The 72,089-nt window shown below is 49.3% G+C and overlaps 2 protein-coding genes and 1 long non-coding RNA gene across 3 annotated transcripts; all 3 read left to right on the top strand.

The window, feature by feature from the left end:
* Window positions 1-41,650: 41,650 nt before the first annotated feature.
* Window positions 41,651-43,659, top strand: LOC143777062 (uncharacterized). Its single transcript, XR_013215966.1, has 3 exons — window positions 41,651-41,773; window positions 42,337-42,455; window positions 43,534-43,659. It is a non-coding gene; the product is annotated as an uncharacterized LOC143777062 (long non-coding RNA).
* Window positions 43,660-47,350: 3,691 nt separating this feature from the next.
* On the top strand, window positions 47,351-67,319 carry LOC143777060 (sodium- and chloride-dependent GABA transporter 2-like). Its single transcript, XM_077267001.1, has 15 exons — window positions 47,351-47,734; window positions 51,276-51,494; window positions 55,157-55,291; window positions 55,437-55,577; window positions 55,660-55,741; window positions 55,998-56,130; window positions 56,530-56,664; window positions 58,388-58,491; window positions 61,902-62,026; window positions 62,535-62,647; window positions 63,056-63,193; window positions 63,516-63,618; window positions 65,753-65,853; window positions 65,944-66,114; window positions 66,699-67,319. The coding sequence occupies exons 2-15, from the start codon at window positions 51,281-51,283 to the stop codon at window positions 66,804-66,806; spliced, it is 1,803 nt and encodes a 600-aa protein (XP_077123116.1). The 5' UTR covers window positions 47,351-47,734; window positions 51,276-51,280; the 3' UTR covers window positions 66,807-67,319.
* Window positions 67,320-69,250: 1,931 nt separating this feature from the next.
* Window positions 69,251-71,308, top strand: LOC143777061 (E3 ubiquitin/ISG15 ligase TRIM25-like). Its single transcript, XM_077267002.1, has one exon. The coding sequence runs from the start codon at window positions 69,368-69,370 to the stop codon at window positions 70,976-70,978; it is 1,611 nt and encodes a 536-aa protein (XP_077123117.1). The 5' UTR covers window positions 69,251-69,367; the 3' UTR covers window positions 70,979-71,308.
* The last annotated feature ends 781 nt before the right edge of the window (window positions 71,309-72,089 follow it).

Raw genomic sequence — 72,089 nt, 5'->3', positions numbered from 1 at the left:
GGTCATAACAGTATGCCAGGCCAGTATTAAATGTTTAATGCATTGCAGAAGTGGGATTATAAGAAAGAAAATTTTGAGGTTTTTTTTTTTTTTCTTTTCCCCTTTACCTCAGAGTGGCTATGCTTGCTGCAGACATGAATGTCCAGACCTTGATTACAAGTGTGGACCAGCTTGCCGCTCGTGTGCAGGGTATACAAGATTATGTTACCAGAAATCCTAGGTCTGAACCCAAGATTCTGATTCCTGAACTGTTTTCAGGAGACCGATTTAAGTTTAGGAATTTCAGGAATAATTGTAAATTATTTTTGTCCCTGAAACCTTGTTCGTCTGGAGACTCTGCTCAACAAGTAAAAATTGTTATTTCATTCTTACGGGGTGACCCTCAGGATTGGGCTTTTTCGTTGGCGCCAGGAGATCCGGCATTGGCTGATATTGATGCGTTTTTTCTGGCACTCGGTTTACTTTATGAGGAACCCAATCTTGAGATTCAGGCAGAGAAAGCCTTGCTGGCTATGTCTCAGGGCCAGGACGAGGCTGAGGTGTATTGCCAAAAATTTCGGAAATGGTCCGTGCTGACACATTGGAACGAGTGTGCACTGGCCGCTAATTTTAGAAATGGCCTTTCTGAGGCCATTAAGAATGTTATGGTGGGTTTTCCCATTCCCACAGGTCTGAATGATACCATGTCTCTGGCTATTCAAATTGACCGGCGGTTGCGGGAGCGCAAAACCGCAAATTCCCTCATGTTGTTGTCTGAACAGACACCTGATGTGATGCAATGTGATAGAAAAACCACAAATTCCCTCATGGTGTTGTCTGAACGGACACCTGATTTGATGCAATGTGATAGAATCCTGACTAGAAATGAGAGGAAAATTCATAGACGCCGGAATGGCTTGTGCTACTACTGTGGTGATTCTACACATGTTATCTCAGCATGCTCTAAACGTATATCTAAGGTTGTTAGTCCTGTCACCGTTGGTAATTTGCATCCTAAGTTTATTCTGTCTGTAACTTTGATTTGCTCACTGTCATCTTATCCTGTCATGGCGTTTGTAGATTCAGGTGCTGCCCTGAGTCTTATGGATCTCTCATTTGCTAAGCGCTGTGGTTTTATTCTTGAACCATTAGAAAATCCTATCCCTCTTAGGGGTATTGATGCTACGCCATTGGCAGAAAATAAGCCGCAGTATTGGACACAGGTTACCATGTGCATGACTCCTGAACACCGCGAGGTGATACGTTTTCTCGTTCTACATAAAATGCATGATTTGGTTGTTTTGGGGCTGCCATGGTTACAGACCCATAATCCAGTCCTGGACTGGAAGGCCATGTCAGTGTCAAGTTGGGGCTGTCGTGGTATTCATGGGGATTCCCTGCCTGTGTCTATTGCTTCTTCTACGCCTTCGGAAGTTCCGGAGTACTTGTCTGATTATCAGGATGTCTTTAGCGAGTCCAGGTCCAGTGCATTGCCTCCTCATAGGGAATGTGACTGTGCAATAGATTTGATTCCAGGCAGTAAATTTCCTAAGGGAAGACTGTTTAATCTGTCGATACCTGAACATACCGCTATGCGTTCATATATCAAGGAGTCTCTGGAGAAAGGACACATCCGTCCATCTTCTTCCCCTCTTGGTGCGGGATTCTTTTTTGTGGCTAAAAAGGACGGATCTTTGAGGCCTTGTATTGACTATCGGCTTTTAAATAAGATCACTGTCAAATTTCAGTATCCTTTGCCGCTGTTGCCTGACTTGTTTGCCCGGATTAAAGGTGCCAAGTGGTTTACCAAGATAGACCTTCGTGGTGCGTACAACCTTGTGCGCATTAAGCAAGGGGATGAATGGAAAACCGCATTCAATACGCCCGAAGGTCATTTTGAGTACTTGGTGATGCCTTTTGGGCTCTCTAATGCCCCTTCAGTTTTTCAGTCCTTTATGCATGACATTTTCCGGAACTATCTGGATAAATTTCTGATCGTTTATCTGGATGATATTCTGTTTTTTTCTGATAATTGGGACTCGCATGTGGAGCAGGTCAGGATGGTCTTTAAAATTTTGCGTGAAAATTCTTTGTTTGTCAAGGGCTCAAAGTGTCTTTTTGGTGTACAGAAGGTTCCCTTTTTGGGGTTCATTTTTTCCCCTTCTGCTGTGGAGATGGACCCAGTCAAGGTCCGAGCTATTCTTGATTGGACTCAGCCCTCGTCAGTTAAGAGTCTTCAGAAGTTCTTGGGTTTCGCTAACTTCTACCGTCGTTTTATCGCTAACTTTTCTAGCATTGTGAAACCTTTGACGGATATGACCAAGAAGGGCTCCGATGTGGTTAATTGGGCTCCTGCTGCCGTGGAGGCTTTCCAGGAGTTGAAACGTCGGTTTACTTCGGCGCCTGTTTTGTGCCAGCCTGATGTCTCGCTTCCCTTTCAAGTTGAGGTGGATGCTTCAGAGATTGGAGCAGGGGCCGTTTTGTCGCAGAGAGGCCCTGGTTGCTCTGTTATGAGACCTTGCGCCTTTTTCTCTAGGAAGTTTTCGCCTGCGGAGCGAAATTATGATGTGGGCAATCGGGAGTTGTTGGCCATGAAATGGGCATTTGAGGAGTGGCGTCATTGGCTCGAGGGTGCTAAGCATCGTGTGGTGGTCTTGACTGATCACAAAAATCTGATGTATCTCGAGTCTGCTAAACGCCTGAATCCTAGACAGGCCCGCTGGTCATTGTTTTTCTCCCGTTTTGACTTTGTTGTCTCGTATTTACCAGGTTCAAAGAATGTGAAGGCCGATGCTCTTTCCAGGAGCTTCGTGCCTGATGCTCCTGGAGTCGCTGAACCTGTTGGTATTCTTAAGGATGGTATTATCTTGTCAGCTATTTCTCCAGATCTGCGACGTGTGTTGCAGAGATTTCAGGCTGATAGGCCTGATTCTTGTCCACCTGACAGACTGTTTGTGCCTGATAAGTGGACCAGCAGAGTCATTTCCGAGGTTCATTCCTCGGTGTTGGCGGGTCACCCGGGAATTTTTGGCACCAGAGATCTGGTGGCCAGATCCTTTTGGTGGCCTTCCTTGTCTAGGGATGTGCGGTCATTTGTACAGTCCTGTGGGACTTGTGCTCGAGCTAAGCCTTGCTGTTCTCGTGCCAGCGGGTTGCTCTTGCCCTTGCCTGTCCCTAAGAGACCTTGGACACATATCTCCATGGATTTCATTTCTGATCTTCCGGTGTCTCGGGGCATGTCTGTTATCTGGGTGATATGTGATCGCTTCTCCAAGATGGTCCATTTGGTTCCTTTGCCTGGACTGCCTTCCTCTTCCGATCTGGTTCCTGTGTTTTTCCAGAACGTGGTTCGTTTGCACGGCATCCCTGAGAATATTGTGTCAGACAGAGGATCCCAGTTCGTTTCCAGATTCTGGCGATCCTTTTGTAGTAGGATGGGCATTGACTTGTCGTTTTCGTCTGCTTTCCATCCTCAGACTAATGGACAGACGGAGCAAACTAATCAGACTTTGGAGGCTTATTTGAGGTGTTTTGTCTCTGCTGATCAGGACGATTGGGTGACCTTCTTGCCGTTAGCTGAGTTTGCCCTTAATAATCGGGCTAGTTCTGCCACCTTGGTTTCGCCGTTTTTCTGCAACTCTGGTTTCCACCCTCGTTTTTCTTCGGGTCATGTGGAACCTTCTGACTGCCCTGGGGTGGATTCTGTGGTGGATAGGTTGCAGCGGATCTGGAATCTTGTGGTGGACAACTTGAAGTTGTCACAGGAGAGGGCTCAGCGCTTTGCCAACCGCCGCCGCGGTGTGGGTCCCCGACTACGTGTTGGGGATTTGGTGTGGCTTTCTTCCCGCTTTGTTCCTATGAAGGTTTCCTCTCCCAAATTTAAACCTCGTTTTATTGGTCCTTACAAGATATTGGAAATTCTTAATCCTGTATCCTTTCGCCTGGATCTTCCTGTGTCGTTTGCTATCCACAACGTGTTTCATAGGTCCTTGTTGCGGCGGTACGTTGTGCCTGTGGTTCCTTCTGCTGAGCCTCCTGCTCCGGTGTTGGTTGAGGGCGAGTTGGAGTACGTGGTGGAGAAGATCTTGGATTCTCGTCTCTCCAGGCGGAGGCTTCAGTACCTGGTCAAGTGGAAGGGCTATGGTCAGGAAGATAATTCCTGGGTGGTCGCCTCTGATGTTCATGCGGCCGATTTAGTTCGTGCCTTTCACGCCGCTCATCCTGATCGCCCTGGTGGTCGTGGTGAGGGTTCGGTGACCCCTCACTAAGGGGGGGGTACTGTTGTGATTTTGCTTTTTGCTCCCTCTAGTGGTCATTAGTGATTTGACTCTGGAGCGTCTGTCTTTTCCTATATCCTCACCTGGGCCGTTAGTTCAGGGGCGTTGCTATATAAGCTCCCTGGACCTTCAGTTCAATGCCTGGCATCGTTGAAATCAGAGCTAATCTGTTGTGCTCTTGTCCTCTGATCCTGGTTCCTGTTTTTCAAGCTAAGTCCGCTTCCTTGCTTTTTGCTTTTGTTTTGTTTGGTATTTTTGTCCAGCTTGTTCCTATCTGTATCCTGACCTTTGCTGGAAGCTCTAGGGGGCTGGTGTTCTCCCCCCGGACCGTTAGACGGTTCGGGGGTTCTTGAATCTCCAGCGTGGATTTTTATAGGGTTTTTGTTGACCAGATAAGTTATCTTGCTATATTCTGCTATTAGTAAGCTGGCCTCTCTTTGCTGAACCTGGTTCATTTCTGTGTTTGTCATTTCCTCTTACCTCACCGTTATTATTTGTGGGGGGCTTGTATCTTGCTTTGGGGTCCCTTTCTCTGGAGGCAAGAGAGGTCTTTGTTTTCTTCTCCTAGGGGTAGTTAGATTCTCCGGCTGGCGCGAGTCATCTAGCGATCACCGTAGGCATGATCCCCGGCTACTTCTAGTGTTGGCGTTAGGAGTAGCTATTTGGTCAACCCAGTTACCACAGCCCTATGAGCTGGATTTTTGTATCTTGCAGACTTACACGTTCCTCTGAGACCCTGTCCACTGGGGTCATAACAGGCGACCAGACCAACCATTCACGAGCGGGAAAGTCTCTGCCCCCGCGTACAAGATCTTTAGCCAATTTACAAACCCCCCAGGCAGACCGTACCAGAGGTAATCGTGGTTAACCCGATCAAAAGCCTTCGCCTGGTCTAAGGACAGCAAGTACCCATTCCAGTGACCTGCCCTGCCCTGCTCCACTGCCTCTTGGACACCGAGCACAGCACTAAACGTACTGCGGCCTGGAACAGAGCAGTGCTGGGCCCCCGAAAGGAGCCGGGGTGCAAACTTCACCAGCCGTTTGAACAGCACCTTTGCCAGAACCTTCCGGTCCGTATTGAGAAGCGCTATGGGACACCAATTCTCAATACGGGATGAATCCTTACCCTTTGACAGGATAATCAGGGCCGACTGCCTCATTGACCGGGAAAGAGCGCCCGAGGAGAGACACTCGTTAAATACCTCAGTCAAGAGGGGGACCAAGGAGTCCCTAAAGGTCTTATAAAACTCGGATGTTAAGCCATCCGGACCTGGCGATTTCTTAGGCCGAAGCCCATCAATGGCCAGTCGCACTTCCTCTTCCCTGATTGGTCCTGTCAAAACGTGAAGCGAGGGGTCATCTCCTGGCTCAGGGATGGCCTCGGCCAGGAAAGCCGACATCACGTTCCGATCCAGATCCCTCTTCCCCAAGAGGTGTGAGTAGAAAGATCTGATCACCTCCAGGATCCCTGATTTGGATCTGTTCAGGGAACCCGTATCGTCGACCAAACCTGTCACCACCTTACAACTCACTGACATCTTATGGAGCGCCCCCACACTGCCGCAGGGCCGAGGGGTACCCGGAGCCAGGCCTCTGAGTCTCAGTTCTGGGGTTGTCACGGTGGCTAGACCCGGTCCGTGGCCCTGTCTGTCAGTGGGGGACGTCCGGTGCAATAAGTGGTGTTGTAACGGTGCAGTTGTGGGGTGCAGGTCGCGGTAAATAATGAGGACACCAGGTTGCAGTCTCTTTACCTCTTTACTGAAGGTTTTGGAGACCTCAGTCCAGAGCGCTGTTAACTGGGTTGTCAGAGACCGGCCGGTCCAAAGGCACATCAGGAGTTCTCTTTACAGGTGGGAATCAGTGTCTACCTTCTAGCGCTATGTGTTGTAGTTCTTCCCTGCTGAGCTCCCGGGATAGTCCTCACAACTGTTTCTGTCTGTCTCTGATGTTCGCTTTCTCCATCCCCCAGATGATATGATAGGACGCACCCGTATGACGGGGTAGGCCTGGAGTTCTTCCGGGACCCTAGAGTCGCCCCTCTCCCACAGCTGCCTCCGTTGTCTGCTTAGGTGTTAAGTGAGACAGCCAACCTGTAATTAGCTGTCCGGCCGTGGTTTGCAGTAGTACTTAAAGTCTCTTACTTGCTCGGCGTTCCGGCCACCGACTGTTTGCGCCTCAGAAGGATGTTGCCTCGGTCTAACAGCACGACTCCTTCTGGTTCTAATTCCTCTTTACTGTATTCCCGTTGTTCACTGGTTTGTTCTGCTCTGAGGAGTCTGCCAGGATCCCATCCCTGACAGGTCCTCTCACTAGCTCTTCCCAGCTACTTCTCTCCGTCTTCCTGTCCAACCCCCAGTTTTACCAGAGTTGTGAGGAGTGGCCTACTAGATAGGACCACCCCCCCTGGTGGCCGGAGTGTGAAGTGTGGTGTGAGTGTACCTGGTCAGAGAAACTCCTTTAGTGCAATCAGACGTACCATAGCTCCCCATAGTGGCGGAGCCACAGTACTGCAACAACCAGGACTCTGGGGTGCTGCACTCCCCCCCGGTTAAATCCAGTACTCCGGGACTGGGAAAACAAGAACAATAATACATGTTAACAGAAAACACACAAATTTTTGAAATAGCATAACAATTGAACATAACAATGCTTCCCTTTACGGGAGGTGAGGATTCTTGAACGTTGCAAAAGTTAGGTCATGCACAGTTTATGACTCTCAGTTCAGTGGTTGAAACAGCGGGGACCCCGGGTAAACAAAGGGGTCCCCCCTTATGAAAGTTTTTGAGCAATTCACCGTCCATTACCCTATTGTCCATTTAAAACCTGTAACAAAAATACACACAAAAACATTCTTAACTAAAGAGCAGCCCTTATTAATACCTCCAAGGTTTGTAGCGGAGGGGAGTTTGGTTTTGAGTGCTGCGTGTGGACCTTCGCAGCACAGGGGTTGCTATTGGCCTAACAGGGCCCGCTATGCTTGCTACCGCTGATGTAGTGCACTGTCTTCTAGCTACACTTCTAGTGAGTCGGGGTAGCACTGGCAGGTTAGGGCTCTCAAAGCTGCTGCTATCAACAGTGGGTACAGCAGATTCACCGACAGCAGAGGGAGGATTTGTCGGTTCAACGGTTGGCATGGCATCTTCAGGTAAGGCTTGGTGAGGTAGCGGGACCGGATGATCTGGTACCACAATTGCTTCTGGTGGGTCTGGCTGCTGAAACATTAGAACAGGCACCACGAGGGCTTGATTTATCTGAGTCCAGGACTGGGGAAAGTCACCAAGGACGGTATGGAACATCTTCTCCTTTTCTACCGGCGGGAAGATCTCTGGGGCCGTGTCTCTCTCTTTCAACTTATCGGGGCAGACCTTAAGGTGATCCCTGGATACCGCTGTTGAGGTCTCCCCTCGGTCCTTGCTGATGAGACAGACCTTCGTGTTGTCGAAGTCGGACGGCAGGATGGTATACGGTTCCGCTTCCCATTGGTCATCGAGTTTGTGTAATCTTCTCTTTCGTTTAAGTACTTGCTCACCAGGTGACAAGGGGATCGCAGGAGCGTGTTGGTTGTAGTCCCTTTCCTGTTTCTGCCTAGCCTGGGCGAGACTTCTCTCTACACACTCCTGTACTTCGCGGTATCTTCGCTGCCTCTCTGTATCCCAATCTGCCTCCGGCGAGGTATCTTCGGGTACTAGGACCCCCATGTCTAGATCAACGGGTAACCGACTAGATCTTCCTCGCATCAGGTACGCTGGAGTACAGTTGGTGGAGCTCACTGGGATGTGGTTGTACATATCCACCAAGTCAGGTAACTTTATCGGCCACAGGCTCCGTTCCTCCACAGGTAGGGTCTTCAATAAATCGATCACCACCTGGTTCATCTTCTCGCACATCCCGTTGGTTTGAGGGTGGTATGGTGTGGTTCTGATCTTCTTACACCCGTACAGTTGGCAGAATTCCTGGAACACTTCTGCTTCAAAGGCAGGTCCCTGGTCGGTCAGTACCTTCTCTGGGTAGCCATGGGGCCTACAAAAGTGCTGCTGGAAGGCCCTGGCGGCAGTCCTGGCCGTTAGATCTTTAACAGGCACAACCACCAAAAACCTGGAGTAGTGGTCCACAATGGTAAGGGCGTAGATATAGCCCGACTTGCTAGGTGTCAGCTTCACATGATCCAGCGCGACCAGTTCAAGCGGCCGTTTGGTGATGATAGGCCGCAGGGGGGCCCGTTGACTGTCACGGTCCTTTCTGCGCAGACTACATGGACCACACTCCCGACACCACTTCTCAATGGTTCTCTTCATGCCAATCCAATAGAACCTCCCTCGGAGTAGCTTCTCCAGCTTCCTCCATCCGAAGTGTCCGGCTCCATCATGGTAGGCTCCCAGAACCATGGGCGCATCTCGCCTTGGCACCACTATCTGCCACACCAATTCATGAGTACGTGGGTCGATGCTCCTCCTGCACAGCTTGCCATCATGGATAAACAGCTTGCTTCTCCCCTTCCACAGCTGTTGGGTTTCTTGTGGATGATCTGGGCCAGGGTGCAACCCAGCCTGCGTCAAGAGTTCCTTCACCTGACGGACCGCGGGGTCACTATCCTGGGTTTCTGCCCATCCATGGTGGGGCAGGGGATTCAGCGTGGCATCCGGTTGGTTCTTGTGCCTGTTCTTCACATGGTGGGAGTTCTGAGTGGCTTTGGGGCGATGGAAGGCAGGCAGCTCCACCTCTTCAAGTGCCTCCGGGTCTTCTCCCACTTCTGGTAAATTGGGCATTCGGGACAGAGCATCGGCATTGGCATTCTGGTGTCCTGCCCGATATTTGATAATGAAATCATAGTTGGACAGCCGGGCCATCCACCGCTGTTCCAAAGCCCCGAGTTTGGCAGTACCCAGATGCGTTAGCGGATTGTTGTCCGTGAAGACGGTGAATTTCGCGGAGGCCAGGTAGTGCTTAAACCTCTCTGTCACTGCCCAGACAAGGGCAAGGAATTCCAGTTTGAAGGAACTGTAGTTGTCAGGGTTCCTTTCCGTGGGACGGAGTTTCCTGCTGGCGTAAGCGATCACTCTTTCCTTGCCTTTCTGGACTTGAGACAGCACGGCTCCTAGTCCCACATTACTGGCATCTGTGTACAGCACAAACGGTTGGTCGTATTCGGGGTAAGCCAGTACCTCTTCTCCCGTCAGTGCCGACTTCAAACAGGTGAAGGATTCCTCCAGCTCTTCGTTCCAATCAAAGGGGGTGTTCCTCCCCTTGGTCTTCTTTGGTTGGCCCACCAACAGGTTTTGCAAGGGTGCGGCCTTCTTGGTGAAGTCCTTAATGAACCTCCGGTAATAGCCTACCAGCCCGAGGAACTGCCGGACTTCGTGGAGGTCACTGGGCTTTGGCCAGTCCTTAATCACTGTGACCTTGTCGGGGTCTGGGGCCACTCCTTCAGCGCTCACCACATGGCCCAGGTACTGCACTTTAGGTTTCAGCAGATGACACTTGGACGGTTTCACCTTTAAGCCAAAGTTGGATAGGGTTTCAAACACCTCGGCCAGGTGCTTCAGGTGGTCTTAGTAGGTCTTAGAGAAGACAATGACATCATCCAAATATAGCAGCACGGTTTCAAAGTTCAGGTGTCCCAGGCAGCACTCCATCATCCTCTGGAATCGGGAGCATTGCACAATCCGAAGGGCATGTAGTTGAACTCACAGAGACCCATTGGCGTCGTGAAGGCCGTCTTCTCTTTGTCCGCCTCCGCTACAGGAACCTGCCAGTACCCACTGGTGAGATCTAAGGTAGAGAAGTAGTTAGCAGATTTTAAGGCAGCCAGAGACTCCTCTATCCTAGGCAGTGGGTATGCGTCCTTATGTGTAATGCGATTCAACTGCCTGTAATCAACACACATCCTCATTGTACCATCTTTCTTTTTAACAAGGACTAACGGAGCTGCCCAGGGGCTACAGCTGTCTCTCACCACCCCAGCCTCCTTCATTTCCCGCAGCATGTCCTTGGCACACTGGTAATGAGCTGGGGGTACAGGGCGATATCTCTCTTTTATGGGTCGGTGATCTCCCGTGGGGATGTGATGTTGGATCCCTTTCACCTGCCCAAAATCTGAGGGGTGTTTGCTGAATATCTGCTCGTACTCGTGTACCACCCTGTAAGCCCCCTGTATTTGATGAGATGGGGTAGAGTCAGTGCCCACATGCAATTCCCGACACCAGTCTTTCGAGTGCTCTGCAGAACCTTTGTTCTCCGCCACGTTTGACGGGACCAAGGGTTCAGGTGTCTGTATTACACTATTATTAACAGTGAACAGTTTGGCGAGCGTGGTATACTTGGTTAGGTGGACCTCTTCCTCCCCACAATTGAGGACACGTACGGGCACTCTCCCCTGTCGGACGTCGACCACCCCCCGGGCTGTCAGAACAGTAGGCCTATTGTCTGAATATACGGGTTCTACCAAGGCCTGGTAGTCCTTACCCCTGAGGCCTATGGCTGCTCGACACCATATTAACATTTCACTCTTGGGGGGTATCGCGATGGGGTTTGAATCACTCACAGTGACACGACCAATCTCACCACCAGTCAGCTCTACCTGCTGTCTCTGCATCAGAGCTCTGATTTCCTTCTGCAGGGCACGTTGCTCGCTGTGGCCAGCGGTTTCTGCCACCTGTTGCAACAAAACAATCACTTCTGCAAGACAATTTTCTATAACATTAGTACCAAGAGTCATCATAGGATTACATTCTCGACGATCAATATCTACAATCACAATCCCTTGGGCTTTCAATTCCACCCGCCCCACTTTGATGGTGACCTCCTTATACCCCACTTGTGGCAACGGCTGACCATTACTGGCGATTATGGTGAAATCATCGTCAGGGCCACGAGTAATATCAGCGTCCTCCCAATACCGTTTGTAGAGCACGTAAGGTATAGTCGTCACCTGAGAACCGGTGTCCAGCAAAGCATTCAAGGGGATTCCATCAATCACTACAGGGAGAACTGGTCGTCCTCCAATATACTTGGTTCTCCAATGCTGCGGGCCTGACCGTCCTACTCCTGGGGGTTGGCCCTTTGCCCCAGGGGTTGCTCGTTTAAAGGACAGTACCTTGCAAGATGGCCCACCTGGTGACATCGGCGGCAGATGGGTCGTCCGTCCTGATGGAAACGATCGCTGTCCCGGCCTCTGGTCGGTGGGGTCCTCTTCTGTCGCGTCCAGGGAACATCCTCTGGTCCGGAGGCTAGCTGGATCTTTTTCTTGGGGGCCTCCTGTAGGGACTGCACCGTCCAGGCTAGGGCAGCAACGTTCTTGGTCAGCTCCTGCATCTGAAGACGGAGTCCTGCAGGGGAGTCGTCCTCGAAGCTCTGGGCGTCGGCCTCCGCGGCAACTGGGGTATCCGATGCCACCTCCTGGTGGTATGTGAGAGCGGGGCGCCTGGGTGGTACTGCGCGGCTGGGCTGTCGCTCCTGCAATGCCTGGATAGCTTTATCTTTAAACTGCGCAAAAGTCAAGTCTGGATTTTGCATGGCCAGGAAGTGCAATTGGCCCCGCTGGTGACTGCACAGGAGCCCCTCAATGAACCGCTCCTTCAGGATTTTATCCTCATCCTGCATGCTGCCGGGGTCACTCTGCTTAATGGCCCGCATCGCTTCCTGGAGATTAAGGGCATAGTCCCGTAAGCTATCCTGTGGCCTTTGTTTGCATCCATAAAAAGTCAGTTTAATTTCTGTAGCAGTGCGAGTATCAAAGGTGGCTTTAAGCTTGGCAAAAATCTGTTGTGCAGTTTCTTTATCCTCAGCGGGCCAGGATTTCAATTCTCTCAGAGCCGCCCCAAAGAGTTGGCCGGTTATCATATGGACCTTCTGAGGCTCGGTTAGCGGATAGAACTCGAGCAGGCTGCAGAGCCCCTCTTTAAAGTCAGTGAACGTATGCGACTCCCCAGAGTATCGCGGAAGCCAAGCCGCTCCGGGCAGGTACGGCATAAAGAAGGGCATTATGGCTTTTGTGTTAGCGGCAGCGTCCGGCTGGTTGGGAGGAACAGCGGGTTCTGCGGCTACCGGTGGTGGTATTAGGGCCGCGGCTCCGTCCGCTGCGGGGACCGGAGCTGCCCCTGCGTCCGCGGCTGCGACCGCCACCTCCTCTCCTCCCGACTCAGACATGGCTGTCCCTTCCTCCCACGAACCTGCTGGAGGTCGGAGTTCCTCTTCCGGGATTGGCGCCTTACCGCGCTTTCCGTTCCGCGCTTCTTTTGGCTGATTCCGCCCACGTAGCTAAGGCTCCTCCCTCCGTGCGCGGCAATGGCGAATTTTGGCGGTAAATGGCAATACACAGTCTTTTCAATAAAGTACAATTCAAGCGCAATAAATCACAGTTCCAAGGCACACATGACCTGATTCTTCAGGCTTAAGTAGATCCTGTTCGTGACGCCAAGTTGGAGCGCCCCCACACCGCCGCAGGGCCGAGGGGTACCCGGAGCCGGGCCTCTGAGTCTCAGTTCTGGGGTTGTCACGGTGGCTAGACCCGGTCCGTGGCCCTGTCTGTCAGTGGGGGACGTCCGGTGCAATAAGTGGTGTTGTAACGGTGCAGTTGTGGGGTGCAGGTCGCGGTAAATAATGAGGACACCAGGTTGCAGTCTCTTTACCTCTTTACTGAAGGTTTTGGAGACCTCAGTCCAGAGCGCTGTTAACTGGGTTGTCAGAGACCGGCCGGTCCAAAGGCACATCAGGAGTTCTCTTTACAGGTGGGAATCAGTGTCTACCTTCTAGCGCTATGTGTTGTAGTTCTTCCCTGCTGAGCTCCCGGGATAGTCCTCACAACTGTTTCTGTCTGTCTCTGATGTTCGCTTTCTCCGTCCCCCAGATGATATGGTAGGACGCACCCGTATGACGGGGTAGGCCTGGAGTTCTTCCGGGACCCTAGAGTCGCCCCTCTCCCACAGCTGCCTCCGTTGTCTGCTTAGGTGTTAAGTGAGACAGCCAACCTGTAATTAGCTGTCCGGCCGTGGTTTGCAGTAGTACTTAAAGTCTCTTACTTGCTCGGCGTTCCGGCCACCGACTGTTTGCGCCTCAGAAGGATGTTGCCTCGGTCTAACAGCACGACTCCTTCTGGTTCTAATTCCTCTTTACTGTATTCCCGTTGTTCACTGGTTTGTTCTGCTCTGAGGAGTCTGCCAGGATCCCATCCCTGACAGGTCCTCTCACTAGCTCTTTCCAGCTACTTCTCTCCGTCTTCCTGTCCAACCCCCAGTTTTACCAGAGTTGTGAGGAGTGGCCTACTAGATAGGACCACCCCCCCTGGTGGCCGGAGTGTGAAGTGTGGTGTGAGTGTACCTGGTCAGAGAAACTCCTTTAGTGCAATCAGACGTACCATAGCTCCCCATAGTGGCGGAGCCACAGTACTGCAACAACCAGGACTCTGGGGTGCTGCACTTACAGTTTCTGTAGGGGTCAGGCGACCGGTACCTCCCGAAATCCCTCTCAAAAACCAAAGATGTGTGCCTATCGTACTGACACCTCTTGAGTAAAGACTTCACTCTGGAGATCTCCTCACGGTCACCTCCAGCCGAGACGAGATGTTCGAGTTTCCTCCTCAGTTCCTGATACAGGCGGTACCTGCTCAGGCTCCTGAGGCTCGAGAGCTGGCGGAAGAAACTCGCAACCCGATCCTTGAACATCTCCCACCACTCTGACTTATTGCTACAGAGATCCAAAAGCGGTACCTGGCCCTGAAGAAAGTCCTCAAAGGATTGTCTTATCTCTGCTTCTACCAAGAGGGACGAATTCAGCTTCCATAGTCCCCTTCCCATCCGAGGGGTTTCTGAAACATTCAGAGAAAAATAAATCAGACAGTGATCGGAGAACTCCACCTCAACAACGGACACTGCTGAAGAGATGGCTTCCTCCTTTAAAAAAAACCTGTCTATCCTAGACCTACAATTACCTCTATGAAAGGTGAAACCACAGTGACCTGGGGTGTGCCGGATGTGGACATCCACCAGGCGAGCGTCATTAGCTATGCTATTGAGAGTATTACTATCATAAGCCAGCCGGTCAATGGAGCCTCCCCTATCACGAAGCCTAGTGACAGTGTTAAAGTCACCTCCAAAGACCACCTGCCGACTCGTAAAAAGATAGGGCTTAATCTTCAGGAAGAGACATTTACGGTCCCACTTTGACTGCGGACCATAGATGTTAATGAGCCGAAGCTCCTGTCCCCTCATGAAGACGGCTAAGACCAGGCACCTCCCCATTTCTACCTCGATAACTCTCAGGCATTCAACCGATGCAGTCTTAAAAAGGACTGCCACCCCGCTACACGGCTCGGCCGCAAGAGACCAGTACGAAGACCCGCACCTCCACTCGCTCTCCGCCTTGCGTATGGCCCCCATATCCATAAGCCTGGTCTCCTGCAAAAACAAAATTTCAGCCTCAAATCGGGTGAGAAAATCAAAGGCCGCAAATCTAGCCGCATCAGACTTTATACTAGCGGCATTAATGGTCGCTAGAGTCAATGGGGTGGGTGCCGCCATCATGAGTGATCGAGTTAGATGGCCTTTTTCTTCCCCCCACCCATTTTCCTAGCCCGCTCATCTCCGGACGATGAAGCCCCCCCTCTTCTTTTCAGAGAGACAGAGGTATCCATCCCTCCCACCTCTTTCTCATCTCCGGACCCAGGGTCATCCCCACCTCCCGAGGAAGACACAACCCCTGGAGAAGGGACTCCCCCGCCTCCCAAAGGCCCTCCCGATGTTACCTCTGGAACCTCACCCCCTACTCCCATCTCAGCAGGATCATCAAGGGCTTGGAACCGGTTGGAGAGGGGGATCAGAGGGGAGTCGGTGGGACCTTCCTTAGGCACCTTGGTCAGGGAAGAAGATTTTCCACCTTTTTTCTTCTTTTTTTTTACTTTTGGCACTCTTGGTACCCTTGTCACCCATTTCTTTTGGCTGCTCCCCTCCATCCTCATCAAAACTTTCATATTGAGAGGCATCTGAGAGATCAGCCACTTCCTCATTCTCCATCTGTCTGATCTCCTCATTCACCGCTTCCTCCCCCGGGGCCTCAGTGACATGAGCTGTCGCTTCAACTTTACCATGAAGGTCCAGCCTCCTGACCAGATACCAAAATCGTCCCGGTTCTTCTTAGGGACCTCCACAACCTCGCCGTAGCGGCTCAACCAGGTCATTGTCAACGCCAGAAAGAGACTCATTACATGTTAAAACGGTCACTTTTCCCTTCCCCCATGACGGCACACCTGAGAGAGGGGATCCGCCCAGTCAGGACAGGAAACCCTACTGAAAATAAAAGGGCGGTACCTCTCCCTCGCTTCAGTTGGGTTTCCTGTCCTGACAGGGACCCTTGTACTGAACACGGCGGTTCAACTTACCCAGGTCCCGTCCCGGCGTGGAAGAACAGGCAGCGCCTGTGCGTCGGAGGTTCGGGTCCTGGAGGCGCCGTCCGCAGGTCCCCCCGGGTCACTGCGTCCGTGCGGGCGTTGCGCAGCATGGTTGGAGGACCGGGTTCCTTCCATGGCTGCCACGCCGCCCTCCCCTCTCTGCCGGCGTCCAGGCGCGGCGGCCGCTTCCGGGTCGCTCTTCTGACGTCACACGCCAGGCACGCTGGGAATGGGCGTGCCCGTGTGGCGTCGGAGGCAGGCGCCGGATCCAAGATGGCGGCGCCCATGAAGAAAACGCCGGCCGGTGAATGAAGACTCCGGCGGCATGGCAGAGAGGGGGAGGGGCCATTACTGGGCACCGGAGAGGCGGGGAGTGCAGTGGTCCCCCCATAAAAGGGTGGTAGACCACAGAAGACGCGCTCATGTCCAAAAACTTCACCATGGAAGTAGGACAACAAGAGCAGCTGCAGCAGCCGCTTTCACAACAGCAACAGCAGCAGGAGCTCTCACCAGATGCCTTGCCGAGCCACCAGCATACCAGGAGCAGCCGCTCAAGTGGTAGAAACAGTGGTCGTTCCGTCCGGCAAGATTCGTCGGCGTCCAGGAGGGACGCTTCACGTGCATCTCTCCAGCCTCCAAAATCGGTACCCTTGATTGTCGGCGGTGGTGAGTGATCTACGTGAATGTATCCCTTATGGTAACAGGGTCCATTTTTCTGTTTTGATCACTAGGGGTCCAGGAAAGCTACCGGTAAAACAAAGAACCGAGAGTGTGCCCTTTGTAAAAACCCGCTTGCAGTGCAGTATCAGAAGGATCTCTGTGCTGACTGCATTAATAAGACTATTCAAGAAGAAACCCCTAATTTCGCCACTAGCCTTAAAGCCATAATACAGGCTGAAATTAAAGACTCCTTGAAATTGGCCCTTAGCGAGCCAAGAGGGAGAAGCCGTAAGGCATCTACAGAGTCGGATACCTCTCAGAGACAGGGGAGTCATAAAACATCCCGATCTCCCTCTACTTCTCCAGCCTCGGTCCACTCTTCAGATTCCTCCTCGGACAGTGATTCAGGGGGTCGTCCATGCTTTCCCACTGAGGACGTGGACAAATTAGTCAAAGCAGTTAGGTCTGCAATGGGCCTTAAAGAAGAGAAGACACCTAGGTCACTAGAGGATGTCATGTTTGGTGGCTTAGAAGAGAGGAGGAAACGCACGTTTCCAGTTAATGCAAAAATAAAAGCATTAATCGAGAAAGAGTGGAAAAGACCTGAAAAAATGGGTTCTTTGCCCTCTTCATCCAAAAGGAGATATCCCTTTGAGAATAAAGACTCTGAACCCTGGGAAAAGATCCCAAAAATTGACGGAGCGGTAGCCAAATGCTTAAAAAAATCATCCCTCCCATTAGAAGACTCGGGTGTTCTTAAAGACCCGCTTGACAAAAAAGCAGATGGGTTTCTCAGACATATCTGGGAAGCCTCAGCGGGGGGCCTGAAGCCAGCAATCGCTGGAACATGTACGGCCCGCGCTCTGATGGTCTGGCTACAGCAGATAGAGGATCAGCTAAGGGACAAGGTACCCAGAACCGACATCCTTGCCAATATATCCTTAGTGCAAGGAGCAGCAGCCTTTTTAGCAGACTCTTCTGCAGATTCCGCAAGACTAACGGCCAGAGCAGCGAGCTTGTCTAATGCAGCAAGAAGAGCCCTCTGGCTCAAAGGTTGTCCGGGGGATTTACCATCTAAACACAAGCTGTGCTCCATCCCATGTGATGGTCAACTTCTCTTTGGGAAGAAGCTTGAAGAAATCCTGGAACATGCAGGAGATAAAAAGAAAGGCTTTCCCAATATCCCTAAAGAGTCCAAAAAACCCTTTTTTCGGAGGAGAAGATTTAATAGAGGTCGCCCCCCAGGGGAGAGGAAAAACTGGGACTTTAGGGATAAAAGAGGCTCAGGCTATATGTTTAAAGGGCCCTCTACTTCAGCCAAAAAATCCCCCCAATGACATTACGCCAGAAGTGGGAGGAAGACTCTCCCTCTTCTTTCCGGCCTGGGTAAACATCTCCCCCAGTACCTGGGTCATAAATATCATCAGAGACGGCCTCAAAATAAAATTCACCTGTCCACCCAGACGAAACTTTATCATAACTCCCCGAAGAAAGTCTCTGCAGGAACAATCTGCCCTAGAAACCGAAGTCTTGGGACTCATCCAAAAAAGGGTTCTTCAGGAGGTTCCTGCTCGGGAGGAGAGAGAGGGATTTTACTCCCCCCTCTTCTTGATCCAAAAACCGGATGGTTCTTGGAGAACTATTATAAATTTGAGAAAACTCAACCAATCCATAGAGAACTACTCTTTCAAGATGGAGTCTATAAATACGACCATAAAACTCCTTTTCCAACACTGCTTCATGGCAGTAATCGACTTGAAAGACGCGTATTATCATATACCAATACATCCGGAATATCAGAAATATTTGAGAGTAGCTCTCTATGTCCAGAACCAGATAAAACATTATCAATACACAGCCCTTCCGTTCGGTCTGTCTACAGCTCCCAGGGTTTTCACCAAGGTGATGGTGGAGGTTATGTCATACCTCCGGTCCCGGGATGTAGTCATTGTCCCATATCTGGACGATTTCCTGGTAATAGGAAGATCAGAGTCCCACTGCACTCATCAAGTATCAGTGGTAACATCAACTCTAAGGGAGCTGGGTTGGATAATAAATATCCCCAAGTCCAGACTGCTGCCAGTAAAATTACAATCTTTCCTGGGGTTAATACTGGACTCCGAACGTCAGCTCTGCCTTCTTCCAGAAAACAAGGTAGACAAAATAATAAATCTGACCAGTACAGCAATACGCCAGCCGACAATGACTCTGAGAAAGGCAATGTCCCTTCTAGGCTCGTTAACATCGTGTATTCCGGCAGTAGAATGGGCACAATTCCACCTAAGACAACTACAGTGGGAAGTTCTCTCAGCTCAAAGACTACTAAAAGGGCATTTAGAAGGAAATCTATGTCTCTCCCTGGGCGTAAGGGATTCCCTAGTTTGGTGGACTGTGAGAAACCACCTGACAATGGGGGTCCGGTGGCAAAATCCGGTCATAGACATTATCACGACCGACGCAAGTGGTACAGGTTGGGGGGCTCACCTGAGGTCTCACTCTGTACAAGGGACCTGGTCCATACGAGAAAAGAACTATGGATCAAACGAAAAAGAGCTGTGGGCAGTGGAGAAATCCCTAAGACATTTTCTTCCTTTACTCCGGGGTCGCCATACTCGAATCCTGACGGACAATCGAGCAGTGGTGGCGTATGTCAATCATCAGGGGGGAACGAGGTCCAAAGGCCTCATGCAGGCATCAAACATACTCTTTCAACTAGCAGAACAACACCTGTCATCTCTGTCGGCATTGCACATCAAAGGCACAGAAAACACTCAAGCGGACTTCCTGAGTCGCAGAGGCTTAAAGCAGGGGGAATGGTCATTAAACCCCCAGATATTTCAACAAATAGTCCAAGCCTGGGGCACACCAGAGATAGACTTGTTCGCCAACTCCCACAACAGAAAAGTCAGGAGGTTCTGCTCCTTGAATCCGAGAGAACATCCCTTCGCAGTAGATGCCCTACTGATACCTTGGAAGTTTTCTCTGGCCTACGCATTCCCCCCGATAGTGATGATTCCAGCTGTGATCCGGAAGATCAGAGAGGATCAGGCGAATATCATCTTCATAGCTCCTTTTTGGCCAAGGAGACCTTGGTTCTCCCTTCTAAGGCAGATGTCGGTAACAGACCCATGGATCCTGCCAGAGGTTCCGGACCTGCTAACCCAGGGCCCAGTGACCCACTCTCAGGTGAAGGGCTTCCATCTCGCAGCCTGGAATTTGAGAGGGCGTTACTAAGTCGCCAAGGATTCTCTCCAGGGTTAATCTCCACCCTGTTGAAAAGCAGAAAACCCATAACCTCCAGGATCTATGGTAGGACATGGAAAAAATTCCTCGACTTCCTGGGTGAACCATTGGGGGAGGTGGCTCCTATAGGTCCTATCTTAGAGTTTCTGCAAGCAGGGTTACATCTTGGGTTGGCAACCAGCACCCTTAAAGTTCAGGTTTCTGCCCTGGGGGCCCTATATAATTGTAATCTTGCCTCAAATAGATGGGTCTCACGATTCATAAAATCTTGCAGTAGATCTCGGCCGGTCATTATCCCAAAAATCCCTCCTTGGGATCTAAATTTGGTCTTAGAAGCCCTGACTAAACAGCCCTTTGAGCCTTTGCAGGAGTTATCACCTAAGTTACTTACCCTTAAAACAGTTTTACTAGTAGCCTTAACATCGGCACGTAGGGTAAGTGATTTACAGGCCCTGTCAATATGCCCTCCTTATACTCAGGTTTTTGATGACAGAATTGTTCTAAGACCAGACCCGGCTTATCTCCCCAAGGTGGTTCAAAAGTTCCATAGAAGTCAAGAGATTACTTTACCATCATTCTGTAGTAATCCTAAAAATCCAGGGGAACAAAAGTTCCACATGTTAGATGTGAGAAGATCTATGTTACATTACATGTCTATGACTAGTCAGTGGAGGAAAGACCAAACCCTATTCGTAGCCTTTCAGGGTAGCAAAAGAGGGTGCGGGGTAGCTAAAAGTACTATTGCTAGATGGATCAGGGAGGCCATTAGTTTATCCTACTCTGCAAGTGGCACTCCGGTTCCTGACGGCATCAAGGCTCACTCCACCAGAGCTGTGGCTACCTCCTGGGCAGAGAAAGCTGAGGTATCAATTGACCAAATTTGCAAGGCCGCTACCTGGTCCTCACCCTCAACTTTTTTCAAACACTACCGGCTAGACCTTTCCTCCTCTGCTGACCTAACCTTTGGTAGAAGGGTGCTCCAAGCGGTGGTCCCTCCCTAAAGGTTTCATTCTACAAAATTCTCTCAGGTGTGCCGTCATGGGGGAAGGGAAAACACCAAGGTTACTTACGGGTAGCCGGTTTTTCCGGAGCCCATGACGGCACCCGTATATTCCCCCCCTTTTATCACCCTTCGGTGTGCACTATTGTTTTGGGTGTGTTTAGTTAATATAATGTGGTGATGGATTTGCCATGTGTACTAACCAGGGGGGCCTCTCATGCTCTGAAAACCAACTGAAGCGAGGGAGAGGTACCGCCCTTTTATTTTCAGTAGGGTTTCCTGTCCTGACTGGGCGGATCCCCTCTCTCAGGTGTGCCGTCATGGGCTCCGGAAAAACCGGCTACCCGTAAGTAACCTTGGTGTTTCTTCGGCCCACTTTGGCGAGAAATTGCTTCCACGGCGAACCCTCGCCAGCCGGGCTCCTCTTTTACCAGCTCATAATTCGACCAAAAGAGCTCCAAGCCCTCCGGCCGAACAAAGCTGATATCAAAGGTGGAGGTCCCAAAAGGATGTATCAGAGCAAAGATGTCAATAGCCCTGAAGTCCATCTTCATGAGGAGCTTCACCACATTTGTCCTGGTTGGACACACCTCATCGCCCCTCCGCGAAGACGAACCACATTTCTCCTGGAGACCCCCTGCCCGGCTGTCGGGAGGGACCACACGGTCTCCCCCCCCCCTTTTTTCTTGGAAGGCAGCTAGACCAAACTTATCTAGCCAGTAGGACAACGCCACCTCTCTTCCCTCTACATTGATCGTCCGCTCCCCTTTTTTGAGGGCCTCCAGGAAACGGCGGCGAAAAGCCTCATTCCCTGGGTCCGGAGATGAGGAAGACCTCTGTGGAACCCCAGCGGCAGCAGCCGCATAACTAATGGCGGCTGCAGGTGACGGGGACGATGGACCAGCCCCTATATTCCCTGAACCCTCAACCTCACAGTCAACCATCTCCACCTCACTTACCTCAGCCTCACCATTTTCACTGGTAGAAAACACCGCACTGGCACCATTCACACCAACCATACCTCCAGCAGAAACCACCCGACCCGTCACCATTATCACAGATACTATTCACACCACTTGCACCACTTCCATTCTTATTTACATTTTTTCCTGCATTTTTTTTTCTGCTTTCTGCTGGGGTTGTTGCTATTTGCAGTGCAGCTGCCCCTTTAAGATCCATACTGCAGGGTTTGATTACCACACCCTGCTTTTCAGCAGAGCATGTGCTGGCAGCTGCAGACTGTTGCTCCAGCCTCTCCTGCAGACCATCTCCACGCTCCTGTGTGCACTTCACCGCCGGGTCCCCCACAGATACAGGTGACACACATGCAGAGGACCCCGGCAGTGCGACCCCCTCCGGTGAGGGTGCGATCCGGGCCAGCATTACCGCAGCCATTACAGCTGCACCCGAGAGGATAACTGGTGCCGGGGTCCCGGACTTTGACCCAGCATCGGATCTGCATGTGGGGGACCCCGACACCACTGCACACGCCGCCGATGATGCGGCCCCGGCTGACAGCGCACCGCCAACACTGCGGGGAGCGGCGACCACCGGTAAGGTACCCACAGCCTCCACCCCCCGAGCGTCAGCGGGTGCAGCAGGCACCGGGCTGTCCCCCGTTTCCACAGAGGATCGGGCCTGGACACCTCCACAGATCTTATTACTGCCCGCCACAGGGCCACACTCCAGACCATGCACACTGTCCGGCTCTGCAGCCGCATGCCCACTCTCGCCCCCTCTGCTACCGCCAGCAGAGACGGCGACCTGCGCCATACGACTTGTACTCTCCCCGCTCCCTCGCACCGGACCCACTGCAGGTCCCGGGCCGGGGTGGGTAGCGGGCTCCACACAGCGGGACTGGGGGGTCCCAGGAAGGGGGACAAACACCAACCTCTCCTCCGATGTTTTCTTCCTTTTTTGCTTTTCTTTTTCCCCCTCTTGGTTGCCTCGCCCCCGCAGACCTCATCCCCAAACTTCAGGTGGGCATAATTTACTGGGGACTCTAGCTGACGGATCTGCTGCAACACGAGGCAACCCCCACTACTGCTGTTATCGCTGCTGCTATCATCCGCATCATCCTCTGAAATGCTATTGTCTGATGGGAGTGGGACCTGCACTGGATCTATCCCGCTGTGTGTGGCCTGGAGATCACTTACCAAGCCCCCAGGTGGGTACGGCGCCTCCTCCATCTCCTCATGGTCCACCTCCTCCACCTGGGTCGGACGCCGAGACCCCTCTGGCTCCTTTGCAGCAGCCATGTTGTGGAATCGGTCCTCATTTTCCAGCTTTTCCCGGAAGGGCCCGCTGTTGTCTAATATTGCCGCTCTCCGGGCTTCCATGCCCTCAATGCAGATCCCCAGGCTGGATATCCTGGCTGTTAGGGCAGACTTCTCTGTGCGGGAGGCTCTGCTTGCAGCTTGCCTCACCTCCTTCTGCTCCTCCCGGAGTCTCCTGATGGTCTTCCCAGCCTCCTCATGCTCGCTGAGGTACGCATGGACGCGGGAGCCATAGCTGGTAACCGGCTCCCGTGCGGCCCTAGTGCCCCAATCCTTCTGCACCGCCGCCGCTGCACCTCTGCGAGTGCTCCGCTCACCTCTGGAAGGAGACACCACAGTGGCCCTCGCCTCAGCGGCTTTGCAGCCCTCCTGGATCTTCCTGGGCTCCCCCATGTTTTGGGCCTTGCCGGATCTGGTGACCCTCTTTGCCGGTAGCAATGAGCTCCCACCCCTCGCCGGCTTAGACCGAGGGGTGGGAGACGGGGACTCAGCCCCACAGTCCATCCACTACACCCCTCTCTTTCCTAGGTCAGAGAGGGGAGGAATTACTGGGTGGAAAAAAAACAACTGATGACTCTCATGGAGCAAACAGACCAGCACCTTCCTCCACAGACTACAGGCTCCTAGTGGTGGCTGTATAAATCTGTATGTAGTGAGCTCCCTCTAGTGGTGGCTGTATATATCTGTATGTAGTGAGCTCCCTCTAGTGGTGGCTGTATAAATCTGTATGTAGGGAGCTCCCTCTAGTGGTGGCTGTATAAATCTGTATGTAGTGAACTCTTTTATTATAAAAATACAAAACTTACAATCAATAAATAGCAAAAATCAAAACCCCAGCAAAAGCAACTATCCAAGTCCAACATTACCCCCCCAGTCCAAAGCAAAGTCCGAGTCCAGCATAACTGCCCCCAGTCAAAGCAACCCCGCAAAAGAAAACAAACTGCCTTCTTCTTTCTCAGAGAAGCTTCCTCCATCTTTCTTTCTTTATGTTGTTTTCTGTCCTTTACTCTTCTTTTCACTTTTTGATTCCTCCTCCCCAGGTTACCTCACCCAAGGAGAGAAGAAACATTTTATTAATACACACGCACATACACACTTCATACCAAACCTGACAAAGAAAACTCTGGTCCATCGCCCAAAAAGAATCATTATAGCCACCTGGCTTAAACACATCTATCTAAATCACAAACATTTTTTTATTTATTTTTTTTTATTTTATTATTATTTTTTTTTATTTTATTATTTTTTTTTAATTATTATTTTTTTTTTTTTTTTTTTTTTTTTTTTTTTTACACAGCAAACACAACTATAAACAACCTACCACCAAACCCACACAATACAAAAATAAACTCACTGAGGAACTCATCCTCTTGCTTACAAGACAGGTGCATTAACCCTGAAAGCCACAGGATCATCACCGTACAATACAATGCTACATAACTCTCTATATACAACACTTACCCAGAGCCAGGATTGGTGCCTGTAAGCCCTATATCAATAATTCACTTCTGCAAAACAAAAATCTGATAGTGAAAAGCCCCAGCCCGCCACCAGGAAACCGGAGATGACAGGCTTCTACCCTAACAATCCTTACCCTACCAGCCGTCCCTACCTGTCTAGACATCTGTCCCTATTCATCTACCTACCTTTCCCTGTCTCTCCCTGCCTGACCCTACTACCCTACCTAACTCACCGCGTGCGTACCTAACTGTCCCTGGGCTATCCCTATCCTGTCCCTACTGAAGCTATCTACCTGTCCCTATCACCTACCTGCTTATCTAAGCCCTAGGTACATTAAATGAGAACCCTCTCCAGAGAAGAGAGGCCCTCGCTGCACCTAGCCTGTCATACTCCAGAGAGCGCACCTTCACCAGGCCACCCAGAATGTTCCTAACAACCTCGTCCCTGGGGAGGATTTTCTGCTGAGTTGACACTAAGCACCGTGCGTTCCACGTGTAAAACCTGACGACTAAACTGACTTGAAATAAAGTGCCCCGATCTCGGCCACCCAGGGATCCAAATGCCCCATACGCCCACTCCGCATAGGAAAGGTGTGCCAGCCGAGGCCAGCCTATGGAAGCACCCACCCTGTTGTAGACCCCTGTATTAAAAGGACACTGAAGGAGGAAGTGCTCCATGCTTTCCAGCGTGTCGCAACACCCCTCACGGGGACAACCCCGATCATCGGAGTTCCTACACTTCAGGTTGTCCCTTACATACAGTTTCCCATGGAAGCAGCGCCAAGCCAAGTCCCAAAACTTCAAGGGGACCCGTGTAGAATTCAATAACCTCAGCCCACCCTCCAGATCCCGACTTGGGCAATCTTTGAGCACCAGAGGCTTCTGGAAATGGGTCAACAGGACCCTCCTGTCAAGGAATTTCCTTGACATGGTCCTGATCTCCCACATTCCCAGACCCCACCGGTGGATCACCTTCAGAACCGGGGTAGCGTAAGCCGGGAGATGACCATGCGGTGTCCTTCACTTGCCCTCCTGTCTCCCATTCCTGGAAGAAGGGTCGAAGCCATCCCCTGCAGGAGAATACCCACGGAGGAGCCCTCTCTGACCAGAGGTTGGCAATGTTAGTCTTGACAAAAGTGTTTATTAGAAACACCACTGGGTTGACCATATCCAACCCTCCTAGTCTCCTTGTGCGATATGTGACCTCCCGCTTGACTAGGTTCAGCCTATTTCCCCATAACATCTGGAAAAACAGGCTGTAGACCCGTGTCCAGAGCGGCTCTGGCAACATGCAGACACTGCCCAGGTATATTAACAAGGGTAGCAAAAAACCCTTAACCAGGCTAACCCTTTCCCTCAGGGTCAAAGACCAACCCTTCCATTGGTCCACCTTCTGGGCGGCGATCTTAAGTCTGCCCTCCCAATTTTGCTGGGGGGTAGTCCCCAGGGCCAAATTCGATGCCTAGGATTTTTGCTGATGCCTGGGGGCTCTGGAAGAGTGTCCGGGAGACCAAAACTAGGGTCTCCCCCTCCCAGCCAGAGACTCTCACACTTTTCCTGATTAATTCTGGACCCAGAAGCCTCCGAGTAGCGATCAACCTCAGACATGACCCACTCCGCCTCCTCACCCGAGGACACAAAAAGGGAGACGTCATCAGCATACGCTACCACCCTCAGAGTGGCTTCCGGGGCCACCTGGTCCATCCTGACTCCCGCCAACGGCCCACGCTCAATCCTCCTTAAAAGGGGATCTATCGCGAACACGTATAACAGCGGGCTCAATGGACAGCCCTGGCGGACCCCAGACCCAACCTCAAAAGGGCGGCCAGACCAACCATTCACGAGCGGGAAAGTCTCTGCCCCCGCGTACAAGATCTTTAGCCAATTTACAAACCCCCCAGGCAGACCGTACCTCAGAAGGACGGACCAGAGGTAATCGTGGTTAACCCGATCAAAAGCCTTCGCCTGGTCCAAGGACAGCAAGTACCCCTTCCAGTGACCTGCCCTGCCCTGCTCCACTGCCTCTCGGACACCGAGCACAGCACTAAACGTACTGCGGCCTGGAACAGAGCAGTGCTGGGCCCCCGAAAGGAGCCGGGGTGCAAACTTCACCAGCCGTTTGAACAGCACCTTTGCCAGAACCTTCCGGTCCGTATTGAGAAGTGCTGTGGGATGCCAATTCTCAATACGGGACGAGTCCTTACCCTTTGACAGGATAATCAGGGCCGACTGCCTCATTGACCGGGAAAGAGCACCTGAGGAGAGACACTCGTTAAATACCTCAGTCAAGAGGGGGACCAAGGAGTCCCTAAAGGTCTTATAAAACTTGGATGTTAAGCCATCCGGACCTGGCGATTTCTGAGGCCGAAGCCCATCAATGGCCAGTCGCACTTCCTCTTCCCTGATTGGTCCTGTCAAAACGTGAAGCGAGGGGTCATCTCCTGGCTCAGGGATGGCCTCGGCCAGGAAAGCCGACATCACGTTCCGATCCAGATCCCTCTTCCCCAAGAGGTGTGAGTAGAAAGATCTGATCACCTCCAGGATCCCTGATTTGGATCTGTTCAGGGAACCCGTATCGTCGACCAAACCTGTCACCACCTTACAACTCACTGACATCTTACAGTTTCTGTAGGGGTGAGGCGAGCGGTACCTCCCGAAATCCCTCTCAAAAACCAAAGATGTGTGCCTATCGTACCGACACCTCTTGAGTAAAGACTTCACTCTGGAGATCTCCTCACGGTCACCTCCAGCCGAGACGAGATGTTCGAGTTTCCTCCTCAGTTCCCGATACAGGCGGTACCTGCTCAGGCTCCTGAGGCTCGAGAGCTGGCGGAAGAAACTCGCAACCCGATCCTTGAACATCTCCCACCACTCTGACTTATCGCTACAGAGATCCAAAAGCGGTACCTGGCTCTGAAGAAAGTCCTCAAAGGATTGTCTTATCTCTGCTTCTTCCAAGAGGGACGAATTCCGCTTCCATAGTCCCCTTTCCATCCGAGGGGTTTCTGAAACATTCAGAGAAAAAGAAATCAGACAGTGATCGGAGAACTCCACCTCAACAACGGACACTGCTGAAGAGATGGCTTCCTCCTTTAAAAAAAAAACCTGTCTATCCTAGACCTACAATTACCTCTATGAAAGGTGAAACCACAGTGACCTGGGGTGTGCCGGATGTGGACATCCACCAGGCGAGCGTCACTAGCTATGCTATTAAGAGTATTACTATCATAAGCCAGCCGGTCAATGGAGCCTCCCCTATCACGAAGCTTTGTGACAGTGTTAAAGTCACCTCCAAAGACCACCTACCGACTCGTAAAAAGATAGGGCTTAATCTTCAGGAAGAGACATTTACGGTCCCACTTTGACTGTGGACCATAGATGTTAATGAGCCGAAGCTCCTGTCCCCTCATGAAGACGTCTAAGACCAGGCACCTCCCCATTTCTACCTCGATAACTCTCCGGCATTCAACCGATGCAGTCTTAAAAAGGACTGCCACCCCGCTACACGGCTCGGCCGCAAGAGACCAGTACGAAGACCCGCACCTCCACTCTCTCTCCGCCTTGCGTATGGCCCCCATATCGGTAAGCCTGGTCTCCTGCAAAAACAAAATTTCAGCCTCAAATCGGGTGAGAAAATCAAAGGCCGCAAATCTAGCCGCATCAGACTTTATACTAGCGACATTAATGGTCGCTAGAGTCAATGGGGTGGGTGCCGCCATCATGAGTGATCGAGTTAGATGGCCTTTTTCTTCCCCCCACCCATTTTCCTAGCCCGCTCATCTCCGGACGATGAAGCCCCCCCTCTTCTTTTCAGAGAGACAGAGGTATCCTTCCCTCCCACCTCTTTCTCATCTCCGGACCCAGGGTCGTCCCCACCTCCCAAGGAAGACACACCCCCTGGAGAAGGGACTCCCCCCGCCTCCCAAAGGCCCTCCCGATGTTACCTCCGGAACCTCACCCCCGACTCCCGTCTCAGCAGGATCGTCAAGGGCTTGGAACCGGTTGGAGAGGGGGATCAGAGGGGAGTCGGTGGTACCTTCCTTAGGCACCTTGGTCAGGGAAGAAGATTTTCCACCTTTTTTCTTCTTTTTTTTACTTTTGGCACTCTTGGCACTCTTGGTACCCTTGTCACCCATTTCTTTTGGCTGTTCCCCTCCATCCTCATCAAAACTTTCATATTAAGAGGCATCTGAGAGATCAGCCACTTCCTCATTCTCCATCCGTCTGATCTCCTCATTCACCGCTTCCTCCCCCGGGGCCTCAGTGACATGAGCTGTCGCCTCGGAGGAGGGGGCAGCCATTACCCCAGTTTCCCGAGGCTCCTCCTGCCCCCTGCCCTCCTGACGCCTTGCCTGCCTCCGCTGGTAAGAGGGGCCCCTAGCCCTGCCATTCCTCATCGGCCCCTCAGCTCCTCCCCCGCTGCCACCTCCAACCTCTGCAGAAGTTGCACCGCCAGGAACTTCCTCGCGGCTCCCCTCCGCCCGGCTGGCCATGGCATTAGAGAAGGAACGAGGGCAGCGGCTGAACGGGTGACCTAGATCACCACACAGGTGACATCGAATGACACCACAGGATGCGGCGAGGTGACCCACCTCGCCACACAAGGCACATTTCTGCACCTTGCAGCCCGCGCTGAAGTGGCGAGGATCACAGCACCTGTGGCATACCTTCGGCTGCCCCTGGTAGAAGACCAGAATCCGATCCCTTCCCAGGAAAGCCGAGGAAGGGATGTGGGTGACAGTGCCACCTGAACGCTTCAACTTTACCATGAAGGTCCAGCCTCCTGACCAGATACCAAAATCATCCCGGTTCTTCTTAGGGACCTCCACAACCTCGACATAGCGGCTCAACCAGGTCATTATGTCAACGCCAGAAAGAGACTCATTACATGTTAAAACGGTCACTTTCTTCGGCCCACTTTGGCGAGAAATTGCTTCCACGGCGAACCCTCGCCAGCCGGGCTCCTCTTTTACCAGCTCATAATTCGACCAAAAGAGCTCCAAGCCCTCCGGCCGAACAAAGCTGATATCAAAGGTGGAGGTCCCAAAAGGATGTATCAGAGCAAAGATGTCAATAGCCCTGAAGTCCATCTTCATGAGGAGCTTCACCACATTTGTCCTGGATGGACACGCCTCATTGCCCCTCCAGCGAAGACGAACCACATTTCTCCTGGAGACCCCCTGCCCGGCTGTCGGGAGGGACCACACGGTCTCCCCCACCCTTTTCTCTTGGAAGGCAGCTAGACCAAACTTATCTAGCCAGTAGGACAACGCCACCTCTCTTCCCTCTACATTGATCGTCCGCTCCCCTTTTTTGAGGGCCTCCAGGAAACGGCGGCGAAAAGCCTCATTCCCTGGGTCCGGAGATGAGGAAGACCCCTGTGGAACCACACTGGCAGCAGCCGCATAACTAATGGCGGCTGCAGGTAAGGGGGACGATGGACCAGCCCCTATATTCCCTGAACCCTCAACCTCACAGTCAACCATCTCTACCTCACTTACCTCAGCCTCACCATTTTCACTGGTAGAAATCACCGCACTGGCACCATTCACACCAACCATACCTCCAGCAGAAACCACCCCTGACCCGTCACCATTATCACAGACAATATTCACACCACTTGCACCACTTCCATTCTTATTTACATTTTTGTTTGCATTTTTTTTTCTGCTTTCTGCTGGGGTTGTTTCTATTTGCAGTGCAACTGCCCCTTTAAGATCCATACTGCAGGGTTTGATTACCACACCCTGCTTTCAGCAGAGCATGTGCTGGCAGCTGCAGACTGTTGCTCCAGCCTCTCCTGCAGACCATCTCCACGCTGTGTGCACTTCACCGCCGGGTCCCCCACAGATACAGGTGACACACATGCAGAGGACCCCGGCGGTGCGACCCCCTCCGGCGAGGGTGCGATCCGGGTCGGCATTACCCCAGCCATTACAGCTGCACCCGAGATGATAACTGGTGCCGGGGTCCCGGGTTTTGACCCAACATCGGATCTGCATGTGGGGGACCCCGACACCACAGCACACGCCGCCGATGATGCGGCCCCGGCTGACAGTGCACCGCCAATACTGCGGGGAGCGGTGACCACCGGTAAGGTACCCACAGCCTCCACCCCCCGAGCGTCAGGGGGTGCAGCAGGCACCAGGCCGTCCCCCGTTTCCACAGAGGATCGGGCCTGGACACCTCCACAGATCTTATTACTGCCCGCCACAGGGCCACACTCCAGACCATGCACACTGTCTGGCTCTGCAGCCGCATGCCCACTCTCGCCCCCTCTGCTACCGCCAGCAGAGACGGCGACCTGCGCCATACGACTTGTACTCTCCCCGCTCCCTCGCACCGGACCCACTGCAGGTCCCGGGCCGGGGTGGGTAGCGGGCTCCACACAGCGGGACAAACGCAGGAAGGGGGACAAACACCAACCTCTCCTCCGATGTTTTCTTCCTTTTTTTGCTTTTCTTTTTCCCCCTCCTGGTTGCCTCGTCCCCGCAGACCTCATCCCCAAACTTCAGGTGGGCATAATTTACTGGGGACTCTAGCTGACGGATCTGCTGCAAGACGAGGCAACCCCCACTACTGCTGTTATCGCTGCTGCTATCATCCGCATCACCCCCATCATCCTCTGAAATGCTATTGTCTGATGGGAGTGGGACCTGCACTGGATCTATCCCGCTGTGTGTGGCCTGGAGATCACTTACCAAGCCCCCAGGTGGGTACGGTGCCTCCTCCATCTCCTCATGGTCCACCTCCTCCACCTGGGTCAGACGCCGAGACCCCTCTGGCTCCTTTGCAGCAGCCATGTTGTGGAATCGGTCCTCGTTTTCCAGCTTTTCCCGGAAGGGCCCGCTGTTGTTTAATATTGCCGCTCTCCGGGCTTCCATGCCCTCAATGCAGATCCCCAGGCTGGATATCCTGGCTGTCAGGGCAGACTTCTCTGTGCGGGAGGCTCTGCTTGCAGCTTGCCTCACCTCCTTCTGCTCCTCCCGGAGTCTCCTGATGGTCTTCCCAGCCTCCTCATGCTCGCTGAGGTACGCATGGACGCGGGAGCCATAGCTGGTAACCGGCTCCTGTGCGGCCCTAGTGCCCCAATCCTTCGGCACCGCCACACCTCTGCGAGTGCTCCGCTCACCTCCGGGAGGAGACACCGCAGTGGCCCTCGCCTCAGCCTTAGGGGCTTTGTAGCCCTCCTGGGTCTTCCTGGGCTCCCCCATGTTTTGGGCCTTGCCGGATCTGGTGACCCTCTTTGCCGGTAGCAATGAGCTCCCACCCCTCGCCGGCTTAGACCGAGGGGTGGGAGACGGGGACTCAGCCCCACAGTCCATCCACTACACCCCTCTCTTTCCTAGGTCAGAGAGGGGGGGGAATTACTGGGTGGAAAAAAAAAGGTGACTCTCCTGGAGCAAACAGAGCAGCACCTTCCTCCACAGACTACAGGCTCCTAGTGGTGGCTGTAGAAATCTGTATGTAGTGAGCTCCCTCTAGTGGTGGCTGTATAAATCTGTATGTAGTGAGCTCCCTCTAGTGGTGACTGTATAAATCTGTATGTAGTGAGCTCCCTCTAGTGGTGGCTGTATAAATCTGTATGTAGTGAACTCTTTTATTATAAAAATACAAAACTTACAATCAATAAATAGCACAAATCAAAACCCCAGCAAAAGCAACTGTCCGAGTCCAACATTACCACCCCCCCAGTCCAAAGCAAAGTCCAAGTCCAGCATAACTGCCCCCAGTCAAAGCAACCCCGCAAAAGAAAACAAACTGCCTTCTTCTTTCTCAGAGAAGCTTCTTCCATCTTTCTTTCTTATGTTGTTTTCCGTCCTTTACTCGTCTTTTCACTTTTTATCCATCCAGATCTCCTCCTCCCCAGGTTACATCACCCAAGGAGAGAAGAAACATTTTATTAATACACACGCACATACACACTTCATACCAAACCTGACAAAGAAAAACTCTGGTCCATCGCCCAAAAAGAAACATTATAGCCACCTGGCTTAAACACATCTATCTAAATCACACAAAACACATTTTTTTTTCCTTTTTATCTATTTTATAATTTTTTTTTTTTTTAATATACACACATATATACACACATACATACATACATATATACATATATACACACATACATACATACATATATACATACATACATATATACATACATACATATATACATACATACATACATATATACATACATACATATATACATACATACATATATACATACATACATATATACATACATACATATATACATACATACATACATACATACATATATACATACATACATATATACATACATACATATATACATACATACATATATACATACATACATACATATATACATACATACATATATACATACATACATATATACATACATACATATATACATACATACATACATACATACATATATACATACATATATACATACATATATACATACATATATACATACATATATACATACATATATACATACATATATACATACATATATACATACATATATACATACATACATACATACATACATACATACATACATATACATATATACATACATACATACATACATACATACATATATACATACATATATACATACATACATACATACATATATACATACATACATACATATATACATACATACATATATACATACATACATATATACATACATACATATATACATACATACATATATACATACATACATATATACATACATACATATATACATACATACACATATACACATATTTTTTATTTTTTTTTTTACACAGCAAACACAACTATAAACAACCTACCACCAAACCCACACAATACAAAAATTAGCTCACCGAGGAACTTATATCCTCTTGCCTACAAGACAGGATCATCACATTACAATACAATGCTACATAACTCTATATACAACACTTACCCAGAGCCAGGATTGGTGCCTGTAAGCCCTATATCAATAATTCACTTCTGCAAAACAAAAATCTGATAGTGAAAAGCCCCAGCCCGCCACCGGGAAACCGGAGATGACAGGCTTCTACCCTAGCAATCCTTACCCTACCAGCCGTCCCTACCTATCTAGACATCTGCCCCTATTCATCTACCTACCTTTCTCTGTCTCTCCCTGCCTGACCCTACTACCCTACCTAACTCACCGCGTGCGTACCTAACTGTCCCTGGGCTATCCCTATCCTGTCCCTAACTATCTACCTGTCCCTACTGAAGCTATCTACCTGTCCCTATCATTTACCTGCTCATCTAAGCCCTAGGTACATTAAATGAGAACCCTCTCCAGAGAAGAGAGGCCCTCGCTGCACCCAGCCTGTCATACTCCAGAGAGCGCACCTTCACCAGGCCACCCAGAATGTTCCTAACAACCTCGTCCCTGGGGAGGATTTTCTGCTGAGTTGACACTAAGCACCGTGCGTTCCACGTGTAAAACCTGACCACTAAACTGACTAGAAATAAAGTGCCCCGATCTCGGCCACCCAGGGATCCGAAGGCCCCATACGCCCACTCCGCATAGGAAAGGTGTGCCAGCCGAGGCCAGCCTATGGAAGCACCCACCCTGTTGTAGACCCCTGTATTAAAAGGACACTGAAGGAGGAAGTGCTCCATGCTTTCCAGCGTGTCGCAACACCCCTCACGGGGACAACCCCGATCATCGGAGTTCCTACACTTCAGGTTGTCCCTTACATACAGTTTCCCATGGAAGCAGCGCCAAGCCAAGTCCCAAAACTTCAAGGGGATCCGTGTAGAATTCAATAACCTCAGCCCACCCTCCAGATCCCGACTTGGGCAATCTTTGAGCACAAGAGGCTTCTGGAAATGGGTCAACAGGACCCTCCTGTCAAGGAATTTCCTCGACATGGTCCTGATCTCCCACATTCCCAGACCCCACCGGCGGATCACCTTCAGAACCGGGGTAGCGTAAGCCGGGAGATGCCCGTGCGGTGTGCGCAGGTCCTTCACTTGCCCTCCTGTCTCCCATTCCTGGAAGAAGGGTCGAAGCCATCCCCTGCAGGAGAATACCCACGGAGGAGCCCTCTCTGACCAGAGGTTGGCGATGTTAGTCTTGACAAAAGTGTTTATTAGAAACACCACTGGGTTGACCATACCCAACCCTCCTAGTCTCCTCGTGCGGTACGTGACCTCCCGCTTGACTAGGTTCAGCCTATTTCCCCATAACATCTGGAAAAACAGGCTGTAGACCCGTGTCCAGAGCGGCTCTGGCAACATGCAGACACTGCCCAGGTATATTAACAAGGGTAGCAAAAAACCCTTAACCAGGCTAACCCTTTCCCTCAGGGTCAAAGACCAACCCTTCCATTGGTCCACCTTCTGGGCGGCGATCTTAAGTCTGCCCTCCCAATTTTGCTGGGGGTAGTCCCCAGGGCCAAATTCGATGCCTAGGATTTTTGCCGATGCCTGGGGCTCTGGAAGAGTGTCCGGGAGACCAAAACTAGGGTCACCCCCTCCCAGCCAGAGACTCTCACACTTTTCCTGATTAATTCTGGACCCAGAAGCCTCCGAGTAGCGATCAACCTCAGACATGACCCACTCCGCCTCCTCACCCGAGGACACGAAAAGGGAGACGTCATCGGCATACGCTACCACCCTCAGAGTGGCTTCCGGGGCCACCTGGTCCATCCTGACTCCCGCCAACGGCCCACGCTCAATCCTCCTTAAAAGGGGATCTATCGCGAATACGTATAACAGCGGGCTCAATGGACAGCCCTGGCGGACCCCAGACCCAACCTCAAAAGGGCGGCCAGACCAACCATTCACGAGCGGGAAAGTCTCTGCCCCCGCGTACAAGATCTTTAGCCAATTTACAAACCCCCCAGGCAGACCGTACCTCAGAAGGACGGACCAGAGGTACTCATGGTTAACCCGATCAAAAGCCTTCGCCTGGTCTAAGGACAGCAAGTACCCCTTCCAGTGACCTGCCCTGCCCTGCTCCACTGCCTCTCGGACACCGAGCACAGCACTAAACGTACTGCGGCCTGGAACAGAGCAGTGCTGGGCCCCCGAAAGGAGCCGGGGTGCAAACTTCACCAGCCGTTTGAACAGCACCTTTGCCAGAACCTTCCGGTCCGTATTGAGAAGCGCTATGGGACGCCAATTCTCAATACGGGATGGGTCCTTACCCTTTGACAGGATAATCAGGGCCGACTGCCTCATTGACCGGGAGAGAGCGCCCGAGGAGAGACACTCGTTAAACACCTCGGTCAAGAGGGGGACCAAGGAGTCCCTAAATGTCTTATAAAACTCGGATGTTAAGCCATCCGGACCTGGCGATTTCTTAGGCCGAAGCCCATCAATGGCCAGTCGCACTTCCTCTTCCCTGATTGGTTCTGTCAAAACGTGAAGCGAGGGGGTCATCTCCTGGCTCAGGGATGGCCTCGGCCAGGAAAGCCGACATCACGTTCCGATCCAGATCCCTCTTCCCCAAGAGGTGTGAGTAGAAAGATCTGATCACCTCCAGGATCCCTGATTTGGATCTGTTCAGGGAACCCGTATCGTCGACCAAACCTGTCACCACCTTACAACTCACTGACATCTTACAGTTTCTGTAGGGGTCAGGCGAGCGGTACCTCCCGAAATCCCTCTCAAAAACCAAAGATGTGTGCCTATCGTACTGACACCTCTTGAGTAAAGACTTCACTCTGGAGATCTCCTCACGGTCACCTCCAGCCGAGACGAGATGTTCGAGTTTCCTCCTCAGTTCCTGATACAGGCGGTACCTGCTCAGGCTCCTGAGGCTCGAGAGCCGGCGGAAGAAACTCGCAACCCGATCCTTGAACATCTCCCACCACTCTGACTTATCGCTACAGAGATCCAAAAGCGGTACCTGGCTCTGAAGAAAGTCCTCAAAGGATTGTCTTATCTCTGCTTCTTCCAAGAGGGACGAATTCAGCTTCCATAGTCCCCTTCCCATCCGAGGGGTTTCTGAAACATTCAGAGAAAAAGAAATCAGACAGTGATCGGAGAACTCCTCAACAACGGACACTGCTGAAGAGATGGCTTCCTCCTTTAAAAAAAACCTGTCTATCCTAGACCTACAATTACCTCTATGAAAGGTGAAACCACAGTGACCTGGGGTGTGCCGGATGTGGACATCCACCAGGCGAGCGTCACTAGCTATGCTATTAAGAGTATTACTATCATAAGCCAGCCGGTCAATGGAGCCTCCCCTATCACGAAGCCTTGTGACAGTGTTAAAGTCACCTCCAAAGACCACCTGCCGACTCGTAAAAAGATAGGGCTTAATCTTCAGGAAGAGACATTTACGGTCCCACTTTGACTGCGGACCATAGATGTTAATGAGCCGAAGCTCCTGTCCCCTCATGAAGACGTCTAAGACCAGGCACCTCCCCATTTCTACCTCGATAACTCTCCGGCATTCAACCGATGCAGTCTTAAAAAGGACTGCCACCCCGCTACACGGCTCGGCCGCAAGAGACCAGTACGAAGACCCGCACCTCCACTCGCTCTCCGCCTTGCGTATGGCCCCCATATCGGTAAGCCTGGTCTCCTGCAAAAACAAAATTTCAGCCTCAAATCGGGTGAGAAAATCAAAGGCCGCAAATCTAGCCGCATCAGACTTTATACTAGCAACATTAATGGTCGCTAGAGTCAACGGGGTGGGTGCCGCCATCATGAGTGATCGAGTTAGATGGCCTTTTTCTTCCCCCCACCCTTTTTCTTAGCCCGCTCATCTCCGGACGATGAAGCCCCCCCTCTTCTTTTCAGAGAGACAGAGGTATCCATCCCTCCCACCTCTTTCTCATCTCCGGACCCAGGGTCATCCCTACCTCCCGAGGAAGACACACCCCCTGGAGAAGGGACTCCCCCGCCTCCCAAAGGCCCTCCCGATGTTGCCTCCGGAACCTCACCCCCGACTCCCGTCTCAGCAGGATCGTCAAGGGCTTGGAACCGGTTGGAGAGGGGGATCAGAGGGGAGTCGGTGGGACCTTCCTTAGGCACCTTGGTCAGGGAAGAAGATTTTCCACCTTTTTTCTTCTTTTTTTTACTTTTGGCACTCTTGGTACCCTTGTCACCCATTTCTTTTGGCTGTTCCCCTCCATCCTCATCAAAACTTTCATATTGAGAGGCATCTGAGAGATCAGCCGCTTCCTCATTCTCCATCCGTCTGATCTCCTCATTCACCGCTTCCTCCCCCGGGGCCTCAGTGACATGAGCTGTCGCCTCGGAGGAGGGGGCAGCCATTACCCCAGTTTCCCGAGGCTCCTCCTGCCCCCTGCCCTCCTGACGCCTTGCCTGCCTCCGCTGGTAAGAGGGGCCCCTCGCCCTGCCATTCCTCATCGGCCCCTCAGCTCCTCCCCCGCTGCCACCTCCAACCTCTGCAGAAGTTGCACCGCCAGGAACTTCCTCACGGCTCCCCTCCGCCCGGCCGGCCATGGCATTAGAGAAGGAACGAGGGCAGCGGCTGAACGGGTGACCTAGATCACCACACAGGTGACATCGAATGACACCACAGGATGCGGCGAGGTGACCCACCTCACCACACAAGGCACATTTCTGCACCTTGCAGCCCGCGCTGAAGTGGCGAGGATCACCGCACCTGTGGCATACCTTCGGCTGCCCCTGGTAGAAGACCAGAATCCGATCCCTTCCCAGGAAAGCCGAGGAAGGGATGTGGGTGACAGTGCCACCTGAACGCTTCAACTTTACCATGAAGGTCCAGCCACCTGACCAGATACCAAAATCGTCCCGGTTCTTCTTAGGGACCTCCACAACCTCGCCGTACCGGCTCAACCAGGTCATTATGTCAACGCCAGAAAGAGACTCATTACATGTTAAAACGGTCACTTTCTTCGGCCCACTTTGGCGAGAAATTGCTTCCACGGCGAACCCTCGCCAGCCGGGCTCCTCTTTTACCAGCTCATAATTCGACCAAAAGAGCTCTAAGCCCTCTGGCCGAACAAAGCTGATATCAAAGGTGGAGGTCCCAAAAGGATGTATCAGAGCAAAGATGTCAATAGCCCTGAAGTCCATCTTCATGAGGAGCTTCACCACATTTGTCCTGGACGGACACGCCTCATCGCCCCTCCAGCGAAGACGAACCACATTTCTCCTGGAGACCCCCTGCCCGGCTGTCGGGAGGGACCACACGGTCTCCCCCCCCTTTTTCTCTTGGAAGGCAGCTAGACCAAACTTATCTAGCCAGTAGGACAACGCCACCTCTCTTCCCTCTACATTGATCGTCCGCTCACCTTTTTTGAGGGCCTCCAGGAAACAGCGGCGAAAAGCTTCATTCCCTGGGTTCGGAGATGAGGAAGACCCCTGTGGAACCCCAGCGGCAGCAGCCGCATAACTAATGGCGGCTGCAGGTGACGGGGACGATGGACCAGCCCCTATATTCCCTGAACCCTCAACCTCACAGTCAACCATCTCCACCTCACTTACCTCAGCCTCACCATTTTCACTGGTAGAAATCACCGCACTGGCACCATTCACACCAACCATACCTCCAGCAAAAACCACCCCTGACCCGTCACCATTATCACAGACACTATTCACACCACTTGCACCACTTCCATTCTTATTTACATTTACATTTTTGTTTGCATTTTTTTTTCTGCTTTCTGCTGGGATTGTTATTTGCAGTGCAGCTGCCCCTTTAAGATCCACACTGCAGGGTTTGATTACCACACCCTGCTTTTCAGCAGAGCATGTGCTGGCAGCTGCAGACTGTTGCTCCAGCCTCTCCTGCAGACCATCTCCACACTCCCGTGTGCACTTCACCGCCGGGTCCCCCACAGATACAGGTGACACACATGCAGAGGACCCCGGCAGTGCGACCCCCTCCGGTGAGGGTGCGATCCGGTCCGGCATTACCGCAGCCATTACAGCTGCACCTGAGATGATAACCGGTGCCGGGGTCCCGGGTTTTGACCCAACATCGGATCTGCATGTGGGGGACCCCGACACCACAGCACACGCCGCCGATGATGCGGCCCCGGCTGACAGCGCACCGCCAACACTGCGGGGAGCGGCGACCACCGGCAAGGTACCCACAGCCTCCACCCCCCGAGCGCCAGCAGGTGCAGCAGGCACCAGGCCGTCCCCCGTTTCCACAGAGGATCGGGCCTGGACACCTCCACAGGTTCTATTACTGCCCGCCACAGGGCCACACTCCAGACCATGCACACTGTCCGGCTCTGCAGCCGCATGCCCACTCTCGCCCCCTCTGCTACCGCCAGCAGAGACGGCGACCTGCGCCATACGACTTGTACTCTCCCCGCTCCCTCGCACCGGACCCACTGCAGGTCCCGGGCCGGGGTGGGTAGCGGGCTCCACACAGCGGGACCGGGGGGTCCCAGGAAGGGGGACAAACACCAACCTCTCCTCCGATGTTTTCTTCCTTTTTTTGCTTTTCTTTTTCCCCCTCCTGGTTGCCTCGTCCCCGCAGACCTCATCCCCAAACTTCAGGTGGGCATAGTTTACTGGGGACTCTAGCTGACGGATCTGCTGCAAGACGAGGCAACCCCCACTACTGCTGTTATCGCTGCTGCTATCGTCCGCATCTCCCCCATCATCCTCTGAAATACTATTGTCTGATGGGAGTGGGACCTGCACTGGATCTATCCCGCTGTGTGTGGCCTGGAGATCACTTACCAAGCCCCCAGGTGGGTACGGTGCCTCCTCCATCTCCTCATGGTCCACCTCCTCCACCTGGGTCGGACGCCGAGACCCCTCTGGCTCCTGTGCAGCAGCCATGTTGTGGAATCGGTCCTCGTTTTCCAGTTTTTCCCGGAAGGGCCCGCTGTCGTTTAATATTGCCGCTCTCCGGGCTTCCATGCCCTCAATGCATATCCCCAGGCTGGATATCCTGGCTGTCAGGGCAGACTTCTCTGTGCGGGAGGCTCTGCTTGCAGCTTGCCTCACCTCCTTCAGCTCCTCCCGGAGTCTCCTGATGGTCTTCCCAGCCTCATCATACTCGCTGAGGTACGTATGGACGCGGGAGCCATAGCTGGTAACCGGCTCCCGTGCGGCCCTAGTGCCCCAATCCTTCTGCACCGCCGCCGCTGCACCTCTGCGAGTACTCCGCTCACCTCCGGGAGGAGACACCACAGTGGCCCTCGCCTCAGCCTTAGGGGCTTTGCAGCCCTCCTGGGTCTTCCTGGGCTCCTCCATGTTTTGGGCCTTGCCAGATCTGGTGACCCTCCTTGCCGGTAGCAATGAGCTCCCACCCCTCGCCGGCTTAGACCGAGGGGTGGGAGATGGGGACTCAGCCCCACAGTCCATCCACTACACCCCTCTCTTTCCTAGGTCAGAGAGGGGGAGAATTACTGGTGGGAAAAAAAACTGGTGACTCTCCTGGAGCAAACAGACCAGCACACCTTCCTCCACAGACTACAGGCTCCTAGTGGTGGCTGTGTAAATCTGTATGTAGTGAGCTCCCTCTAGTGGTGGCTGTATAAATCTGTATGTAGTGAGCTCCCTCTAGTGGTGGCTGTATAAATCTGTATGTAGTGAGCTCCCTCTAGTGGTGACTGTATAAATTTGTATGTAGTGAGCTCCCTCTATTGTTGGCTGTATAAGGCTGCCGTCACACTAGCAGTATTTGGTCAGTATTTTACATCAGTATTTGTGAGCCAAAACCAGGAGTGGGTGATAAATGCAGAAGTGGTGCATATGTTTCTATTATACTTTTCCTCTAATTGTTCCACTCCTGGTTTTGGCTTACAAATACTGATGTAAAATACTGACCAAATACTGCTAGTGTGACGGCAGCCTAAATTTGTATGTTATGCGCTCCCTCTAGTGGCAGCTGTATAAATATGTATTTAGTGAGCTCTCTATATTTGTGGTTGTATAAATCTGTATGTACTGAGCTCAACTAGAGTGGTGGCTGTATAAATATATATTTAGTGAGCTCTCTATATTTGTGGTTGTATAAATCTGTATGTAGTGAGCTTCCTCTAGTGGTGACTGTATAAATCTGTATGTAGTGAGCTCCCTCTAGTGGTGGCTGTATAAATCTGTATGTAGTGAGCTCCCTCTAGTATTGGTTGTTTAAATCTGTATGTAGTGAGCTCCCTCTAGTGGTGACTGTAGGAAGGGAATGTATGTAAATCAGCTGTATGCCAGTGAAGCAGAATGTTCTGTTTGGTGGAGACTTTGGCCTTGTGCACTGTGTATCCGGCCTGCCGCCTCCGCCATGCTCTGCTACCTCTGCTCTCTTCTGCGTTCACATCGGGTCATGCGGCTTCTGTCATGTTTAATGTTAACAGATCAGATGTTCTATGAAGATTTTTTTTTTATAGAACACAGATCGGGTCACAGCTGCCCGATCCCGAACCTGCAGGAGGACGGGGTGAGGACGCGGCTCCACGCTGCGCAGACGCATATATCAACAGCCGCCCACCGAATTCTTTTCTTCATGCTGCGGAGCAGGAGCGAAGATGGAGGAGGATTTCCTTCTATCATATAAAACCCTAGTAAATGTGAGACATTAGTGGGTTAATGATAAAGTTATAGATATATCTGCACTTTGGAGAGCTTGGTGAGAACTAATTTGGCCACTATTACACCTTTGCTGGTTAACACACAGCTTTCAAAGGCCCCTGAATGACACTTTTGTTTAAATATGACATCGGGATTGCCATTCAGAACCCTGGGAAAGCTTGGTGCCTCCAGCTTGTAATGAGAAATATGGGTGCCCATACTGTATTGGGAAAGCTGGGTGCCTATCATGTAATTGGAAACATGGGTGCCACTCCTCCCTGTAATGGGAAAGCTGGGCGTCCCCCCTGCAGTGCGAAAGCAGGGTGCACACCCTTTAAGCTGGGTGCCCCCCTCCGTGTAATGGGAAAACAGGATGCCCCCCTGTAATGGGAAAGCTGGGTGCCCACCCTGTAATGGGAAGCTGCTACCAATGCTTGCTCATTAGAAATCTGCGAGCAGCCCGCGGTACTGAGGGGTTAATGTGGCTCCGCAGCTGTTGGGGGTGATGGAATTTAGGGGTTGTAGTTCTCATCCGTCCCTGAGGCTGAGCTTCTTTCCACAGGGCCACCTCTTGTGAAAGCATCTGGATCTTCAGATGTGCAGATGGGACCTGTGAACAGCAGGGCGGCGACACACAGCGAGGGGAAGAGGTCACCACAGGCAGGTGCCGAAATGTGCAGCGTAAGCAGAAGATTACACGGAGGAACGTCAGAGGACAGAAAATAAGTCTGAGGACCCCGCGATACCTATTTGGTGTATCTAGGCCTCAGCACACAGTGCTACAGTCTTATACAAGATAATGTCTGCTGAGCAGTAGTATCTAAGGCTACTGGTTGTGATATTATGTGCCGGATGCTGTATCTAAGCTAATCATATGTGATACTGTCTGCTGAGCTATGTATCTAATCCTATCCTGCGTGATACTGTCTTCTCAGGCGTGTATCTAATCCTCTCCTGTGTGATACTGTCTGCTGAGCCGTGTATCTAATCCTATCCTGTGTGATACTGACTGCTGAGCTGTATCTTATCCGATGTGATACTGACTGCTGAGCTGTATCTAATCCTCTCCTGTGTGATACTGACTGCTGAGCCATGTATCTAATCCTCCTGTGTGATACTGTCTGCTGAGCCGTGTATCTAATCCTCCTGTGTGATACTGTCTGCTGAGCCGTGTATCTAATCCTCCTCTGTGATACTGACTGCTGAGCTGTGTATCTAATCCTCCTGTGTGATACTGTCTGCTGAGCCGTGTATCTAATTCTCTGTGATACTGACTGCTGAGCCGTGTATCTATTCCTCCTGTGTGATACTGACTGCTGAGCCGTGTATCTAATCCTCCTGTGTGATACTGACTGCTGAGCCGTGTATCTAATCCTATCCTGTGTGATACTGTCTGCAGAGCCATGTATCTAATCCTCTCCTGTGTGATACTGTCTGCTGAGCCGTGTATCTAATCCTATCCTGTGTGATACTGTCTGCAGAGCCATGTATCTAATCCTCTCCTGTGTGATACTGTCTGCAGAGCCATGTATCTAATCCTATCCTGTGTGATACTGTCTGCTGAGCCGTGTATCTAATCCTATCCTGTGTGATACTGTCTGCTGAGCCGTGTATCTAATCCTATCCTGTGTGATACTGACTGCTGAGCCGTGTATCTAATCCTCCTGTGTGATACTGACTGCTGAGCCGTGTATCTAATCCTCCTGTGTGATACTGTTTGCTGAGTCGTTTATCTAATCTGGACCATCCCTTTGCTCAGGAGTCGGACCCTTGTCTCCCCGATAATTCAACCGCCACCCTGGAGTCGTGTTATCAGGTAGTCGGGGGGCTCCTGAAGACCCTGTCTCCGCCATATTTCCTCAGTGGTGGTGTCACTATTATCAGGTTTGTACAAGTGATAAAACATCAGAATATTTATCCCGAATGCCAAAAAAAGGAGTGTCAGAATCGCTGTTTTTGTCACCACAGAGCGGTCGCCTCAGCGAGGTCCCCACACCACCATCACCACAGAGCCGTCAGCACAGAGCCGTCCCCACAAAGCTGTCACCTCAGAGCCGTCCCCACAAAGCTGTCACCTGAGAGCCGTCACCACAGAGCCGTCCCCACAAAGCTGTCACCTCAGAGCCGTCCCCACAAAGCTGTCACCTCAGAGCTGTCACCACAAAGCTAGCTGTCACCTCAGAGCCGTCCCTACAAAGCTGTCACCTCAGAGCAGTCCCCACAAAGCTGTCACCTCAGAGCCATCACCACCATCACCTCAGAGCCATCCCCACAAAGCTGTCACCTTAGAGCCATCACCACAGAGCCGTCACCACAAACCTGTCACCTCAGAGCCGTCCCCACAAAGCTGTCACCTCAGAGCCGTCCCCACAAAGCTGTCACCTCAGAGCTGTCACCACAAAGCTGTCACCTCAGAGCCGTCCCTACAAAGCTGTCACCTCAGAGCCGTCCCCACAAAGCTGTCACCTCAGAGCCATCACCACCATCACCTCAGAGCCATCACCACAGAGCCGTCACCACAAACCTGTCACCTCAGAGCCATCACCACAAAGCTGTCACCTCAGAGCCATCACCACCATCACCTCAGAGCCGTCCCCACAAAGCTGTCACCTTAGAGCCATCACCACAGAGCCGTCACCACAAACCTGTCACCTCAGAGCCATCACCACAAAGCTGTCACCTCAGAGCTGTCACCACAAAGCTGTCACCTCAGAGCCATCACCACCATCACCTCAGAGCTGTCCCCACAAAGCTGTCACCTTAGAGCCATCACCACAAAGCTGTCACCTCAGAGCCATCACCACAAAGCTGTCACCTCAGAGCTGTCACCACAAAGCTGTCACCTCAGAGCCGTCACCACAGAGCTGTCACCACAAAGCTGTCACCACAAAGCTGTCACCACAAAGCCGTCACCTCAGAGCCGTCACCGCAAAGCTGTCACCACAAAGCTGTCACCTCAGAGCTGTCACCACAGAGCCGTCACCACAAAGCTGTCACCTCAGAGCCGTCACCACAAAGCTGTCACCTCAGAGCCGTCACCACAAAGCTGTCACCTCAGAGCCGTCACCACAGAGCTGTCACCACAAAGCCGTCACCTCAGAGCCGTCACCGCAAAGCTGTCACCACAAAGCTGTCACCTCAGAGCTGTCACCACAGAGCCGTCACCACAAAGCTGTCACCTCAGAGCCATCACCACAAAGCTGTCACCTCAGAGCCATCACCACAAAGCTGTCACCTCAGAGCTGTCACCACAGAGCCGTCACCACAAAGCTGTCACCTCAGAGCCATCACCACAAAGCTGTCACCTCAGAGCCATCACCACAAAGCTGTCACCTCAGAGCTGTCACCATAAAGCTGTCACCTCAGAGCTGTCACCACAGAGCCGTCACCACAAAGCTGTCACCTCAGAGCCGTCACCACAAACCTGTCACCTCAGAGCCGTCACCACAAACCTGTCACCTCAGAGCCGTCACCCAGCTTTCCCAGAAGACACCTCATGTCCGTGCAGGAGGAAGGGTCAGACAGTGACGATGCTGAAGTTTCTTATTCGGCAATTTCTTTTTCTGTATTTTACAGGTTTAACGACAAAAGTAAAAAATTACAATAATAAAATGCAGTGATGAATCTGATGTGAATACTCCTAAGAGCATCTACTGCAGTGAAGGGCGTTACTGAAAGGGTTAAATGACTTTGGGCCACTGATCTCACAGCACCGTTACATACAGTGATGGCCGCACCACATTCGGGTCACCCTGTAACCCCTGGAGAACACCAGATACTAATTCACATCTGGGACAATTGTCTATTTGCCCCCTCTGATGCCCAGAACCCATGTGGGCCGGCTGGAGTGACCCGAATGTGACGCGGCCATCACTGTGTGTAATGGTGGTGTGAGATCAGTGGCCCAGAGTCATTTAACCCTTTCAATGACGCCCTCCAGTGCCCACGTTGATGCCCATTTTTCTGCCAGTTTTATATTTCTCTATCGCTTCTTTGTGGGACACAGGAGACCACGGGTGTGTGCTGCTGCCACCAGGAGGCTGACTGTAGCCGCTCTTAGGAGTGGTCACATCAGGCTTCTCGCTGCTGTTTATTGTCATTTTTTATATTTGTCGTTAAACCTGTAAAAAAACAGAAAGAAAAGAAATTGCCGAATAAGAAACCAACTTCAGCATCGTCAGATAGTGACCTTTGTGATGGCTGTTGCTGATGCAGGGGGCGTCTGGTGACCCGGCTGGCCAGCCACCTCTGTGCCCTCCTGCTCTGGCTGGACCCAGGAATGTGAGGGCGGGGAAGCTTACAATCACTTCCTTCATCCTTTAAATAACCCGAAGAACTAGAGGCTGCGACAGTGGAGACCGAGAAGAGAGGACCCTCTGCCACCACTGACCCAATGCTCTGCTCTCCATGTGCTAATCCTCTCTCTGCTCTCCCTGCACTGACCCCACTCTCTGCTCTAACTGCTCTGGACCCTACTCTGCTCTGCCCCTAGTCTCTGCTTTCCCTGCACTGACCCTGTGTCCCTGCACTGACCCCCGGTCTCTGCTCTCCCTGCACTGACCCCCGGTCTCTGCTCTCCCTGCACTGACCCCCGGTCTCTGCTTTCCCTGCACTGACCCCCGGTCTCTGCTCTCCCTGCACTGACCCCTGCTCTCTGCTCTCCCTGCACTGACCCCTGGTCTCTGCTCTCCCTGCACTGACCCCTGGTCTCTGCTTTCTCTGCACTGACCCCCGATCTCTGCTCTCCCTGCACTGACCCCCGGTCTCTGCTTTCCCTGCACTGACCCCTGGTCTCTGCTCTCCCTGCACTTACCACCTGTCTCTGTTTTCTCTGCACTGACCCCCCGGTCTTTGCTCTCCCTGCACTGACCCCCAGTCTCTGCTCTCCTTGCACTGACCCCCGGTCTCTGCTCTCACTGCACTGACCCCCAGTCTCTGCTCTCCTTGCACTGACCCCCGGTCTCTGCTCTCCCTGCACTGACCCCTCGGTCTTTGCTCTCACTGCACTGACCCCCAGTCTTTGCTCTCCCTGCACTGACCCCCAGTCTCTGCTCTCCTTGCACTGACCCCCGGTCTCTGCTCTCCCTGCACTGATCCCTCGGTCTTTGCTCTCCCTGCACTGACCCCCAGTCTCTGCTCTCCTTGCACTGACCCCCGGTCTCTGCTCTCCCTGCACTGACCCCCAGTCTTTGCTCTCCCTGCACTGACCCCCAGTCTCTGCTCTCCTTGCACTGACCCCCGGTCTCTGCTCTCCCTGCACTGACCCCCAGTCTTTGCTCTCCCTGCACTGACCCCCAGTCTCTGCTCTCCTTGCACTGACCCCCGGTCTCTGCTCTCCCTGCACTGACCCCCAGTCTTTGCTCTCCCTGCACTGACCCCCAGTCTCTGCTCTCCTTGCACTGACCCCCGGTCTCTGCTCTCCCTGCACTGACCCCTCGGTCTTTGCTCTCCCTGCACTGACTCCCCAGTCTTTGCTCTCCCTGCACTGACCCCCAGTCTCTGCTCTCCCTGCACTGACCCCTGTCTCTGCTCTCCCTGCACTGACCCCTGTCTCTGCTCTCCCTGCACTGACCCCTGTCTCTGCTCTCCCTGCACTGACCCCCAGTCTCTGCTCTCCCTGCACTGACCCCCGTCTCTGCTCTCCTTGCACTGACCCCCGGTCTCTGCTCTCCCTGCATTGACTCCCGGTCTCTTGTCTCCATGCTCGGGCCCCTGGTCATCCAGCATTGACCCGATGGTCTGCTGTCTCTGCTCTGACCTCCAGGATTTTCTCTTCCCCCATTGACCCCTGTACTCCATTGATCGGATGCTCTGGACTCCATTCACTGACCGCCAGGCTACATTCTCTGTGCACTGACCATCGGACTTCTTCCTATCATGATGGGCTCCCCCTGACCTGATGCTCAGTTCTGGATTTATTGGATTTCTCCACAATCCTGGAAATTGCTGATCACAAAAAGGTAATTATCTCCAGATCATTCTTATTCCGCCAGCGAACCAAAACAGTAATAGCATCATTTATATCAGACCATGTCATCCAGAATCACAGGATTGGGACGCTGATACTCAGGGGAAAAGGACAATGACTCTGACACTCAGGATACAGGATAATGACCCTGATTCTCGGGTGCAGGATTATGTCACTGACACTCGGGGTACAGGATAATGACGCTCGGGCTGCAGGATAATGACTCTGACACTCAGGATACAGGATAATGACCCTGATTCTCGGGTGCAGGTTTATGTCACTGACACTGGGGGTACAGGATATTGACACTTGACAATCGGGGTACCGGATAACGACCCTGACACTCGGGGTACAGGATAATGACGCTCGGGCTGCAGGATAATGACCCTGACATTCGGGTACAGGATATTGACACTTGACAAACGGGATGCAGGATAATGACCCTGACACTCGGGGTACAGGATAATGACACTGACACTCGGGGTACAGGATAATGACGCTGACACTTGGGGTACAGGATAATGACCCTGACACTGGGGGTACAGGATAATGACCCTGACACTCGGGGTACAGGATAATGACACTGACACTCGGGGTACAGGATAATGACGCTGACACTTGGGGTACAGGATAATGACCCTGACACTGGGGGTACAGGATAATGACACTGACACTGGGGGTACAGGATAATGACACTGACACTGGGGGTACAGGATAATGACACTGACACTCGGGGTACAGGATAATGACACTGACACTGGGGGTACAGGATAATGACACTGACACTCGGGATGCAGAATAATGACGCTGACACTCGGGGTACAGGATAATGACCCTGACACTGGGGGTACAGGATAATGACACTGACACTGAGGGTGCAGGATAATGACACTGACACTGGGGGTACAGGATAATGACACTGACACTCGGGGTACAGGATAATGACACTGACACTGGGGGTACAGGATAATGACACTGACACTGAGGGTACAGGATAATGACACTGACACTCGGGGTACAGGATAACGACACTGACAATCGGGGTACAGGATAGTGACACTGACACTGGGGGTACAGGATAATGACACTGACACTCGGGGTGCAGGATAATGACACTGACACTCGGGGTACAGGATAATGACGCTGACACTCGGGGTACAGGATAATGACACTGACACTGAGGGTACAGGATAATGACACTGACACTCGGGGTACAGGATAATGACACTGACACTCGGGGTACAGGATAATGACACTGACACTGGGGGTACAGGATAATGACACTGACACTGGGGTACAGGATAATGACACTGACACTCGGGGTACAGGATAATGACACTGACACTGGGGGTACAGAATAATGACGCTGACACTCGGGGTACAGGATAATGACACTGACACTGGGGGTACAGGATAATGACACTGACACTCGGGGTACAGGATAATGACACTGACACTCGGGGTACAGGATAATGACACTGACACTCGGGGTACAGGATAATGACACTGACACTGGGGGTACAGGATAATGACACTGACACTGGGGGTACAGGATAATGACACTGACACTCGGGGTACAGGATAATGACACTGACACTCGGGGTACAGGATAATGACACTGACACTGGGGGTACAGAATAATGACACTGACACTGGGGGTACAGGATAATGACACTGACAATCGGGGTACAGGATAATGACACTGACACTGGGGGTACAGGATAATGACACTGACACTGGGGGTACAGGATAATGACACTGACAATCGGGGTACAGGATAATGACACTGACACTTGGGGTACAGGATAATGACACTGACACTCGGGGTACAGGATAATGACCCTGACACTGGGGTACAGAGATAATGACGCTGACACTGGGGGTACAGGATAATGACACTGACACTCGGGGTACAGGATAATGACCCTGACACTGGGGTACAGAGATAATGACACTGACACTGGGGGTACAGGATAATGACACTGACACTGGGGGTACAGGATAATGACACTGACACTCGGGGTACAGGATAATGACACTGACACTGAGGGTACAGGATAATGACCCTGACACTGGGGGTACAGGATAATGACATTGACAATCGGGGTACAGGATAATGATACTGACAATCGGGATGCAGAATAATGACACTGACACTGGGGGTACAGGACAATGACACTGACACTCGGGGTACAGGATAATGACCCTGACACTGGGGGTACAGGATAATGACACTGACACTGGGGGTACAGGATAATGACACTGACACTGGGGGTACAGGATAATGACATTGACAATCGGGGTACAGGATAATGACACTGACACTCGGGGTACAGGATAATGACACTGGGGGTACAGGATAATGACCCTGACACTCGGGGTACAGGATAATGACACTGACATTGGGGGTACAGGATAATGACACTGACACTCGGGGTACAGGATAATGACACTGACACTGAGGGTACAGGATAATGACCCTGACACTCGGGGTACAGGATAATGACACTGACACTTGGGGTACAGGATAATGACACTGACACTGAGGGTACAGGATAATGACACTGACACTGGGGGTACAGGATAATGACACTGACACTCGGGGTACAGGATAATGACACTGACACTGGGGTACAGGATAACGACCCTGACACTCGGGATGCAGAATAATGACACTGACACTGGGGGTACAGGATAATGACACTGACACTGGGGGTACAGGATAATGACCCTGACACTCGGGGTACAGGATAATGACACTGACATTGGGGGTACAGGATAATGACACTGACACTCGGGGTACAGGATAATGACCCTGATACTCGGGGTACAGGATAATAACACTGACACTCGGGGTACAGGATAATGACACTGACACTCGGGGTACAGGATAATGACACTGACACTCGGGGTACAGGATAATGACACTGACACTCGGGGTACAGGATAATGACACTGACACTCGGGGTACAGGATAATGACACTGACACTGGGGGTACAGGATAATGACACTGACACTCGGGGTACAGGATAATGACACTGACACTGGGGGTACAGGATAATGACGCTGACACTGGGGGTACAGGATAATGACACTGACACTCGGGGTACAGGATAATGACACTGACACTCGGGGTACAGGATAATGACACTGACACTCGGGGTACAGGATAATGACCCTGATACTCGGGGTACAGGATAATAACACTGACACTCGGGGTACAGGATAATAACACTGACACTCGGGGTACAGGATAATGACCCTGACACTCGGGGTACAGGATAATGACACTGACACTCGGGGTACAGGATAATGACACTGACACTCGGGGTACAGGATAATGACGCTGACACTCGGGGTACAGGATAATGACGCTGACACTGGGGGTACAGGATAATGACACTGACACTCGGGGTACAGGATAATGACACTGACATTCGGGGTACAGGATAATGACACTGACACTCGGGGTACAGGATAATGACACTGACAATTGGGGTTCCGAGCATTTATCTTTCTTGCGGTTCTGCAGGTGTCATGGATAACAAGGTCCCGGGAGCGGTGGGGAATGGGGAGTCATTTCCGTCTCAGCCGCTGATGGAGAAGGAGCCTCAGGATGACGGTGGTAAACAGATGACAGAACGGGGTCAATGGAACAATAAGATGGAGTTTGTGCTGTCAGTGGCCGGAGAGATCATTGGATTGGGCAATGTATGGAGATTTCCGTACCTGTGCTACAAGAACGGAGGAGGTAGGTTTAGAGAAAACTCATAATGTCGGTTGCCCCCAGAGTAGAAATACATAGAGGGGGACAACAGATTGGACTGATTTCTTTACGTGACGATCTTACCCAATAATCTGCCCCGGAATTTCTTCAAGCTTATTTCCTGGAGGATTTTGCTCTTACGGTGGATTTGCATTAATTGTTGTATTTGGTATTAACACTAAAGAAATGAAGTAAACTTAAAGACCCCTTTCCCTTAAAATCCCGAAATTCCTGACTCCTACTTTGTGAGGATCAGTGCTGAATTCTCACGAAAGCCTGATACTTCCTTCGCGAGACCTCATACATGTTAGATGGTCAACTGGTCCCTCCAAAATGAGGGGTGTAAGCTGTCATCACTTTAAACTGTGTGCAGTCGCCATCCCCTTTGGGTCACCGCATCACCTTGGACTTTTGGTTGTGTGCTCACTGGTACTGGTAACAGTTTAATGGAGACCTGACCCTGTAATTTATCATCCCACCATTGTTTTCTGTTATCAGCCACTTCAGGCCCAGGGCAATGAACCTGTGTTGTACCAATGATGTCTTCCATATACACCCCCTGGTGTTCGACCACCGGCTTACATGGGTAGTAATTCTTTCTAGTTCCCTGTAAGAGCTCCTTTTATTCTCAGAACAGATTGAGGCCTTTCTGTGCCCGTCCCATTCCTCCCCCTCTGCTATTGGTCACATTTTTACAAGTCGGTGCCGAATGGGGGTAGAGGAATGAAAGTAGTTTATCCACGACTACTCCTGACGGGTCCAAAGTCTAAGAACGAGGAGATCAACACAAAAGTTCAAGTGTTAGTGAATGAGTTTCAGGCTGGAACCGTCCGAGAGGCTTAACTTCCATGAATGAGGATATTCATACTGACCGGTAAACCTTTAGCAGCTGCTTTGTCTAGGTCCTATACAAAAATCAACAGGTCTTCTAAAAATTAATCTTTATGGCAAATAGGATGGCACCAGACCTGAGCCAACTCTGTTCTAGGCTTGGATTGGTTTGAGGCATGAGTATTGTTGGGAAAATCTCTCCCTACCAATTTTGAGGCCATGTCAGTCCTGGTTTTCATGTAGGCATGAGTCTTGTTATTGGAGTTTGATAACTGGTGTCCCCACCAATCTTGAGGATATGTGCAACCTAACTTGGAATTCATAGAGACACAAGCCTTGTTGGTGACGTCCTTTAGTTGTGATTACCACCAATCTTGGTTTGATTTTCATGAGAACATGAGTCTCGTTAGTGGCATCTTGCAGTTCAGGTTCTATCAGTGATGAGGACAAGAGGGTCCAAGGGTTAATATTCATGGAGACATGTCTTGTCGGGGCGATCTGTTGGCTGTGATCCCAACAATACGTCTTAAAATTGGTTTTATTGGTGGTATGAGACCATGGTGTCGCATGAGTCTGGACACCAAGTGGGTCCTAGTTTTCATGGAGATGTGAGTCTTGTCAGTGGCATCTAGCAGTTGCAGTTCTACCAGTCATGAGAAGAAGTTGGCCATAGGTTTGGTTTTCATGGAGTATTTTTCTATGAGATCTGGCAGTTAGGTTGGTCTCTACCAGTGATGAGGACGAGCGGGCCATAGGTTTAGTTTTCAATGAGAGATGAGTCTTGTTGATGGGATGGCATCCCTACTACTGATAAGGACAAGTGATATTATGGTTGGTTTTCATGAAGACATATGTCTCCATCTCACCACTGAAATGCCTACGAGTGCTTTCTGAAAGATGGGACCCATTCTTGATGAATGATGCACTTACTAGTTTCATTGGAGGTCGATAGTTTAATTGGTATCAATGCAACTTTCCAATCCACACTATGATGCTGAAGCTGCAAAATACTTCTGGTTCTGCAACATCGATAGTCCAATACATTTTAGGAATAAGACATGGGGGAAAAACTTTGCCTTTGTTCACAACAATTGGTCCTACACTAACGAGCAAAAGGGTAGCAATGTTTTGAACGTTTGACTTTCAGGCTCCATATCTCGTCATCCATTACAGCTTCTAACGTGATACTTCCATCATTTTATAGACAATCATCTTGGCTATCTCATACATAAATTTAACTTGCAACTATTTAGCATGTGATTAGTTATGCAGATTCTTGTGATATGTCATATCACTACATTATTACTGTTTTGCTCCTGGTGGAAAAATCTTTTTCTGCCTGTTTGCTGCAAATTACAACCTGTTCTCACATTCCCTAATAGCTCAGTGTATTATTAGATTGATTCCCAAACGAAAAGTCACTGGTTTGAATCGAGGAGCAGTCACAAAGAAGATTTCCCAAGAAGAGATAAGCAGAATCATCTCGCTCATCGATAGAGGTTTCTTGGCCAAGAAAATTGCAACATGTTAGCACCATGACAGTTGGATGAATGCGAAATTACGTCCGTCCATACATTCAGTAGCCAGGAGGTGGACGTCCAGGCAAAATATCGGAATCAACAAGGTCCATCAGTTCCGGCGCAACAAACACAACAGTGGAGGTGGCTCATGTGCTTCGTGTATCGTCATAAGAAGTGTCGGCTCGAGTTTGCAAAAAAAGTACAAAACATGGACAGTAGAAGATTAGAAACTGGTGATTTGGAGTGATGAGATGAAAGTTTATCGACTAGGCTCTGATGGGTGCAAATGGGTCCAGAAGAAACGAAGGAAAAATGGGCTAGTGGATAGAGAAATTTAAGGAAATATAAAGTTCGGTGGAGGAAGCCTGATGATATGGGGTTGTTTCACAGTCAAAGAAGTTGGATACTTGACCAGGATCGATGATCTCAATACTGAGCTATATGTGAGTTTCCAACAAGATGAGTTACCCCGTACACTCGAGTACTATTGGTATGAAAAGAACGACATAGTGTTCCAGCAAGACAACGACCCAAAGCATAGGTCAAGATTGACGAAGAAATGGTTCAATGACAATGAAGTTGAGGGGCTGGATTGTCCCCCACAATCCCCAGACCACAACACAATCCAACACTTGTGGGTAGAGTTGAAGAAAAAGCTGTATACAGACCCCAGTGAGGTGACCAGTATGCACCAACTTTGGAACGTGTAGACGAGACCTGGGATCAGATTTTGGCCGAGCCACGCTTGACTCTGATTGAGAGCAGGCCCTGATGGATTCAGGCAGTGTTGAAAGCCAAAGGTGGATTTACAAATACTGACAAAATAATAAAAATTAAAGGTTAGATTTTTAGGAGCAAAACAGTAACAATTAAGTGACATGACAAAAATCTGCATAACTAACCATATGCAAAATAGTTGCAAGTCAAATCTATGTATGAGATAGCCAAGATGATTGTCTATAAAATGATGGTAGTCTCACATCTGAAGCTGTAGTGGATGGTGAGATCTGGAGCGTGAAAGTCAAAAGTTCAAAATATTGTTACCCTTTTGTTCGTCAGTGTATATAGTATCTGATAATAATAAGGTTGGAGAAATTGGATATTCTGGCTGTTCCTTCCCTGATGTGTTGACTCTTTGTGCTAACCAGTCCATCTGGAGTGTAATGTTGCCATGATGGATGTTTGTTTTAAGGTTTATGATTGTTATACAAAGGACGGGGGTCAAGGCTTGAATGTCACATCCTTTACATCACATCATAACATTTTTTTGATTGACTTCTTATTCTCTCTATGCAGGAGCCTTCTTCATTCCTTATCTCATCTTCCTCTTCACCTGTGGAATTCCCGTCTTCTTCCTGGAGACAGCACTGGGACAATACACCAGTCAGGGAGGGGTCACATCATGGAGAAAGATCTGCCCCGTCTTCGAAGGTCAGCTTGGACAACTCTTTCACTTTCCATCAGCTTGCTTTTCAGTCTGATTGACCACCAAGACCACATTAGAAGGAGAACATATAGCACATGCCTACGGGCTGCCACCAGCTAGACACACGCTAACTTTCTTCTTTTTTTCCAGGCATCGGGTACTCTTCTCAAGTCATTGTCATCCTGCTGAACTTTTATTACATTATAGTCCTGGCTTGGGCCTTCTTTTATCTCTTCAATTCTTTCACATCTGATCTTCCTTGGGCTTCCTGCAACCATTCATGGAACACAGGTAAGTGGCAGTAGTCATAGTCCTAATAATAAATAGAAATAGCTGATATAATTAACTTTCTATCATTGTTTTTTTTCCTTAGAGAATTGCATAGATTTTCACAAGAGTAACAGCTCTCATAACATGATCATAAATGGGACATCCAGCGTCATCGAGTTTTGGGAGTAAGTCCTAAGCTGTTTTGTGACCTTCTGTTCGACCTACCTGTCCCTGATTAAATATTTGGGATCACATGTAGTAACATCTATTCCTCCATATTGGGACCATAAGTCATGTGGTATATACTGTACAGTGGGAACTTTAATGGAGACATCAATGGTTGTCATCAAATTGTTAGGTGGAAATGAGACCATACTAGATTTCCCAGAGATATGTAACTGGATTCCACACAAACAGAGTAAATTCCTATTTTCTCCCCAGGAGGCGAGTACTTAGCATATCCGACGGCATTGATCAGATTGGAAGCTTACGTTGGGAGCTCGCTCTGTGTCTTCTTCTTGCCTGGATCATCTGTTACTTCTGTATCTGGAAGGGGGTTAAATCTACCGGAAAGGTGAGAACATTTTCCTTGAATTACACTATACCTGACCCATATGTACCTGACCCAAATAAGCTGTGAAGTTGGAAAAACTGTTGTGTTTGAAGGCCAAGAAGCCATCAAAATCCTAGGTTCTCTTACCAGACCCTCACCTAAAGCTTTTATCATGCAGCTCTACAAGAGTCCATCCCCATGTTCAAGTCAAATTCCCCTTTAAGTGACCACACAGGTTTGGTGCCATCATTAACCGTTGCCGATAAGCTCAGGAACCAGACTATTTGACCAACCCTACAGTGGACAATCCCATTCATGTTAAATAAGGGGCTATTGAATTCGCACACCATCATGTGACACGTCCGAAAAAAAATAGAAGAAATCTTATCAATCCATAAATTGATTTATTTTTTTCTGCAGGTTGTATACATTACGGCAACTTTCCCCTACTTGATGCTGATTGTTTTGCTCATCCGAGGGGTCTCGTTACCGGGCGCTCTACAAGGAATTCAATTCTACTTGTACCCGGACCTTAGCCGTCTTCAGGACCCACAGGTGATTAAAGATGGATGTCGCAGTGTTAGGAAGATATCAGCTGCTATTGATGACCATTAACAATATGAGTTACTCCGAGTTCTGGTGAAATTATAGGAACCCATTGGGTGGAGATGCCCTTTAATTATGGATATATATTACCGGTAGAAATAAGAGGCTGCCGGATTCCCGGTCACTGCTTATTACGAGAAAAATAACAAGAAATAAGAGTTTATCTATGTGAGATTTATTTCCGCTGATGTGGAATACCCCTTTAAATGATATCAGGCATGGCACACTGTGGGTACTCGTGACCATCACGAGTCTGATGGACCATGTCCAAATACCACAATGCTGCAGACCCGCAATAATTACTTACGGAAGCTGCTGCTATCCCTCATTAACTTTTTGACACTTATTTGAGTCACGTGATGCAGCGTTGTGACCGGGCCGGGGGGCTGTGAGCGCGCAAAGACGCTTGTTTTTCACTCCACGAGTCAAATGGGCGACCCCTGAGCTGCGCAGATCATGCTGAGCGCAACAGGATGGCATAGACTGAAAGCCGCGAGCTGTCACCATCCTCACATTTACGCACATCTGAGCCCAGTAGGGGCTGACGGCCACGGGTTAGAAACATTCCACAGGCAAAGCAAAATGCAGAGACAGAGCCGTCCTGGGTCAGCAGTGAGGGAATATTTATGGGATTTTTTTGTTAAAATTTTGTAGATTTCTTTTGCTTATTTTTTTCCTTTATGTTTATTTTTGCAAAAATTTAATTAATACGGCCCAATCGGAAAAAGGACCGTTTGCCTTCATTTAGGCAGTGCAGCAAGTTGGTCAAATGATGCAAAAACTACATTTTCAACACCAAAATGGAATTGCGGCTCGAAATTATATCGTTCACCATTTTTGACCATGTTATAATTAACCTATTTGTGACCATATTACATTAATGTACATCATTTAGGCACCGGGGACATATGGAACGGCTCAGGAACTCAGGCTGCACCAAATCTGGTAGCTGCTGGCTGTGTTATACAGCTGTCATCTGCCTGTAACAGCCGTGATCGGAGCTAGCACTGATCACAGCTGTTTAACCATTTAGATGTAGCTGTCAGTCGCTGATCACGGCATTTAAATTGGTCGGCAGCAGGGGTGCACTGGAAGCTTTCGGTAACCCCATGATGCCACCGCGGGGTGCTGATGGCTTATTATGTCAGCAAGGAGCCTACTAATGGCTCACTGCCATCTTAGTCCTCCTCAAAAATGCAGCTGAAAACTTCATAAAAACACATAATTTATATGGAAATTCCTGTGTTAGTACAGTACAGAGAACAAACAATCACAGGCTCCCTAAGTCCTAAGAAAACTACAAAATAAAGTAAAAAACAAAGTTTTAAAAATTGAAAAAAAAAAAGTTTAAATCAGCACCATATTCCCTGTTCAAAAATAATGAAACTAAACAATATGTATAATACAATATGTCAATAGCCGTCCAATCTATCAAACTGCAAAATTGTTTAAACCGAACATTAAAAGGCAAAAAAAAATAAAATACACATGTATATACCGTATATATATATATATATATATATATATATATATATATATATACCAGAATTGATGTTTTACAATTGTTATTTGCTATTGTACTGTTACAGACGTGCAGTTAGGGACATGGGGAACAGATGTCGCCTTTATCAACTGATTTTATATTTGCCATTCACCAGACTGTCCTCGGCAGGTCTGGATGGACGCTGGGACGCAGATCTTTTTCTCGTACGCCATTTGTTTGGGATGCCTGACCGCATTGGGAAGCTACAATCAATATCACAACAACTGCTACAGGTAAATCTGAAGAATGAAATGTGACTGGTTCCTTAAGTGAGAGGAGTCAGCGATGATAACATACATATAATATGCGTGTATATCCAACAGAAATGAGTAGAAGGCAGTGATAGGATTGACCTCAGTTGCTGCTTCCTTGCTGCACACCTCCAAGGTTAGAGGCAGGAAGTCTCACCAAGCTGTGAAGACTGTAAGGCAGCAGAGAGTCTAAACTTAGTCTTCCTTTCTTTAATGGCCAGAGCTATTTATCAATAAATTAGACTGATTTTTTTTTTGTTTTCTTAAGCAAGTGGGGAAAATGAGTATTTAATACACTGCAGATTTTGAAGTTTTCACACCTAAAAAGAATGTAGAGATCTGTACTTTTTATCATAGATACACTTCACCTGTGAGAGACAGAAACTACAAAATAATACATTGTATGATTTTTACATAATTAATTTGCATTTTATTGTATGAAATAAGTATTTGATACACTAGAAAAACAGAACTTGATATTTTGTACAGAAACTTTTGTTTGCAATTGCAGAGGTCAGACGTTTCCTGTAGTTCTTGACCAGGTTTGCACATACTGCAGAGGAGATATTGGCCCCCTCCTCCATACAGATCTTCTCCAGTTCTTTCAGGTTTCAGGGCTGTCACTGGGCAACATTGGGTTTCAGCTCCCTCTAAAGATTTTCTATTGGGTTCAGGTCTGCAGACTGGCTAGGCCACTTCAGGACCTTGAAATGCTTCTTACGAAGCCACTCCTTGGTTGCTGCGGCTCTGCGTTTCAGGTCATTGATATGCTCGAAGACCCAGCCACGATCCATCTTCAATGCTCTTACTGAGGGAAGGAGGTTGTTTGCCAAAATATCACAATGCATGACCCCATCCATCCTCCCTTCAATACGGTGCAGTCGTCCTATACCCTTTGAAGAACAGCACCCCCAAAGTATGACGTTTCCCCACCATGCTTCACGGATGGGATGGTGTTCTTGTGGTTATACTCATCCTTCTTCTTCCTCCAAAGATGGCAAGTGAAGTTGATACCAAAAAGTTATATTTTGGTCTCATCTGACCACATGACCCTCTCCTGTGCCTCCTCTGGCTTATCCAGATGGTCACTGGCGAACTTCCAACGGGCCTGGACATGTGCTGGTGTGAGCAGGGGGACCTTGTGTGCCCTGCGGGATTTTAATCCATGATGCTGTAGTGTGTGGCTAACGGTAATGTTTCAGCCTGTGGTCCCAGCTCTCTTCAGGTCACTGACCAGGTCGTCCTGTGTAGATCTGGGCTGATTCCTGACCTTTCTCAGAATCATCTTTACGATCTTGGATGGAGCCCCAGACTGAGGAAGATTGACAGTCATCTTGCGTCTTCCATCTTCTAATAATTGTGTCATCAGTTTTTGCCATCTCATCAAGCTGCTTGCCTATTACCTGTTGCCCATGCCAGCCTGGTGCGGTCTACATTTTTTTCCCCAGTGTCCTCAGACAGCTCTTTGGTCTTGGCCATGGTGGAGAGGGTGGAGAGTGATTGTGTGTGTGTGTATAGGTACCTTTTATACAGGTAACGAGGTCAAGCAGGAGCAATTAATCCAGGTAATGAGTGCAGAGTAGGAGGCTTCTTACAGAAAAACTAACAGGTCTGTGAGATAAGAATTCTCACTGGTTGGTCGGTGATCAAATAATTATTTCATGCAATAAAATTCAATTTAATTATGTAAAAATCCTACAATGTGATTTTCTGTATTTTATTTTTAGATTCTGTCTCTCATAGGTGAAGTGTATCTACGATAATTACAGATCTCTCCATTCTTTCTAGGCGGGAAAACTTGGAAAATCGTCAGTGTATCAAATATTGTTTTTTCCTCACTGTATATGTATTTGAGAAAGGTTTTTTAATTTGGTCTTTTTTCTTTTATCCAATAATTTGTATTGAAAACCTCCAAATACAAATGTTCCTTCTTACAAATAACATAAATGACGTGATTCCATAGAAGAAAACATAAAGTAACTCCACTTCAATTCCTTAACCCACCCTAAACCCAAATCCCGACATCCCAGAGAGGAGCATTTTCCGAGCAGTTCTAGAATAACGGAGTATAAAATGTGTAGAAGGGGGAGAAGAAGAAAAAAAAAGAGGGCGAATAATTAAGAGAAAACATCATAAATATTCAGTCTCTAATTAGAAGACTTGTGGGCAGCCCTGGAGTATCCAACCAAGGATTCTTCATCTTTACAAATTTGCGAATCGAGTTACGTTTGATAGACTTCTCTTTCCAACCAGATGATATTATGTTAAAGTATTTTTTCTTAAAACGAACCCATCACCAGGTTTCACCTTTTAGGCCTGATATACGGCATTCTATAATGGTGTGTATCTGCCTCCAACCCGACCTGCAAGAAAAGAAAAACACCTTTATTGTGCTCACCTTTGGCGACGGTCCGGTCGCAGGCGTGTCGCTGGTTTTGGTCCAGCGCCTCCCTTCTTCTTTTGATGCCGTCCTCCTTCTTTTTTCATAAGGTTGACTCTTCCCTACGTCATCCACACATTCTCCCTGGCATCACGCTCCTGTGCGGGCATACTTCTGTGCCCTGACTAGGGCAGCGCAAAGTACTGCAGGGCGCCAGCGCTGGGGCTCTTTGACCTTTCCCGGCGCCTACGCACTTCAGTACTTTGCCCTAGTCAGGGCACAGAAGTTCGCCTGCACAGGAGCGCAATGCCGGGGAGACTGTGGAAAGCATCCCAATCCTGAAGAAGGACGGCATTGCAAGAAGGGAGGCGCCGGACCAAGATCAGCGACACCCCTCGGACCGGACCGCCCGCAGGTGAGTATAATAAAAGGTGTTTTTCTTTTGCTGCAGGCCGGATCGGGGACATATATACAGTATTATAGAATGCCGTATATCAGGCCTGAAAGCTGGTGACCGTACCTCATCTTGGTCAAACCTGGTGACAAGTTCCCTTTAACAAACAGCTGATTCTGAGAAGCAAATGATCAGTCAATATTACTTGTCACAGACATAAAGTGCCTCCTTTTCCCAAACTTTCTGTTGCACTTTTTGTTTTGGATTTTATCTTATTGATCTCCCCTATGCGTATTCCCCGTACATATACTTTCATAGCATCCTATATAAATCTTGTAGATAACGACCCATCGTTAAAAGGAAAATATTCTAAAATTCTCAATTTAAGTATAGGGCCAGTTAGGATTGAGGCGCCATGTATATCCCCCGGAAACCTCACAACACCCAGTTGTACCCGTACAGGCGAGTGGTCAGAGACCCTCCTTGGCAGAGGCGTCACCGGTTTATTATAGGGTATGAAGCGTGATATTATATAGTAATATGATTAGGCTGTCTCAGTTTCCCGCCTTTGTTACAAGGCGTGCATAGTAGATCTGACTTATTCTTACATCCCGGCAGAGACTGCGTCGCTTTATGCTTTCTAAATAGCGGCACAAGTTTCGTGGCTGGATTCGCCATTTTTTCCATCTTGGGCTTTATGGCAGAAGAGCAAGGGGTACCCATATCAGAGGTGGCCGAATCTGGTGAGTTAATGAAGATTTCTTTTTTTTTTATGTGTGCAATATGTTCCCAGAATGCACTTTGTCAGCAAACTTTAGCGTAATATGATCAGCTATTGTCATGGGCAAGACCTACGGTATAGCATATTACATCGCAAACATAGCTTTAGTCCCTATGGCCGGCGAGAATGCATAGAGGCAAAGACTTGACCAATATTTTGCAAAATAGTAATTAAAATATCTTTAAAATTGGGGTCCTTTCCCGATAAAATTGCAATAAAACCAGAAGTATTGTTTGGAGCATGGGCACATGTTTTCGTCTGTATTCAGCTTTCAGCAGTACCACACATAATTGGCATCTACCTTTCTCCCTCCCCTACCTGGAGAATTGGCTGATTGCACTGTTTGTTTTCTATCTGACTGCTCATATTAAAAATATTGGCGATCAACGCAAACGAAATACAAACATTTCATGCTTTCAGCAGCTCCTTAGGTGGTGAACTCTATCTTTTTTTTCCTTTTTTTTTTCCAGGCCCAGGCTTAGCATTCATTGCCTACCCCCGAGCTGTGTCCATGATGCCATTCTCTCCTCTATGGGCTTGTTTCTTCTTTATTATGGTCATTCTTCTGGGTCTGGACAGTCAGGTACCCATTTATAACATCTAAGATGGCTTTAAAGACCATATCCATCCAAATAAATAATGCATCTATGAGTTTCCATGGTAACAGACAACAAAGCAGACCCCCTGTAGTCTGAATCTGCCGTCATACTCCCATCCACCTCCTACTTTATACTTACATACATTCAGTAGGCTAGTATGAGTACAGCAAAAGTGGGAAAGATTATGACTGCATGTTCTGACTACATGTGGTTTGTTGTCTGTTACCATGGAGACACATTAGCATGCATAGGATGTGTATACACAAAATGTGTGGGTGTTTTTTTAATACAGAAGGAGACATTATATGTATATAAAGAAGCAGTGAAGCACACACAATGACTGCCTTAGATATGGGATATCCTGACTGTTTTCTGGCCTGTCTTTTCCTCAGTTTGTATGTGTGGAGAGTCTGGTCACCTCTTTGGTTGACATGTATCCCAGCATCTTTCGTAAGAAGAACCGCCGCGAGCTGCTTATCCTGGTGGTCTGCATCTTCTCCTTCCTTATTGGGCTCGTCATGTTGACGGAGGTACGGAATGGGGCAGTACAATGTGAAGATTCCCCTTTATTGTTGATGCCCCTACTACTAGGAATGGGGTGTTAAGGACTTGGTTCCCCACCAAACTTTCCATTTAATGTCGGAGATAAGAAGACATGGTGAAAGTTGGTTTCCACTTTTCTTGTCTGGAAGACAGTAAACCATCCATCGAAACCGGTAAAGGTTCAACCTATGTTAGAGTCCCGTTCTTGATCTGCTTTTGAGCATCTGTAGACTGGTTCCAATAAGATTATGGACTGTTTGATATTTTTATTTGAAAAGTCCTCACAGTTATTTACTTGTATCCACCCAGGGCGGCATGTACATATTCCAGCTGTTCGACTATTACGCTGCCAGTGGAATGTGTCTGCTTTTTGTCGCCATCTTTGAGACCCTCTGCGTTGGTTGGGTATATGGTGAGTGGCAATACTTGGAGAGGAGCAAGCTTGTTCGGAAAACGTTTGCCAATCTCAAATTTGGCACGAACGTAGCACATATGAATTCCCGAGCTTTTTTCCTAAAAATTGTCAAAAGTCAGCCAAAGTTCGGTAAATGAGCGAATTCAGTAAAGGCTCTTTCAGACATCAGTGTGTCCAGTAGCAGTACTGGCCTCAAAATGTTCTGCACAGGAGCACACTGATGACACACGGATGACATGCCTGTGTTATCATTGTGACACATACCGGCGCCTAGGAATCAATGGTACTGTTCGTGTTGTGCCCCGCGCCGGGTGTTGAAGTGAAGGCAGCTCCATCACTATCCCCTGCTCGCTCTGCGTTGAATGTTGAATGTTCTATTCAGCTGTTAACAGCGAGAGCAGGCGGCTGGTGAGAGTATTCATTGGCTGCCGCCTGTGCTGTAACTAAAAACAAAAATTACATGAGGTTCCCCTGTATTTTTGATAACCAGCCAGGCAAAATTGACAGCTGCGGGCTGCAACCCTCAGCAAGGCTGGTTATCAAGAATAGAGCGGTCCCCATGCTGTATGTTTTAATTATTTGAATAAATAATAAATAAAAATAACATGGAGCCCCCCCCCCCGCTCATTTTGCTAACCAGCCAAGCTAAAGCTGACAGCTGGGGGCTGGTATTCTCAGGCTGGTAAGGAGCCATGGATATTACCAACCCCCAGCCTAAAAATAGCAGCTGCCCAGAAGTGATCAGATGTGCCAATTCTGGCGCTTTGCCCGGCTCTTCCCACTTGCCCTGTGGAGGTGGCAGGTGGGTTTTATATTTGTGGGGTTGATGTCACCTTTGTATTGTCCTGTGATATTAAGCCCACAGGTTAGTAACAGAGAGGTGTCTATAAGACACCTATCCATTACTAATCCTATAGTTATATTGTAAATAGACACACACCCAGAATAAAGTCCTTTCATTGAAAGAATAACACAGACTCCTTTAATGATTCTAAATTAAACCTTACTCACGTCATCACCCATTCCACTGAAGCCATTGTCTCCTGTAATAAAACAAAAAAAAGAACAACAATATCCCCCACTTGCCCGACGTTCTGTCCCACGCCGTAATCCATGTCTGGGGATAAACAGTTCTCAATCTGAATGGTTCCAAGATGCGACTGTCCAGCATGAAAACCACTGAGGAATGAGCTCCTGTGAGTGCAGCATCGGTTACTAGTGGTGACATCATTGAGGTTACCGCAGGCTGTGTTCCCTGCCGGGCCCATGAACTCCGGTGACCTCAGTGAGATGCACCATGAGACTTTTTCTCACTGTGGTAATTATTTATTTAATAATTTAAAAAAACAGGGGACCTCTCTATTCTTGATAACCAGCCTTGCTAACACTGACAGCTGAGGGTTGCAGTCCACAGCTGTCAGTTTTGCCTGGCTGGTTATCAAAAATACAGGAGAACCCTATGTCAATTTTTTTTTCAAATTGATGGCTCAATTGATGCCACTTTTCCTGGTGTCTGCCCCTAATTTTAGCTGTTTTGGCAGCTTTTTGGCCCCCTGAAGGTGTTTATGCGTTTGCTTTTGCCTCCCATTGAAGTCATTGGGGTTTTGGTATGTTCATGAAACCGTTCGTCAAACATTGGGACGTTTGCCTATCTGAACCAAACAGAACCTTGAGGGTATGTGCACACGTAGATTGAATCTCTGCGGATTTTTCTGCACCTGTTTTGGTAAATCCGCAGGTAAACCGCACTGTGGATTACCTGTGGAATTACCGCGGATTTACCGCGTTTTCTTTGCTGATTTTGTGCGGTTTCCACCTGCGGTTTTACACCTGCGGATTCCTATTATGGAGCAGGTGTAAACCGCAGCGGAATCCGCACAAAGAATTGACATGCTGCGGAATAAACTGCAGCGTTTCAGCACATTTTTTTCAGCAGCATCGGCACTGAGGATACTGTTTTCCATAGGTTTACATTGTACTGTAAACGCATGGAAAGCTCCTGCAAATACGCAGCAAAATCCGCAACGTGTGCACATACCCTGAAAGGTTCGCTCATCTCTAGCAGTACTTAACCAGCATGGTTACATCTTCTACGTTCACTAAACTTAATAAAAAACTCTTGGTTGTCTAGGTGCCGATAACTTCTACGACAACGTGGAGCATATGATTGGCTACCGTCCCCTGCCCATCATCAAGTACTGCTGGTTGTTCATTACTCCTGCTGTGTGCCTGGTGAGATGGCGGTATTAATAATTTGTGGAAGGGGTTGAGCTGCTGTAGTATGTCTATCGAATTCTCACCTGATGTCTTCTCTTCTACCAGGCCACATTTATCTTCTCACTGGTAAAATACACTCCTCTCCAGTACAACAAGCGTTATACCTACCCCTGGTGGGGGGACGCTGTGGGTTGGCTGCTAGCGCTTGCGTCTATGATTTGTATCCCACTATGGGTTTGTTATAAAGTGTCGACAATCAAAGGACCGATAGCAGAGGTAAGTCGTGGAGACACAAAAGGATCTGTAATTGTTAGTGTGTCTGGTGGTACATTCCGTTTAGGCCAAGGTAACATTTTGCTCAGTGGGCATTCTTGGCTATAACATTGCTTCATGTCCATCATTTTGGCCAGGCACAGTCCCGATCATTGGGACAGAATATTAGGACACAGCTCAGCCCTCATTGTTTTGCGAGGGGGGAGCGGTAGTTTTAGATGGTACCATATTGGCCTGCATAGACCATTAATATCCCTTTAGGTTCCCTTTATATACTGCATTCAGAGTGTGGAATTAATAATGTGATAATTTAATCATTCGGACTTGTATACATTTTTTTTTCTTTTATAGATTTTATTTTTATTTTGCCAAATGAAAAAACAAACAAACTGGGGTTTCATTTGTTGTTTTTGTTTAATTTTTGCTTACATTTTTTAAAACTTTGTTATAAATATTCTAGTTGCCCCCAGGGATATGAACCTGTGATCACGTGGTTATTTGTACAATACACGGTTTACTAGTCTCCTGTTGAGTGTTACATGTGGATTCAGTCTTTATCTGATTTGTTTTACGATTTTACATTTCAGAGGTTTCGACAGCTGACCTGCGCAGACCCCGACCTGCCTCAGAAACCTTTACGGGACCATCACATACTACCAACACTTGTAGCTCAACTAGATGAATCACAGTGTTAGGACATAGCTATATTTATGGACAGACGTACATGATTTCTACCCGTTGGCTCTGCACGTGGAGTGAAACATACATTTGGGACCCAAGACGGGATCACACGCATATCTGACCATTGTGTATGAAGGAGATTTGCTAATTTGGAGCAGACCGGTGTTGTTCCATTTAGTCCGTTTTTTGTTTTTTTTTACTATGTGACTTATGATGAACCAATAGCAATTCTTTGTAGTGTAAGATGTGATGGGGCCACCTAAACTAAATTGGTGAGTTGGCTGCGTGCTGTGATCTCCACCGAAATAGTATCCGATCCTGCACCTTATGCCCGAACACCTCGGTTCTGGATATTGGGTAACGCTAATTGTACAGACCACCGCTAGTTATTCGCAGACCTCTAGTTGAAAGGTCAAATACAATGGAACCTCAAAGATGGGAACACCACCCTGATCTAGACCTAATTTTTTTGTGTGATGGATTTTCAATTCTGTCCTTAGTAATAATTCCAACACTTTGAAACTTTATTGTCTAAATGACCAATTTTGACTGCAATTTTCTAGTTTCACGGCACATCATTAATCAGTTTGGTGAACTTTGGCAGAAACGGTGGAAGATGGCATGGGTATTAGAGCTGCTAAGACAGAAACGTGCTCTACTGAGATCAGTTTTTGCAGATGTATCATGATGGTTGTACATTTTTCATCATATTAGAAATCATCTCTGAGATTCTTGGGTTTTGTCTTGCCCTTCCAAAGGATCAAATGTGAAATGAATTTCCACATTTAGGAAAAAGAACAATTCGTAAAAGATGTTTATGACATAAAATACAGTATATAACACTCTAAAGTATCAGATGAAATAAATTAGTTCTGATACCCATGAGGCTTGTGGTTCATTTGCAAATTGTGCCAACATGTTTCGCCGAGGGGTCACCAAAGTTGCATCTCTGGTGGCCTAGAGAGTCACAGTTATTTGTCATCATGGCATATACTCCACTAGGTGTTGCAGGAATATTGGCCCAAGAGGATAAGATAGTGTCTTGTAGTTGCCACACATCAAATGGATGTATTGACGACATGCTGTGCCCGTGCTACCTCACACTAAAGAGTTCTATAGGATTAAGATCTGGGTATTGTGAAGGCCAGAAAAGCAACGTATTTGAGGAACCAGGGTTTGTCAAGAACCCTAACCACCATTTTTTCAGCTCTAGATGCTTGAACTGTTCTTCCCTGAGAGGTGTAACAGAAATCTGGCTTGATCTGCTCAGACAATGTTTTTCCAGTGATCCTTGCGATCTTTTGCCCTCTGAAGTATTTCTTTTGTTTTTCCTTTAGACATCAATATCCGTTGTACTGATCATCTGATGATAAAGCCAATGAGTTGTGCGTTCCAACATGTTAGTGGAACACCAGTGATGTACTTGGCTGAAGTGCTCTTGACCATGCCCCACTGGTTTGTCAGAATGACTTTTGGAATTCTCCTCTGAACTCTTTCAACAACGAGTCTTTTACGTCGTCGCCTTTCATCGTTTTTTTAATCACTATCAAACCATTGTTTTTGTAGTCTACACACCATTACCCAAACAAAAACCCTCAAAGTTTAATGTTTGTAAAAAAACAAACTGCCTGGCTAGTCTACCACTGATGACCATGGCTTGTTCGGGTTAATTTAGTTTTAATTAGTCACCTGCCAGGGAGCGTCCAATCATGAAAGGTCAGTTGCCTCTAATTAAGTGGCCATTTAGCATAAGATAGATGTTGACTCTTGGTCTTCATCGAAAGACCCAACAGAAAAGATTTTTTATTAAAGCTTGATAAGCGGCTGGCAGATATCATTGGTGCCACTTGTGTTGTGAAAATACATTTTCTTGGTATTATTATATAGCTGGTCAGTTGGCAGATCAGTGAGGGCGCCTCTACCTATTGGTATTGGCATTTCTTGTATCGATGTTGATATAGAAAGTTGTAGACATCTGGGTGAAGTCAGAATCAGAACACAAGTGGGAATTCGAGAGATGGATGCACAGTAGCAGAATGGTTATTAGATTGCAGAAATAGATTACTTTGGGCCCTTTTGCAACAAGGGTTGATACTGGATTGTTTTTATTTTTTTTAATATTTTTTTCTCTGATGAATAATGAATGAATCATAATAGATCTAGAATAACAGTGAAGAGAAGTGTCATGTGTTGTTGGCCAAAATATGCATAAACTTGCCAAGAGAAGCAGATTTGCTGGGACTGGTCTAATTTTGAGGAAACAGTCTTGGTAAATTCAGGGATGACCCAGGCAGTGAGGAGTGGGTTTTACATATACTCATAAATGGGTATTCCTTGGTGATATCCAGAGCAGGACCAAGGGGGCTAAAATTGCCCAAATTAGCATAAGGACCCATGCAATTGAATAGTGCTTGTCAGAGAGTTTTTTCACACGGATCAAGTATCTGAACAACCCCCTTTAACTTTTTTGCAAGAGAATGATCCTGGCCTCACCCATGTGTGAAATGTTAATCACACCCATTCTTTTCTGAACTTTACAGACTTTCACTTTCATTTCTTCTGACTGCCGTCAGCGATGGCGTCTGCTGGTTTAAGAAAGGAGCTGGAATGTTCTGTCTGTTTAAACATTTATTCAGATCCTGTAACCCTGAGATGTGGACACAGCTTCTGCCGGGTCTGTATTGATCAGGTCTTGATTACACAGGACAAGTCTGGAGTTTATTCCTGTCCTGAATGTAGAGAAGAGTTTCAGGAGCGGCCGACGCTGAAGAGGAACGTAACATTACACAACGTAGTGGAGGATTTCCTGTCTAGTCATCCACATCAGGAGGAGATCACAGGGATCTGCTGCACTTACTGTGTGGACTCTCCTGTACCTGCTGTTAGATCCTGTCTACACTGTGAGGCTTCTCTGTGTGATAAACACCTGAGGGTTCACAGCAAAGGACCAGAACACGTCCTCACTGATCCCAGCACTTCTCTGGAGACCAGGAAATGTTCTGTCCATAAGAAGATCCTGGAATATTACTGCACCGAGGACGCTGCTTGTATCTGTGTGTCCTGCTGTTTGGCCGGAGAACATCGGGGACACCAGGTGGAAATGCTGGAGGAGGCCTCAGAGAAGAAGAAGGAGAAACTGAGAAATGTTCTCCAGAAACTGATCACAAAGAAGAAGACGACCAAGGAAAGAGTCCGGAGTCTGGAAGAGCACAAGAGAAAAGCTCAAGAAAAAGCAGCTGGAGAAGCCGAGAGAGTCACTGCCCTGTTTATAGACATCAGGAGACGGGTGGACGACCTGGAGAAGAGGATCCTGAGTGACATCTCCAGGCGGGAAGAGGAAGAGTCACTGTCACTGTCTGATGTGATCCAGAAGCTGGAAATAAAGATGGACGAGCTGTCCAGGAAGATGAGACACATTGAGGAGCTGTGTAACATGACGGATCCACTGACTGTCTTACAGGAACCAGACACCGGTGACTTGTGTGATCCTGAGGAGGAGGAGGAAGGTGATGAGGACACAGGGGGACATGATGGAGGTGATGAGGACAGACAGGGACATGACGGAGGTGATCAGGGTGCGGAGCTGATCTCACACATATCACACACATTATTTGCTATGATAAGAGATATAAATGTGATCTTCTATGTTCAGGATCCTGCAGACATATTACTGGATGTAAACACGGCTGCTAATAATCTCCTTATATCAGGCGACCTGAAAAATGCGACCTGGACACTAATAACACAGAATCGTCCAGAAACAGCAGAGAGATTCCAGTATAATCAGGTGATGAGCGGGAGGAGATTTACCTCAGGACGACATTACTGGGATGTGGAGATCAGTAGATCTGTATTGTGGATGGTGGGGATGTGTTACCCCAGTATAGCCAGGAGGGGAGCGAAGTCACACATTGGAGATAATAACAAGTCCTGGGGTTTATGTGGAGGGGAGGGTAATGATATTCTGTATTTGGTGACACATAACAGTAAAGAGATCCCGTTACCTCACCAGATCTCCAGTGATAGGTTCAGGATATGTCTGGATTATGAGGCCGGGCAGTTGTCCTTTTATGAGCTGTGTGACCCCATCAGACACTTACACACCTTCACTGCCGCGTTCTGCGAGCCCCTTCATTCTGTGTTATATGTATGTGGAGGTTCTATAAAGATATCGAGGAGCAGCTGAGAGGAGCCGTCATTATAGAAGAAATCTACCAGTGACATCACAGAAATTAAAATCTGATTGGTGACCATTCAGCCAATAAGATGCAGGCAGCAGTGGACATGGCTACAGGTGATCTCCTTTTCTCCAGGTGTCTCAGTCCATAGTCTTCTCCGTTGCAGGCTATACACTGTACACTTTATTTTCTCTGTTATCTGCCATTTTGATTCAGGGAGAGGATGAACATAGAAATGAAAACTGATGAAGAAAGTAATCATTGCAGTCATTATAATCCACATGTTATATTACGTGTTATGTGTCAGCTATATATCAGCTTTATAAAATCATGTCTTATATCAGATAAGAGGAATCAAGACTGTTCTGTAAGATGCTGTCTGTACAGTAGATAAGATGTAATCACAGAAATGAGACGCCCCAAAGTCTTTCACAACAGAATTAGCCTAGAAAACTAATAATTGTTTGGGTTTTTTTGTGAATTGTTTTATTATTATTTATGTTCATTACTAGATGGTGGCCCGATTCTAAAGCATCGAGTATTCTAGAATACATATGTAGTTTATTTATGAAGTTTTCCGAATAATGCAATTTATACACAGGATTCAGCCTACCAGCCGCGGCCAATTAGCGAAGCGTGGTTCAAATTCCGTGCCAATTCGCGGGCGGACTGCGCCTGTCGCTGATTGTTCGCGGCCGGGCGTGACCAATCAGTGAAGCCAGGACCGGCTTCAGGTTTTTGAGGGCCCCAGGCGAAAGAGTCTCAGTGGGCCCCCACGATTTATGATGCAAAGATACAGCAGAGAAATCTAGCACAGCCAAGTAGCATATAACACAGCCACGTAGTATATAACACAGCCACGTAGTATATAGCACAGCCACATAGTATATTGCCCAGCCACATAGTATATAGCACAGCCCACGTAGTATATAACACAGCCCAAGTAGCATATAACACAGCCCACGCAGTATATAGCACAGCCACGTAGTATATTGCCGAGCCACGCAGCCCACGTAGTATATAACACAGCCACGTAGTATATAGCACAGCCACGTAGTATATTGCCCAGCCACGTAGTATATAGCACAGCCCACAAAGTAAATAGCACAGACACGTAGT

Source organism: Ranitomeya variabilis, chromosome 5, assembly GCF_051348905.1.
Source record: "Ranitomeya variabilis isolate aRanVar5 chromosome 5, aRanVar5.hap1, whole genome shotgun sequence".
Lineage (NCBI taxonomy): Eukaryota > Metazoa > Chordata > Amphibia > Anura > Dendrobatidae > Ranitomeya > Ranitomeya variabilis.
Note: the sequence above shows the minus strand (reverse complement) of the source record. Positions and strands in the feature narration are given on the sequence as shown.

Coding starts and splice junctions, on each gene's coding strand:
- LOC143777060 (XM_077267001.1), top strand. CDS start 51,281: ATGGATAACAAGGTCCCGGGAGCGGTGGGGAATGGGGAGTCATTTCCG. Junction 56,665..58,387: donor GCCGTCTTCAGGACCCACAG/GTGATTAAAGAT, acceptor TGTCCTCGGCAG/GTCTGGATGGACGCTGGGAC. Junction 62,648..63,055: donor TTCTGGGTCTGGACAGTCAG/GTACCCATTTAT, acceptor TCTTTTCCTCAG/TTTGTATGTGTGGAGAGTCT.
- LOC143777061 (XM_077267002.1), top strand. CDS start 69,368: ATGGCGTCTGCTGGTTTAAGAAAGGAGCTGGAATGTTCTGTCTGTTTA.